Here is a 72089-nt window from a genome sequence, read left to right as displayed (position 1 = left end):
ATCTGTCAAATACCAGAAATAAACCTTATTTGAATGGATTGGGAGATTATGTCTGTTGTTTTGTTCTGTTAGTGACAGTGCAAGTTCCAGATGGCACAAGCAAACTAAAAGGTTAAAATACTCACTAGGAATGCTTTTAGTTCTAACTGTATCCAATTAATATTTAAAGTATGAAGATGGACAATTGTCTAAACACAATGTCACAGCAGTAAGTTAAATGTAGATTCTTGAAAAACTGTTCTTCGGCATTCTTATGTTTGAAGTTGCATTTACTAATCTACTTCTGCTTCTGCTGAGACAGGATGATGCATTCAGAGCCAAGCAGGATCATGCACTCTCTGTTTTTAATGTTCCACAGCTGGGAGATTGTGGTCAGCCGCTGAGATAAACCATCCTCAGCATCTGTAGAAGAAAAGGTTTAATCCTTGAAGCTGGTTTATCCCGTTCTCTTGCACCTGCACACAAATAGCACTTCCTAATTGTCTCCAACTGTCATCCCAGCGCCGTATGGAAATCCAGCAGGCTAAATATCTTGTTTGATTTTAGTTCTTTCCCAGTAGTAAAAAAAGAGTTCTTTTTCATCTTAAAAGCCTGTTTGGCCTCATTCACGTTTGACCAGGTGGACAGCAGATGAGATACTTTATTTGCGAGCAACTTAATGGAAGTGGGTGGGTGGTGAAAGGTTTAATGCAGGAGGGAGGAACCAGACAAAACCCCTTTTCATCTGCTTTAAAGTGGCCGTGCATTTATCACATCCTCTTGGTGCAGTGATTTTCAGTTTTTTCCATCTGTGATCCTGAGTAAACATTAATATACTTCCAAAGACTTGTGAAAGCATTGACCTGCGGTGGTATTTACAGACTCCCATGTCACCGTTTAATTGTACGCTCTGCTAATCGCTTGACAAATAGAGAAAAGTTACCTCAGCCCTCCTACATTGTGAAAGTTGTTATTTGAAAGCCCATGTGTTCAGTAAAACCGGCCGCCTTCCTGGGATCACTTTGCTTTGATCGCCTTATCACAAGCTCTTTGTCTATATTAAAACTGACTTCAGATACAGTCTATGAACACCTTGAATGTTCAAAGCAAATTTATTATTTATGTTACTATATATTATATTGAGTTGCAGGTATTCACAGGAAAAAACAGAATTCTATGAAAAACTATAAAGATGTATGGACAAACACTAATGTGCAGAAGATGATGAACTGTGCAGAATTGAATTGAATTGACTTTATTTCTTACACCCTTCACATACATGAGGAGTAAAAATCTTTATGTTACATCTCCATCTAAATGTACAATGTGCAATCATAGTAATTTATAATAAATAGAACTGTCCACATAACATAGAAATACACTCAAATCAGTGTGTGTCAATCAGTCTGATGGCCTGGTGGAAGAAGCTGTCCCGGAGCCTGTTGGTCCTGGCTTTTATGCTGCGGTACCATTTCCTGGATTGTAGCAGCTGGAATAGACTGTGGTTGGGGTGACTCAGGTCCCCAATGATCCTTCGGGCCCCTTTTACACACCTGTCTTTGTAAATGTCCTGAATCATGGGAAGTTCACAACTACAGATGTGCTGGGCTGTCCGCACCATTCTCTGCAGAGTCCTGCAATTAAGGGAGGTACAGTTCCCATACCAGGCAGTGATGCAGCCAGTCAGGATGCTCTCAGTTGTGCCCCTGTAGAAAGTTCTTAGGATTTGGGGGCCCATACCAAACTTCCTCAACCGTCTGAGGTGAAAGAGGCGCTGTTGTGCCTTTTTCACCACACAGCTGGTGTGTACAGACCAGGTGAGGTCCTCAGTGATGTGGATTCCATAGAACTTAAAGCTGTTTACCCTCTCAACCCCAGATCCATTGATGTCAATAGGGTTTAGTCTGTCTGCATTCCTCCTGTAGTCCACAACCAGCTCTGATTTTGCAACATTGAGGGAGAGGTTTCTTGACACCACTGTGTCAGAGAGATAACTTCTCCCCTGCTGGCCCACCTCGTTATTGTTTGAGATAAGGCCAATCAATGTAGTGTCGCTGGCAAATTTAAATAGCAGATTAGAGCTGTGGGTGGTGACACAGCCATGGGTATACAGGGAGTATGACCCCAGCCCTCTCCTTTGTGAGATTCGCAAGAGCCCTAGTCAAGGGGGGGTCAAATGACCCAAGAGAGAGAGGGAGACGTGCTGAAGACCACGTTCCCCAGGGAAGCAGAATAAAGCGACTCTTTGACTATTGTCTCATGAAAACCACGTGTAAAGCCCTCGGGCAAAGTGGGCTGGTCGCTCAACAAGACAAAAGCCTCGGACATAGCCATTGTCTTGGGAGACACCTTTGTGAGATAAGGAATTGGCCTACGTGCAAAATCTCAGGGCAATGTGAGATGGGTGATGGGGGAAGGATTGCCTCGCCCCCCTACCCTGATGGACATCTACAACCCTGCCAGTCCAGATAAAAGGTGGGCTGCCGAGGCGGGGCCTCAGATGCACCAGAAGATACGCGAGAATTCCTGCGACTGCGTTTAGAGAGCGACAGCCGGTGGTGGGGTTCGTGTGCGTCCTTCCCTTGCCTGGGATTGGTGACCTCACCATGGAAGAACGGCCTAGCTACAGGGGAAGCCACAGATGAGAGTCCATTCCCCAACGAGACTTCCGACTACCTCCTACAGGTTGGAAAACCTGTAGGGTAAATGTTTCATTCTCTCTCTCTTTCTAACAAAAGTTAGACACCACAACCGACGGTGGCTGGTGGAACTGCAGTGACCGCAAAAAGACTTTTAAATATCCAGTAAACAATATATATCTACATTACCCCTAGACAACTGTAGAGCTTATTTCTGATTGATTATTACTATACCTGTGCTTTAGATTGAGTTGTGACGACGTATATGATCTGAATGTTTTGTATTAACCATACGTTTGTGCCCCTTTATAAATAAAAACGTTTGAAAATAGTAGCATCAGGCTTCGGTGGATCCATCTATCTTTGCTGGAAAACTACCTGGTTACTGGGGAATGTAACAAGGGGACTTAGTACACAGGCCTGTACTCAAAAATAATTACTGACAATGTGAGTCTTTGAAAGTGAGTCTGCAGGACATAGAATCAGTTCAGAATAATGGTGATGATGTTATCCACATGATTTCAGGAGCCTGATGGGTTAAGGTATTAACTGAACCTGTTGGCATGGGACCTAAAACTACCCAATGGTAGTAATTGAAAGTGGGCACGGCCTGGATGGTGCGGCTCTTTGATGATTTAATGCTGCTTTCTTGTGCCAGTGCTCCCATGTAATTGTACTCAATGGTGGGGAGGGCTTCACCTGTGATGGCCCAGGCTGCGTTCTCCACTTCCTGAGGCCATTTCAGTCCAACAAAGCTACCTCCGCAAGCAGTGTGCTGCATTCCTACTTCATGCCAATTCCAATTATAAACTAAAGATGACGACTATGACTTTAGGCAGTCATGAAAATAATTATTCTGGGTATCTTGACAGACAGACAGACATACTTTATTGATCCTGAGGAAAATTGGGTTTTGTTACAGTCACACCAACCAAGAATAGTGTAGAAATATAGCAATATAAAACCATAAATAATTAAATAATATTAAGTAAATTATTCCAAGTGGAAATATGTCCAGGACCAGCCTATTGGCTCAGGGTGTCTGACACTCTGAGGGAGGAGTTGTAAAGTTTGATGGCCACAGGCAGGAATGACTTCCTATGACGCTCAGTGTTACATCTCGGTGGAATGAGTCTCTGGCTGAATGTACTCCTGTGCCTAACCAGTACATTATGGAGTGGATGGGTGACATTGTCCAAGATGGCATGCAACTTGGACAGCATCCTCTTTTCAGACACCACCGTCAGAGAGTCCAGTTCCACCCCCACAACATCACTGGCCTTACAAATGAGTTTGTTGATTCTGTTGGTGTCTGCTACCCTCAGCCTGCTGCCCCAGCACACAACAGCAAACATGATAGCACTGGCCACCACAGACTCGTAGAACATCCTCAGCATCATCTGGCAAATGTTAAAGGACCTCAGTCTCCTCAGGAAGTAGAGACAGCTTGAAGTGTAACCATATTGTAGCTGGAGGAATGTTAAAGCCTGTGATTCTTTATAAAATCAGGTATCAGAGGCAGTTTAGAAAACACCAGGGCCTCCAAGGTACTTGGGGAAAACGTAGGTTTTATTTAAATCCTTTGCGTCAACATTTTAAGATCATCGATAGTACTAAAATGTTTTACTAGGTCAATCTTTGCTGGATTATTCGAGTAAATGTTGCGGCTCTACTGCATAATGATGTCCTTGGTGAGTGATTCTCCTGATCTCCTGTAACAAGTCAAGGATGCAATTGATTCGATTATGGTTTTTGAATTTGCCCACAAGAAAACAGATCTTCGGGTTGAATATATATGTACTCTGATAATAAATTTACTTTGAACTTTGAGGACCCAACCCATTTGGGCGAAGGGCATTTAAACTTGACACCATCCCACGCAAAGCACCCCACTTGATTGGCACTCCTTCCACCAATTGGAGACTACAGCCACAGTGTAGTACTGCTCCTGTATGACCACTGTATGGCGCTGTCCAACTATTCTTCACTCCAAGTTTATTTTGACAGCACCTGACAAGCCTATGACCTCTGCCACCTAAAGCGACAAAGACAACTGGTAAACGGGAATCTCCCCAGCCACAGTTTCCCTCCCAAGTCAGGTACCACCCCTTCTTGGAAATAGTCAAAATTGTGGACGGCCTCGCCGATGGAATGGGTATAGTGGTTCAAGAAGGTGGCTCATTACCGCCTTTAAGGGTGGTCAGGGATGGGCAATAAATTCCCACCACCCCAGGGGGCCACAGAGGTGGCAACGGCCCTATTGGTATTAAGGAATGTAACAGGACAGTATTGAAAGTATTGACTAAGAATGTAAGACTGAAAAGGCTTTGCATGGTTTATTTTTTGGAAATAGGTTTTATTATGAATGAAGTTTATTTTGAAATGTATGGAAAAATGTTCAAACAGAATCAGTGTGCCTATTTGTAAGCCTGTTATATTTATACTGAAATAGAATGGTGCTGGAAATTCTCAGCAGGTCAAGTGCAACCACATCTGCCCGTGACCTTTTTAGCAGACGGACAGAGCCTTCACTGAGCTTAGATCATGACTGTCTTATTTCAGATTGTAATTGTGTCATGTCTTTGCTCTTTTAGCCAAGAGAGTGAACATGCGAGGGTGTGCGAACTTGACCCATGTTCTGGACAACTGGAAATTTGCCATTGTGACTCAGATTAAGGAGCTACTCCTGAACAACCACCACGCCGTCCTTCCAGACTACGGGCGGTATGTGTACAGCAAAAGAGGGGGTGCAGAAAACATCTACAAGGATGTTAGCAGACCAGAGGACCAGGGCTATAGGGAGAGGTTGGCCAGACTAGATCTTTACCCCTTGGATAATTGGTGAATGAGAGGGCCTTAGGAAATGTTTAAATTCATGAGAGGTGTAGATAAGGTGGATATGGTAAAAATCTTTTCCCAGGGTACGGTAGCCCAAAACCAGGGGGCATAGATTTGGGGTGAGAGGTGGAAAGAATTAAACAGGGGCAACTTTTTTCACACAGAGGGTGATGAGTACTGTATATGGAACGAGATGCCAGAAGAAGTGATCAAGAAAGGTAACATTTAAGAAGCACTTACTGAAATCTCGTTACTGTTTCAATCCAAGCAGGCACAGTAGCCGCGATGTTTGGAATGCAGACGTCAGTGTGACCGGAAGTCGGGCACACTCTCTGCACAGAAACAAAAGAGAATTGAAGAGGAGTAGTCCCCTTGTGCCTGCTCTCCACCATTCTATAGGATCAAGGTTCATCCAGGATCGCTAATATGTTCAGCCTGTGTCCCTTGTAGTCATAGAACATAAAATAATACAGCACAGTACAGGCATTTCAGCCCGTGACGGCCAAGGTGCTATGTAATATGGATGTCAGAAAGGAGGTACAGGCGGAAACATCTGTACTTGGTGTCACCTATAATAACCGACTCACACCTTGGATCCATCTGTGCACAAGGTTCTCATTTGCAGGAGCTGTTCCTGACTGTACGTTGTAGATGTATGGTGTTGCTGGTTGGCTTTGAACCTAGAGAAGGAAACGGATTGTGGAGCCTCTCAAACCTGCTCTGTCAATCAGGGGGGGAAATGGCTGATCTGCCATTGTTAGGAGGGCTAGAGAGGATGTGAAGAAATTCTTTTTTCCTAGATGATAGTAAGGGTGTGGTACTCTGCCTGAAAGTTGGAGAAGGCAAAAACCCTCACCATGTTTAGAAAGTGCCTGAAAAAAGTTGTGGGGTTGCAGTTCAAGTGCTGGAAGGTACAATGACTTTTTTGTTCAATTAAGATGAATTATTGGTTATACAGCCCAAATCTGTGTCATAAATATCCTATGATTTTATACCACTGCACCACTTACCCATTAGTTGCTAACCTAATAAACCTCCACTGATCTTTACTCTACAGCCTAAAGTTTTGACTCAACATTTTTGTGCACAGTGATAGCACGTGACGGTGGGCTGATATCATTTAACTTTGCTAGTCCTTTCCAGGCAGACGTTCTATTACTGGCCACTGGACTGTCCTGAATAATACAGGCAAAGCTGAACAAAACATCTCCAAATTACACAACAGAAATGAGAAGGAGTTTCTTTAGCCTGAGGGTGGTGAATTCTTCGCCACAGAAAGGGCTGTGGTGGCCAAGTCATTAAGAATATTCAAAGCAGAGGTTGATAGGTTTTGATTAGTAAGGGCATCAAAGATTATGGGGACAAGGCAGAAGAATGGGGTTGTGAGGGAACATAAATCAGCCATGATGGAATGGTGGAGCAGATTTGATGGGCTGAATGGCCTAATTCTGCTCCCATGTCTGTGGATCTCAGTAGTAGTGGGAAATTAATTTGGTCAATTTGCATCTAAAAATCTTTTGAAAATAATTTAAATTAGCTCCTTAAATAGTCAAGAATATATTTCAATTTCAAATTTGAGTTGTGTTTCTCCTTTGCCTCTCCTCCCCTAAAGACACTGTTTCCACAGTTCCCATGCATCTTACCAGTGCAGTGTGTGTGTGCGCGCGCGCTGCATTGAATGTGGGATATGAGGGCTGTTTAGCTTGGTACCACTAAGTTACCTAGTCTTCTGATGAACCAGAGAAAGAGATCTCAGTCCAAATTTGGAGATCACTCAAGCAGCAATGTGGAATTTGCAGCAAGGCAAGGGCTGAGATAATGTCCAAGCAAGAAAGGTCTTTGAAGAGCATAGTGTCTCTTTGCACAGTCAGGGACTGGAGCCATTTGGTACAGAATATGGAGAGAAGATAAGAAGGATGTACTCGGAAGAATGTCAGCCGCACACACCAACTAAGGAACAATTACTCTACTAACTTTGAACTATCACTGGTTGCTACCTGTTGACTTTGAACACCTCTGTTGTGAATGGCGGTTGATGTTGCAAGTGAGGAATTTGAACATTAACAAGGTTACAATTGGATAATATGTGTAACTGCGAGTCAATTCTGTATTAAAATGGCATTTCTCTGTTGAGGATACCGAACAGTTCGACAAGAGGGATGATGGTGTTCCCCTAGTGCTCAAGAAATTAAGTGGATTGAGGAACGAGTCATGAGTTTTCAGAGTCCAGTTACTTGGCGATGATGGTAGTCAATGCATCCAGTTTACGCCCTGTCCATTTTACTTTATGTGGCTATTTTGCCAACAGATAGGATAAATACTGATAAAGCAAAAAGAATCCTTAGTTTGATTGTATAAGGCTTACTAAATGATTTGAAACTAAACTTGTGTTTGATGCTTCCCTGAATGCCAGCAACACTTTCCTTTTCTCCCCCCATGCAGGATTCACACACTGTCTGAAGCGCTTGATGACCTCTACAAAGAGTTCAACACTTTGAAAGAGAGAATGATTGAGCTGACCAACAGGTTTGAGGGAGTGGAGTCGTTTGTAGACGAGCTAAAAATGGCCCGTCACGGTGCTCGGCCTGGGGAGAGACGGGCTCAGTCCACTCACGAGAAGCTGGGCATTGAAGCTCCCCGCAGAACACGGGTCGTGGTACGCAAAGTGAAGAAGCAGCCCATCCAGCCAAGCGCCTAAACTCGGCCAAACGGGGAAACCAGAGGCTGCTCTTTCCATTACAGATGCCTCGTGGGGTTTTTGAACCTTCTTAGTGAGTTCTAGAATGTTCCAACATGGTCAATGTATTTTAAAGGACACTTGGTTAAAGGAAACATTTCTCCAAATGAGACACCTACTCCTCTATCATTTAATTAATACATACAAATCTTCATTAATCAATATTATTTAAGGAAGGCTTTCCTTATATTTATCGGAATATGACAAGCTTCAGCTGTGTTCACTTAAACAGAATATGCCTGCTAAACTCCAAGAAATACTGTGTTTTTCTGCCAATGTCAATCCTACCAGCATTCTTCCATTGTTTAGTATACAGTCAATAAATCTGCTGTCAATACTGTTTAATAGACATCAGCTGTGGTTTCACCCTCTCCTTCTTTCCCAGCTTCTCCACCGTGACTGCTGACATGGACCATTTGAAGAGAGTAGGTGCATTGCTGTATTTTCCACATAAGTGCAGCCACAGTTTTCCAACATCAGGCTTCCACTTCTGAAAGCACGTAAATCACTTCACTGGGCTGGGTGGTAATCCCTGGCATCAAAACAGTTCGCAGAAATATTGGGCCCTGCTCACAACTGGGGCAGAGACTGTCAGCGGGTGAGCTTTGATGTCAGTTCAAAACTCGGCTGCTGGAAGGAAAGTGAGGGCCACATATTAAATCTTTTTAATTTCAAAAATTTAAATTTAATTTTAACATTGATTTTTATTTAAAAACATAATTAAGTGTAACATCACAAGTCTTTGCTTAAATGTAGTTGGCTGACTTTTCAGTCATTCAAGGTGATAGATGATACAGCCTGTAGGTCATCTGCCCGGTGTGCTTGGGTAGGCAGTGGAGATAGGGAAGGCCTAATGTTTGCACATGGGGCCTGGCTTCTTCTTTCCACACAAAATAAAAGTAAACCAAAGATTCACTTTTCTGGGGGCCTCTGTGCCTTGACCTAATTCTCAGTGTAGGAAGGAAACCTGCTTCCATTTTTTGCTCAAGCCAAGAGTAAACATTGCAAAGAAATCTCATGGTCCTATCAGTGCCTGAAGTGTACACAGTAATGATGCTCTGCATGGCTGTTCTTGGTGTGTGTGTGTGTGTGTGTGTGTGTGTGTGTGTGTGTGTGTGTGTGTGTGTGTGTGTGTGTGTGTGTGTGTGTGTGTGTGTGTGTGTGTGTGTGTGTGTGTGTGTGTGTGTGTGTGTGTGTGTGTGTGTGTTGAAAACCTACCCGAACTGCTGCTGGGGTTTTCAGGCTGGGTCACTGACCAGGGGCATCGTAAGCACTTGCCCCCCCATAAAACTCAGTCCTGTTATTTGAGCACAACAAACAGATAATTTCTTCAGACATGTGTTCTTCACAACCCAATGAGAACTACGTGATAGACAGAAGAAAGCTGTCCTTGCTGTGGCACAGGTTGCACCCATTCACTGGGAGATCAGGAGAAGTCCGTAAGAAACATCCTGTGGTGGGACCAACTCAGAAGGCTTTGGTGAGCAACACTAAATTCAATCTTCCCCAAAACATACTGATATAATTCTACACTACCATCATAGAGAGCATCTTCACATCAGCCACTCCTGTCTGATTTGGAGCAGCATCCTGTCACATAAACCATGACAGACTGTCAGGTCGGCAGAAGAGGTCATTGTCTACAATCTACCATCTTTGCAGGATCTGTGTTTGTCCAGGACAAAGAAGCCATCAGGAAAAACCCTCAGCCACCCTGCAAACTGTCTTTTCCAAAAGATCCCTTCTAGTAAGCACTATCGGTTTATTAAAACAAAAACTTCCTGGCATCTTCACAAACAAGAGAAAGTCTGCAGATGCTGGAAATTCAAGCTACACACAGGGATTCAGCAGGCCAGGCAGCACCTATGGAAAAGGTAGAGTCAACGTTTCGGGCCGAGACCCTTCGGCAGGACTGGAGAAAAAGAGCTGAGGGGTAGATTTAAAAGGTGGGGGAGGGAAGGGAGAGAGAATCAGAAGGTGATAGGTGAAATATGGAGAGGGAGGGATGAGGTAAAGAGCTGGGAAGTTGATTGGTGAAAGAGACAGAAGCCAGGGAAGAAAGGAAAAAAGGAGGATGTGCACCAGCCGGAGGTGATGGGTGGTCAAGGAGATAAAGTGAGAGAGAGAAAAGGGGATGGGAAATGATGAAGGGGGGCTGGGGGTATTACCGGAAGTTTGAGAAATTGATGTTCATGCCATCAGGTTGGAGGGTACCCAAACGGAATATAAGGTGGTGTTCCTCCAGCCTAAGTGTGGCCTCATCATGACAGTGGAGGAGGCCATGGATGGACATATTGGATTGGGAGTGGGAAGTGGAATTATAATAGGTGGCCACTGGGAGATCTGGCTTGTCTGTGACTTCCCATCATTTTAACAGTTTCTTTCCCCTAGGCAGTTAAATCTGATTACTGATTCTAGTAACCCCCCTCCCCCAACTCCCTCTATTTATCACTGCACTGCAATTTATACTTTAAACTATTTTTATAATGTTGTTTACATTGTAAAATCATGCAGGTGTTTGTGTATTTATGCATATTTTGCCATATCTGTACTTTAACCCCTGGTTTATAGTTTATATCATTATTTATTCGTTATAATTGTTTTTTGTTGTACGTTGCACCCTGACCAACACACCACAGCAAATTCCTAATACATGTAGATGTATATGGCGGATAAAGTTAATCCTTGATCCTTGAGAACTGTATGGAGAGGAGTCATACAGCACAGAAACAGACCCTTTAGCCCACCTGGTCAGTTCGGGCTAAAAGCACTCACTTACATTGACTCCACAGCAATCTTCCTTCATTGCTTCCACATTCCTGTCACCTCCCACCACTAGGGGCGCTTTAGCGCAATCACGTAACCGATCAGTTCTCATGGAAAGTGGGAGGAAAACAGCACGCCAGAGGGAACCAACAGAGAGAAAGTGTAATTCCCTCAGGATGGGCAATGGAAAGCGGGATTTGACTTTGATTACAAACAAGAGATAGTTTGCAGTTGCTGGAAATCCCAGCAACACTCACAAAATGCTGGAGGAATTCAGCAGGCCAGGCAGCATCTATGGAAAAGAGTACAGTCGATGTGTCAGGCCAAGATGCCAATCCTGGGGAGAAAAGATGAGAAGTCAGGTTAAGAAGGTGGGAAGAAGTGATAGGTGAAACCAGGAGAGGGGGAGGGGGTGAAGTTAAAAGCTGGGAAGGTGATTGGTGAAAGAGATACAAGGCTGGAGAAGGGGGAATCTGACAGGAGAGAACAGAAGGCCATGGAATAAAGGAAAGGGGTAGGAATACCAGAGGGAGGTGATGGGCTGGTAAGAGGATAAGGTGAGAGAGGGAAATGGGAATGGGGAATGGTGAAGGGGGTGGGAGACTTACCAGAGGCTTGAGAAATCGATGTTCAGGCTACCAGACGGAATATAAGCTGTTGCTACTTCAACATGAGTGTGGCCTCATCGCGGCAGTAGAGGAGGCCATGGACTGACATGTCGGAATGGGAATGGAAAGTAGAATTAAAATGGGTTGCCACTGGGAAATGTCACTTTTTCCCATGGACGGAGCGTATGTGCTCAGTGAAACAGTCTCCCAATCTCTGTCGGCTGATTGCTGGAGCTGTTTGTCAGCATTTCTAGTAGCTATGTCCCTGTAACTCTCTGCTTGAAATGTGAATGCTTGAGAACTAGAGACTCTCCAGTTGTCTCCCAGAACAAACCCAAGGATTAAAGATGAAAGATTAGCTTTATTTCCCTCACGTACATCGAAACATACAGTGAAATACATTGTTTGCTTCAAATCCAACTGGCAAAGATTGTGCTAGGCAGCCCGCAAGTACTAACATGCCCACAACTCATTAACCCAAACCCAAGACAGAACGTACAATAAGTCAGAGATCAAACGCTCTGGGCTATGTTCCAGTATAATTGTCACACTTAGCCACCTGGACCTGGAACTACCAGTGCTGTGCTAAATGTTCATCAGCTGGATGAAAGAAAACATGACAAATTATCTCTCATTTTCTTAATTAGAACTTGCAACACATTCGGAGTTAATATCCTGATGGTGAGATATGCTGAGAAGGTAGAAGTATCCAATTACAATGGTGAGATTACAAAGACTGTTTACTTACTCAGTTCTAAGTACTAATTTAAATTTTTGAATGCCAACCCTCATCAAAGGCAAATACAGCATATTTTGAGAGAGTAAATAACCCTCCATTGCTTCAATAATTTTGCTCAGAGATCAAAGAGCACCAGATGAATCATAAAGGAACATGCAATGTGAGTTTGGTTTTTGGGCATTCAACAGCACAATTGGCAAGGACAGAGAACTGATGGGACTCACAGATTAGATGAGATCCAGTTGTTGGCTGTTATTGTTGCAAAGCTTGTTGTGTTTGTCATAAGCACAAGAGATTCCACAGATGTTGGAAATCCAGGGTAACAAGTAAAATTTGCTGGAGGAACTCAGCAGATCAGGCAGCGTGCGTATAGAGGAACAAAGAGTCAAAGAGCTGAGAAGTGGGGAAAGGGAAAGAGTAAAAGCTGGTTAGCTGAGGGGGAAGGTAGGTGGTTGGGGAGGAGGGATGAAGGGAGAGGCTGGGAGGGGATAGGTGGAAAAAGTAAAGGGCTGAAGAAAAAAGATTCTGATAGGAATGTGGACCATGGGAGAAAGAAAAGAAGTAGGGGCACCAGAGGGAGGTAGTGGGCAGGAGAAGAGAAGAGAAGGAGTAAGAGGGGAGCCAGAATGGGGAATGGAAAAGAAAAGGGGAGGGGACTAAATGAGGTTAGAAGATTAATGTTGATTTCTCTCTCTCCCCCTTCTCTCGTTTTCGGACTGTCTTGGTTGTCACAGTGTTAGTTTATAAACCAGCAGGGGGAACTGAAGAGGTAAAACAAAAGATGGAAGTGCAAGAGACAGTGGATGCTCGAATTCTGGAGCAAAAATGGAGAGAAATGGACAGTCAACGTTCCAGGTCAAGACCCCTTATCTGGACTGGAAAGGAAGAGAGGAGGCAGCCAATATAAAAAAGTAGGAGGAAGGGGATGGTTAAAGAGCTGGTGGATTCAGGTGAGGGCATGATGTCAGAAGTTGACAGGTGGAAGTGACAAAGGGCTGAAGATGGTGAAGCAGGCAATTAAGGGGAAGTGAGGAGGGGAGTTACTGTTTGGATTTTTTTGGTGGGCTGCAATTAATTAGATTAGATTAGATTCAACATTATTGTCATTGTGCCGAGTACAGATACAAAGCCAAATGAAATGCAGTTAGCATCTAACCAGAAATGCAAAGAATAGTGCTATTTACAAAATAACTGCAAATAAAAAGTAAATACTACAGCACACAAATATAAAAGTACTGAGACAGTACAATATGGGTGCAATACTGCTTAGCGCTGTGATGTGAGGTTCAGCAGGGTCACAGCCTCAGGGAAGAAGCTCTTCCTGAGCCTGCTGGTGCGGGAGCGGAGGCTCCTGTAGCACCGACCGGATGGGAGGAGAGTAAAAAGTCCATGGTTAGTGTGAGATGCACCCTTGATAATGCTTTTCACCCTGCCCAGGCAGCCTTTATGGTAGATGTTCTCAATGGTGGGCAATTGGGTGCCGATAATCCGCTGGGCAGTTTTCACCACACGCTGGAGTGCTTTGCAGTCCGATACGGGACAATTGCCATACCACACTGAGATGCAGTTGGTGAGTATGCTCTCAATGGTACAGCGGCACAGCGGGAGAAGTTGTTCATTGGTGACACAGTGCGCAGTTTAAAAAGAGCTCTTGTGGTTGGTGTTACGAATGTGCCACAGCTCTGAGGGGCCGAAGGGTGCGGGGTAGCCCCCTCCTTTGTGAGAATCGCAAGATCACTATTAAGTCAGTTCAGGGGACACAGGAAATGAGAGAAAGACGTGCAGAATCCACAAAAGGGTTGGAATGTGTCCTGGCCTCCGAAAGGCGGACCCATTGATACCGGCTATTGTCTCTTGGAGACGGACTTGTGTATTGCATCCTGTACGATGCATCGAAGCCCCAGGCAATGAACCGAGGGGGAGGTTGGTGGAGGGATTGCATCATCCCAACCTGATTGACACCTGAGACCCTGTGAGTCAGGATAAAAAGAGGGTCTGGGGGAACAGCCCCTCAGGCGCACCAGAAGAAACGCTAGCGATCCCGTAATAGCAAAAACCAGTGGAAGGCCACGTGTGTCGGTTTCCATTTGCCCCGGAATTGGTGGCCTTTACCACGGAAGAACGGTTTTTAGCTAACAATGGGGAAATCAACTCCCAACGACTCTTGAAGGATTGACATCATAAAAGGAATGGGCAAGTTTTAACCCGTCTCTCTCTCCAACCAAAAAGGCTGCAGCCTACAGCTTGACTGAACTAAAGTGACTTTTATATTTCCATCGGACAATACATTATCTCCTAGACAACGATAGAGCTATTTCTTATTGATTATTATTATACCCGCGTTTTTAGATTTAGTATTGACGACGTATATTATCTGTGTGTTTGCATTGATATTATTTTTGTGTATTTCTATCAATAAATATTGTTAAAAATAGTACCATCAGACTTCAACGGACCTCTCTATCTTTGCTGGTAAGTGACCCAGTTACGGGGTACGTAACATTGGCTGCAATCATAATGATCTATCACTCGGCAGGGACCGATAAAAAGAAACAAGGTGTAAGTGGAGCAGCCATGATGAGTGGACAGTGTTAGAGTGGTCAGTCTTTGGCTCAATAGACAGAGGTTCTAATTAAGTTGCTATTAGTCTTTTTTCTGTTACTACACAGCTAATGCACTGAGAATGGATGAAAGTTAGTGGTATTTTCCTTGGGAGACCTTCAGTCTCCCTCAAAGCTACGTCTGCACAAAGTGTGCTGAGCTGTATCTCCTTGGAGACCATGTAAAGGAAATGGAGCTGCAGCTGGATGACCTTCGGATAATACGGGGAAATGAGGACGTGATAGATAGGAGCTACGGGGAGGCAGTCACCCCCAATTTGCAGGAGACAGGTAACTGGGAGACTGTCGGAGGGGGGGTGATGAAACAACCAACTAGAGGAAAGCTGTAGTGACCTGATCTCTGGCACTGACTCTGTCTCTGTGGCTTGGAAGGGGAGGGGGAGAAGATGAGTGCAGTAGTAATAGGGGATTTCATAATCCCCTAGTAGATTCTGTGGATGTGAAAGGCACCCTCAGATGGTATGTTGCCTCCCAGATGTCTGGGTCAAAATGTGTCAGATCAGGTCCACAGCATTCTAAAGGGGGAGGGTGAGCAGATAGAAGTCGTGGTACATATTGATACCAAAGATCCAGGTAGGAAAAGGGAGGAGGTCCTGTAAAGCGAATATAGGTAGAAAGCTGAAAAGCAGGACCTCCAGGATAGTCATCTCCGGATTGCTGCCTGTGCCAGTTGTTAGTGAGGGTAAGAATAGGATGATCTGGCAGATGAAGAACTGGTAGGTATGATGTTGTGGGTATCACTGAGTCGTGGCTGAAAGAAGAATGTGTTGAGAGTTTAACATCAAAGGAAACACACTGTATTGAAAGGATAGGCAGGAAGGCAGAGAGGGTGGGGTAGCTCTGTTGGTAAAAAGTGAAATCAAATCCTTAGAAAGAGGTGACAGAGGATTGGAAGATATAAAATCCTTGTGAGTAGAGTTAAGAAACTGAAAGGGTAAGAAGACCCTGATGGTCGTCATACGCAGGCCTCTGAACAGTAGACTGGATTACAATGGGAGTTCAAATGGCGTGTAAAAATGGCAACGTTGCAATAGTCATAGGGGATTTCAATATGTAGGTAGATTGGAAAAATGAAGTTAGTGCTGGATCCCAAGAGAGGGAATTCATACAACGCCTACAAGATTTTTTTTCAGAGCTGCTTGTAGTTGAGCCCAACAGGGGACTGGCAATTCTGGATGACCCAGATTTGAAGAGGGAGGTTAAGGTAAAGGAACCCTAAGAAAGCAGTGATTATAATATGATAGAATTCACCCTGCAGTTTGAGGAGAGTATCAGTATTACAGTGGAGTAAAGGGAATTACAGAGGCATGAGAGAGGAGCTGGCCAAAGTTGATTTGAAGGATGACAGCAGAGCAGCGATGACTTAAGTTTTTGCAGGCAATTCAGAAAGCAAAGGAGAGATATATCACAGTGATGAAGTATTCTAAAGGGAGCTTGAGCCAACTGTGGCTGACAAGGGAAGTCAAAGACAATACAAAAGCAAAAGAAAGGGTACATAATTTAGCAAAACTAAGTATGAAATTAGAGGGTTGGGAAGTTTTTGAAAACCAACAGAAGGCATCTAACATGCCATAAAGAGAGAAAAGATGAAATATAAAGATAAGTTAACCAATAGTGTAGAAGAGGATACAAAACATTTTTTTCAGATATATTTCAGTAAGTGAGAGATGAGAATGGATATTAGACTGCAGGAAAATGACGCTGGAGAGATAGTAATGGGGGACAAAGAAATGGCTGTTGAACTTAATGAGTATTTTTCGTCACTGTGGCAGAATGTCAGAAATGCGAGAGTGTCAGGGGGCAGAAGAGAGTGTCATTGCTTTTGCCAAGGAGAAGGTGTTTGGGAAGCTGAATAGGGAGAAAATTCAAAAATCAGAGTTACAAGTGGACTTGGGAGTCATTGTGCAGGATTCTCGAGGTTAATTTGCAGGTTGAGTCGGTGGTAAGGAAAGCAAATACAATGTTAGCATTTATTTTGACTAGAATGCAAAAGTAGGGATGTATTACTGAGGCTTTATAAGGCGTTGGTCAGACTGCACTTGGAGTATTGTGAACAGTTTTGGGCCCCTTATCTAAGAAAAGATGAGCTGACTTTGAAGAGGGTCCAGAGAAGGTTCACGAGAATGGTCACAGGAATGAACGGGTCAGCATACAGTATGAAGAGCATTTGGTGGCTCTGGGCTTGTAGTCACTGGAGTTTAAAAGAATGTGCAATCTCATTGAAGCCAATGGAATATTGAAAGGAGAATGGGGTTGAGATGATGAATAAATCAGCCATTATGGAATGGCGGAGCAGAATGGGTAAAACGATCTAATTCTTCGCTTATGTCTTATCATCTGATCGTCTTACAGGAGGAGAGTGTGGCAGAAGGGAAAAAGATTGGGTGATTGGGGGCCTGTTGGATCAGGAGGAGAGCAAAATTATAAAAGGAGGAAAGGGAAAAAAAGTGAGAGAGGGATCTGAAGATTGAGAATTCATTGTTCATGCTGCCAGGCCGGAGCCTGTGCAGGGGAATATGAGGCATTGTTCCTCTATAAATAAAAGATGGGTGAGCACAGATGAACAGCACATGTCTGTGTCTTCCTTTCTAGCAATAATCTTTCATATCTACCTTGTGGTGAGAAGTGTGACTGCACATGAAACGGGGTCGTACTTCAGAGAACAGAAGAGCTGAACGAAAAAGCAATGCACTTATTAAATAGCAATGAAAATTGATATAATATTCTGTGTTGCATTGATAGCAATAACCATTAATGTATCAGTGATATCTAAATTACAATATAATATACTAATGTGTGTTTAAGTAAGATATATTTCATTATCAGATTTTAAAGCATGTATATTAATTCTAAAAGCATTTTAAAGTTTATGTAATTTATTTTAGTGAAATTTGGGTCACATTTTACACTGTGTGAACTGTCCAGTGTTTGTCAATTTAACAACCAGTAGTATGGTATTATTTTAAAACATTTCTGATGAAAGGTTATAGAGTAATCCAGCACAGAAAACTGCTCTTCGCCCAACTTGTCCATGACAACCAAGGTCCCAACCTAAGCTAGTGTTATCCAAATGTCATATCTGCAGTGGGCTCATGCTGGTCTAAGCCTTTCCTACAGAAAAGGCATAAAGGGATATGAGCCCAGTATCTTTTAAGTGTTGCTATTGTAGCTGCCTCAATGACTTTCTTGGACAGCATATTCCATTGTCAAGAAGTTGCCCTCAGAAACCTTTTAAATCTTTTCCCTTTCAATGTAAATCTAAATCCTCTAGTTTTAAATTCTTTTTCCCAGGAAAAAGATTGTGCATTAACCCTAAAGCAGAAAGAATCTGCAGATGCTGGAAATCCGAGCTACGCACAACAAGTGCTGGAGGAAATCCAGCCTTTTGTGTGCGTTGCGTGCATTAACCCAATGTATGGCTCTTATTATCTTATACACCTCTATAAGATCATCTCTCAGTCGCCTGTGCTCCAAGAAATGAAGTCCTAGCTTGTCTAAGCTGTCCCTATAACTCAGGTACTTAAGGCCATAAGACCATAAGACATAGGAGCAGACTTAGGCCATTTGACCCATTGAGTCGGGTCTTGCCATTCGATCATGACTCATTTATTTTCCCCCTCACCCTCATTTTCCTGCCTTTCATGCCCTTATTAATTAAGTACTATCAACCTCTGCTTCTAATACATACAATGATTTGGCCTTCACAGCCAACTATGGCAATGAATATCATAGATTCACCACCCTCTTGCTAAAGAAATTCCTCCTCATAGCTGTTTTAAAGGGACGTCCTTCTGTGCCCTCTGCTCCTAGACACTACCATTATTGGAACATCCTCTTCATATCCACTCTATCTAGGCCTTTCAATATTTGGTAGGTTTTAATGAGATCTCCCTGCCCACCACAGCATTCTTCTAAACTCCAGTGAGGACAAGCCTAGAGCTATCAAATGTTCCTTATACATTCATTCCCAGGGTCAGTCTCAGGATCCTTTCCAATGCCCACAATAAAATCCAGACACTGGAAATCAGAAATAAAAGCAGAAAATTCTGGAGATACTCAGCAAAGTCAGATGGCATTTTAGATGAGGGGTCCAAAGCAGCTCACGATGCTCCGAATGTGCTCAGACTAATGCTTTATAAAACCTCAGCATTATGTCCTTCATATTTCATCTTTTCTCTCCCTACTGCTTTTTCATTTGCCTTCTGAGGGGTCTTAAAAGCTTCCAATTAGCCTTTGCTATACTTAAATGCAAAGGGTGTCTCTTTTGCATTTAAGCCCTCTTGTCAACAGTTGTACTGTTGTCAGCCAGTTACCTATTTCTCCCTTTAGAGCACTTCTTCTTTCAGTTCTTCCAAATTAGTCCCAGAAATTACAGCCATTGCTGCTCTATTCCTTCCAATCCACTTTGGACAGATGCTCTCTCATGCCTTTTATAGTTACCTTTGCTCAACTTTAAAACCTATGTATCCAATTTTTAACTTCGTCCTCTCTATCATGAACTCTACCACAGTATGGTCACTGTCTTCTAATAGTTCTTTTACCTTAAGCTCCTCAATCAAATCTGTTTTATTACACAACACCCAATCCAAAATTGCCTTTTTCCTCGTGGGCTGAACCGCAATTGCTCTAACAAGTCCTGGTAATCTTCTTGTAAATCTTCTTTGCACTCTTTACTGCTCAATTATCTTTATCAATCTGAATGGTTAGCCTGGCTTCTCTCTCCACAGATGCCACCTGACCTGTTGAGTATCTCCAGCACTTTCTGCTTTTATTTCCGATTTGTAGCATCTGTACTTTATTACCGTCCCATATTTCTACAAGTATGTTGTGTAGCCAGAAGGCACGGCTCTTTTCAGCTCCACACGTCGCTAGACTACAGCCCCAAGAATTTAGTATAAAACAGATGAATTGTAATCTGTAGAGCTATGAGAGGTCAAATAAATTTATTGAAGGCTGAGGCTCTGTTCCAGGTGGATTGATTGCAACAGTGTGTGCTCTGCCCAGGGACTTTCTAGGCTTAATAACAGGCCTACGTGAATTCCTGTCATACAGTCTCAGTTTCTTGATGTCAGCCTTATTTGGCCTCCTTGATCCACGTCAGGAAACTTGTTTGTATGAAGCACTTTGCCCCAACCCAAACCTATTGCTGACGAAACCTTCATTTATATTTTTGTCATTGCAATTTCCGTCACAGAAAAAGCAGTATCCATCATCAAGGACCCCCCCCCCCCCTCCCCCACACCATAGGCATGCTCTCTTCTCGCCGGTCCCTCACCACCAGGTTCAGAAACACGATTATTACGCTTCAGCCATCCATCAGGCTCCTGAACCAGCATGCTGATACTGGATACTGATGCACCATCAATAATTCTCGGAGACGGGAGGTGAACGATAGGCTATTATTAGCAGCAAAAGGGAGCACGGCATCTCGGAGACTGAGGGAGGAGCAGTGCCTCCAATCGCCTTTATACAGGGGTCTGTGGGAGCAACCACAGGAGCAGTCAGCAGAGGGGCGTGTCCAGACAGGTACACATAGTTTATCACAGATACTTCACTCAACTCAACACTGAACTGATTCCACAAACTATGGACTTACTTTGAAAGATTCTATACTGATGTTTTTGGCATTTATCTGATACCTGCACAGTTCGTCTTCTTTTTCACATTGGTTGTTTGTCAGTCTTTGTGTGTAGTTTTCCATTAATTATATTGTGAATGCCTGTAAGAAAATAAATCTCAAGGAAGAAGGTACAGGAGCCTCAGGACTTGCACTACCAGGTTCAGGAATAGTTACTACTCCTCAACCATTGGGTTCTTGAAGAAAAGGGGATAACTTCACTCAATTTACTTGCCTGTTCATAGAAATGTTCCCACAGCCAATAGACTCACTTTCAAGAGCTCTTCATCTCACGTTCTTGATATTTATTGCTATTTATTTATATTTTCATTTCCAAAGTTTGTTGTCTTCTGAACATCCTAGTTGGTTGGTCTTTCATTGATTCTGTTATAGTTGCTATTCTATAGATTTGTTGAATATGCTTACAGGAAAATGAATGTCAGGGTTGTACATGGTGACATATGTGTACTTTCATAATAAATCTACTTTGAACTTCTACTTTTATATGATGATGTACAGTATATGTACTTTGGTGATAAATTTACTTGGAAGTTTGAACTATATTCCGGCTAATGGTCTTGAAGATTCTAGCTACTTTGCATTCATTGTTACCCTTCCTTCTGCACATAACCTTGATTTCCTTCCTGCTCTCTTCTCCTAAAAGGATAAAGCCAGTCCTTCATTCAACTCTTCCATTATTCTATGGAGATACCACCTTCAACTGCTTCATTCTTTGCCTGTGAAGGGTTCCAACAAGCCTACTTACCCTCTCTTCCTATTCCTCTGGACACTTTAACTGCATGGTGCACACTTTAAAAATTTTCCAAGGTAGAGTCTTTTTCACATGGGATATGCAAATACAAATAACTAGTAAAAAAATTTAGAAGTTTTAATTGGCACCATGACATTCAGCAGCCTTTCTGCACCTTGTGAAAGGAATCACATTAATGGATTTGACCATAAGACGTAGGAGCAGTATCAGGCCATTCGATCCATCAAGTCTGCTCTGCCATTTCATCAGAATCGGATTTAATATCACCGGCATATGTCGTGAAATGTGTTAACTTTATGGCAGAAGTACAATAAAATGCATGATAAAAAATAGAGAAAAACTGAGTAACATTAAGTATATGTTCATTAAAAAGTTAAAATAAGTAGTGCAAAATAACATAAATAAAAAAGTAGTGAGCTAGTGTTCATGGGTCCAATGTCCATTTAGAAATCGGATGGCAGAGGGGTAGAAACTGTTCCTGAATTGCTGAGTGTGTGTCCTCAGGCTCCTGTACCTCCTACCTGATGGTAACAGTGTGGAGAGGGCATGGCCTGTGTGGTGGGGAATCCCTAATGATAGATATCGCCTTCCGAGGGCACCACTCCTTGAAGATGTCTTGGATACTATGGTGCAGGTACCCATGATGGAGCTGACTAATTTTACAATTTTCTGCAACGTACTTTGATCTTGTGCAGTAGCCCCCCTGCTCCCCCAATACCAGACAGTGATGCAGCCAGTCAGAATGCTCTCCACAGTACAGTAGTAGAAGTTTTTGAGTGTTTTAGGTGACAAAGTAAATCTCCTCAGACTCCTAATGAAATATAGTCGCTGTCTTGCCTTCTTTATAGCTGCTTCAATATGTTGCGTCCAGGTTATTGTGATCCATTTTCCTCTCAGCCCCAATCACCTGCCTTCTCCCCATATCCCTTCATGCCCTGTCTAATCGAAATCTATCAACCTGTGCCTTAACTATATTCAATGACTTGCCCTCCACAGCCACCTGCGGCACTACCATCCCGCTAAAGAAATTCCTCCTCATCTCTGCTCAAAATGGACATCTCTCTATTCTGAGGCCATGTCCTCTGGTCCTAGACTCCCCCACCATAGGAAACATCCTCTCCACATCCACTCTATCTGTGTCCTCTGGTCTTAGACTCCCCCACCATAGGAAACATCCTCTCCACATCCACTCTATCAAGGCCCTTCAAAATATAATAGATTTCAATGAAATTCCGTCCCCCCACCGCCCTATACTTCTAAATTCCAGGGAGTTTAGAAGCCATCTTAGAGCCAAATTAGAGCCATCTAATGCTCCTCATATGATAAGCCTTTCATTTCTGGAATAATTTTTCTGAACCTCCTTTGAATCCTCTCCAATGTCAGTGCATCCTTTCTTAGATAAGGGAACCAAAGCTGCTCACGATACTCCAAGTTCGGTCTGACCACTGCCTTATAAAGTCTCTGCAGGACATCCTTGTTTTTATATTCTAGTCCTCTCGAAATGAATGCCAACATTGTACTTGCCTTCTTCGCCACTGACTCTACCTGCAAGTTAACCTTTAAGGAATTCTGCACCAGGACTCCCAAATTCCTTTGCACCTTGGATTTTTAAATTTTTTACCCATTTAGTAAATAGCTTATGCTTTTATATCTTCTACCAAACTATATGATATACATTTCCTGAAACTGTTTTCCCTCTGCCACTTCTTTGTTTATTTTCCTAAGCTGTCTAACTCCTTCTACAGTTTCCCTTCTCCCTCAACACTACCTGCCCCTCCATCTATCTTCATATGGTCCTCAAACTTGGACACAAAGCCATCAATTCCATCATCCAACTCATTGATGTACAACATAAAATGAAGCAGTCCTAAAACAGACCCCTGTGGAACACCACTTGTCACTGACAGCCAATCAGAAAAGGGTCCCTATATTCCCATTCTTTGCCTCCAGCCAATCAGCCAATGCTCTACCTATGCTGGTGTCTTCCCTGTAATACCACGGGCCCTTAGCTAGCTAAGCAGCCTCATGTGTGACACCTTGTCAAATGCCTTCTGAAAATCTAAGTTCACAAATATCCACCAATTTTCCTTTGCCTGTCCTGCTTGTTATTTCCTCAAATAATGCCAACTGATTTGTCAGGCAAGATTTTCCCTTCAGGAAACCAGAATGGCTTTGGCCTATTTTATCATGTGCCTCCAAGTTCCCCATAACCTCATCCTTGCAGTAAACTCCAACATCTTCCCAACCACCGAGGTCAAGCTAACTGGCCTGAAATTTCTTTTCTTCCGCCTGCCTTCATTCTACAAGAGTGGAGTCACGTTTGCAATTTTCCAGTCCTTCAAAACCATGCCAGAATCAATCGGTTCTTGAAAGATCATTACTAATGTCCCCACAATCTCTTCAGAGCCACTTGCAGAATCCTGGAGTGTATTCCATCTGGTCCATTTGACTTATCTACTTATAGCTTCCCAAGCACCTTCTCCCTAGTAATAACAGCTGTACTCACTCTGTCCCCTGACTCTCTCGAACTTCCAGAATACTGCTAGTGTCTTCCATAGTGAAGACTGATGCAAAATACTCATTCAGTTTGTCCGTCATTTCCTTATTCCCTGACATTATCTCTCCAACATCATTTTCCAGCTACTTTTGCTCTTTATATAGCTGAAAAAAACTTTTGTATCCTCTTTGATATTATTGGCTAGCTTACCTTCATATTTCAACTTTTCCCTCCTTAAGACTTCTTTAGTTGCCTTCTGTTGGTTTTTAAAAACTTCCCAACCCTTTAACTTCCCACTAATTTTTACTCTATTATATGACCTCTCTTTTGCTTTTTAAGTTGGCTTTGACTTCCCTTGTCAGCCATGGTTGCGTCATCCTGTCTTTAGAATTAGGGCTGGTTCTTAAAGTATATATTCATCATGATTAAGTTTTACAGCCTTTCTTTTGTTTTAGTGAAATATTAGTAGGATGAAGAAAGGGAATAGGAGGCCAATAGCACTGAAGTTAATTAGGGAATCTACATTTATTCCTACTGCAAAATTGATCTATTAATCATTGTGCGACAGAGTTGTTTTGGCACGGTGCTGTTCCCACATTGCTATGCTGCTGTTTTCCTCCCTTGCTACTTGTTTGCTAAGCTCATCAAAGCTTCATTGTGAACTTCTGCTAAACATGTTGTTCTATACCTTATTTTCCTTCTCATTCTCCTCCACTTCCCCGTTTCCCCATTACTGAAACCAGATCCCGTTTGTTTTGGACCGTCTTGATGATTCCATCGTTGAACAAAGTCCAAGGTACAAAGTTCAATGTAAATTTATTATCAAGGTACATAGAGTATATGTCACTTTCTCGTGGACATACACAGTAAATCCAATAAACACAAGAGAATCAGTGAAAGACCACACCCAACAGAATAAAGTGCAAAGGACAAAAGGCTATGCAAATACAAAACAGAGAGAAAAAAAATAAATAAGCAATAAATATCATGAATATGAGATGAAGAGTCCTTGAAATTGTCCAGTCTAGCTGATCTAATCCCCACCCTTGGCATAAACAAGAAAAACTAAACCCGGATCAATTTGCTTTACTGCGTATGACCACGCTTGATGATCCACCCACTATGCTCACTGATTCAATAAGTAAATGGGCCCATGAAGACTAATTTAGTAATACTGGGTGCGGACTTTAAAGATTTTGATGAACAGCAATGTCCAAAAGGAATTTCTTTAGCCAGAGAGTGGTGAATCTGTGGAATTCAATGCTACAGATAGTTGTGGAGGCCAAGTCACTGGGTATATTTAAATCAGAGGTTGATAGGTTCTTGATTAGTCAGGGAATTAAAAGTTATGGGACGAAGTTATGGGAGTGAGAGAGATAATAAATCAGCCATGCTGGAATGGAAGAGAAGACTCGATGGGCCAAATGGCCTGATCCTTCTCTCATGTCTTATGGTCTTAAATGTACTTGATGTACAAGTCAAAGAAGGATACCAATATTATAAATACCTCTACTTGCATTGTATGGAATTGTTTCATCTGTATCAAACACATATTCCTATTACAGGGTTTATGATGTGTTCTATTCTTTAACCTTACGAGCAGAAGAAGGTCATTTTTTCCATGTTCTATTGCAACAACTGAGAATCGTGACCTGTCCTTCTTGATAATAAATGGAGCTGTAATTTAGTCCATGCAATGTCTGGGATGTGTGGTAGCTTAGCAGTGAAGTGTTTTGCACTCAATTAAAACAGTCATTTTTTATTTTGGGCTTTGTCGTCGCTCAGATTGATAAATAAAAAGGCTAGTGTTGAAAAGCTGAACTAAAGGAAAAGAATGCTGGAATGGTGCAGTGGGCCAGATTTATTCTTGACAGGCAAAATTGCCTCATCTAAAACATTAAATTCTTTTCCCAGATGGTCCTATTGTATTGTTATTGTTACCAGTCACTGATATTCAAACCTGCCAGCTCTGCTTTCAAATCTATACTGCATTTTCCTTCTGCAGAGGGGGAATATGGGATCATGGTAGAACCCCCTAATGAAAACCATTTATCTTACTCCCCCATTTCTAACTGACTCACAGAAAATGTTAAGATTCTGCAGATCCTGATATGCCTTGTCCTTCTGGTTTGCCATTATCTGAAAAATTCTAATTTACTTCGAGTTTTAGGAACATAATCATTGGTATAGATTAGAACCAGCACTAATCCAAACCTCAAGGCCTTTTTCATGATAAAACATTATTGTTTTTTAAATTTTTAATTAATTTCCTATCGACATTCAAATTTATCCTGAATTCATTTTCTGGCACAGTTGTATGATCTGTTATTGCATTAAGTTAACCCTTGGGGCTGGCTGCTATTGAAAAACCTACCCAACAACTTGACTCCAGATGGCTCTGGACTTAAACTTTGTTCGCCAGGAATCAAGTCAGGCATAATAAACGTTTGTCCAGTCTGTATAAAGCAAAATGAACTCAATGTGTGTACAACAGACTAATGAGAAAGAAGCCTAAAATACATTCAGTGGCCACTTTATTAAGTTTCTTCTGTCCCTAATAATGTGACCACTGAATGTATTATGCTTGTGGTCTTTCGCTGTTGTAGCCACTTCAAGGCTCGACATGTGTGATCATTGATGCCTTTCTGCCCATGACTATTGTGGTTATCTGAGTTACTGTCACCTTCCTGTTAGTTTGAACCAGCCTGGCCATTCTCCTCTGACCTTTCTCATCAACAAGGTGCTCTCGTCCACAGAGCTGCTGCTCCCTGGGTGTTTTTTGTTTCCCCTGTGAACTTTAAAGACTTCGTGAAAAATCTCAGGTATCAGAAGTTTCTCAGATACTCAAACCACCCCATCTGGCACCACAGTTAAAGTCACTTAGATCACATTTGCCTCCATTCTGATGTTTGGTCTAAGCAACTGAACCTCTTGGCCATGTCTGCATGCTTTTATACATTGAGCTGCTGCCATATGATTGGCTGATTGGATATTTGCATTAATGAGAAGATGTACAGGAGTACCTATTCTCTGGATGCTTTCAAGAAAGAGTTAGATAGACCCCTTAAAGATAGTGGAATCAAGGGATATGGGGAGAAGGCAGGAACGGGGTACTGATTGCGGATGATCAGCCATGATCACATTGAATGGTGGTGCTGGCTCGAGGGGCCGAATGGTCTACTCCTGCACCTATTGTCTATTAAAGTGACCACTGACTGTATGTCTTAACAGCACAAACATCCTTCATCGTCATCACCCTGGCCAAAGCATTTTGCTTTTAATCTGCATTGACCACTTAACTGTGCCACTATAGGCTCAAGACTCTATAAAAATAGCCTCATTTGTAAATCAAGGCTCAGCTTCTGCCCCTTTCTCTCCCCTCCTTGTCTCCTTGGGGTGACATGGTAGCATAATGCAGCACTTTATAGTGCCAGCTGAAAGATCAGGGTTCAATTCGTGCCACTGTCTGTAAGGGGTTTTGATGTTCTACCCGTGACCGAGTGGATTTCCTCCCACGTTCCAAAGGCGTATGGTTAGAATTAGTAAGTTGTGGGCATGCTATGTTGGCATCGGAAGCATGGCAATACTTGCAGGCTGCCCAGCACAAACCTCGCTGATTTGATTTGACGTCAATGGCATAATTCACTGCATGTTTTGATGTACATGTGACAAATAAAACTAATCCCCTTAAGTTCTTCAATCTTTTACTCAGTTACTTGACATCCACATCACTCCTTCAGATCCCTATCACTTAGTTCTTTCCTCTCCTTGACTTACTCTATCTGCCTATCAACCACCTGGGTTCCCATGCCCCGCAGTTCCCATCTACCCACCTCCCTTATTTGGTTCCATGCTCCACCTTCCTTTTGTATCAAATTCCATCATCTGCTCCCACCTTTCACCTCCCAGTGTCTGTCACTACTTCCGTTTCTCTCTCCTAATCTGCCAATCACCCTCTTCACCTGGATTCGTCTATCACTTGTCACTTCTTGCCTACTTTTTAGACTGGCTATCTTCCCCATTCTTTCTGTCCAGGTGTAGGGACTCAATCCAAAACTTCCCTCCACAATTGCTGCCTGACCCACTGAGTTCCTCCAGCAGTTTATTTTCTGGTCTAGATCCAGCATCTGCAATCTTTTGCATCATCGACATTCTTGTCTTTTAGAGTTTTTTTTTTGTTTTCATGATGGAATAGCTTATGTTCATAATGAGATGAGGAATCCTCTTTAAATTTGCAGTGAAGATCTTGAGTCCAGTCAGAAACTTTAATCAGAATGTGAATATTAAATACTGCGATTTGCTTTCTGTGACACTGTTGGATTGAAATGATTTTCCTGTACTTTGCTCCAAACCAAACTGTTGGCACACAGATCTGCACATTTCTGGCATTTGTGTTCTGTTTAGACAAGATTTACAGAAAAACATAATTCATGTTAATGAGTTGTTTCCCATATCATTTCAACATGGCAGGGCGTAAACCTTTCACAAGAATATGATTTTGCAAATCATCCCCATTAACTGACGTCCAGGAATCAAGACAATTATACAGTTCAGAAAGCACTGTTTGTCTTTCAATAGTTTCGTTGTCTTTCCTGACAGCAGCAAACATTCTTCACCTCTGGAAACTTTACCTTAGAGTTAACAATTTCATTACTTCCAATCTTTTCCCCATTGAACTATAGAGGTCCTGCAATTAATTTGGCACAATTAATTGAAGTTATTTTACAATTTCCAAAATGTGGTAAAGTGTCAGAAACAGACTTAAGTAGAACCCTAATATTCAACCATAAGTGCTTCTTTTAATGCAAGGTTTGAGATAAAGGCTGTGATACTCGAATCCTGGATAAACTTCTGATAACTTTGACGGAATTGCTTTTTGTTTCTCCTTTAGTGAAGACCATTCACTAACTATTAGGTTTTGAACTTTAGTAATTGAAAATCAACCTATTTCTACAGTGATATTTACCATTGATGACATGGGTTTGAGTCACAATAAGATTTGTAAATAAAACTGTTATGGAAGGTATTTGTGGGTGACTGTGAGAAGTTTTAAATTCCAAATAGGCAACAGTCATACAATCTCACAGTGATGGTGTCATCAAGTTACTGAATTAACATCCAGAAACTGAGATTATTGACCAGGAAAGAAGAATTTAAATCCCATAACTGTGCCTTTTAAATAAATTGGGGTCAAAAGCTTGTCTCTCTGAAGGTGGCCAAGGAATTCCCAGATTTTTGAAAATCCCCAGCAGTTCTCTATTGTCCTATATGGAAGGAGAATCCAATATCTTGTCCTTTCTGGTTAAACTTTAACTCCGTTCTTTCTCCACAGCTGCTGAATATTTTAGCATATTCCACTTTTATTTCAGGTTTTCAGCATCTGCATGAGTGAGGTGGTTTGAACTTGAGTTATTAAATATTTTTAGCTCTGACTGATTTATATATAACCATAAAGACCTCCATCTGAAATTGCTGGAGAAACACCTTTATTCCTCTCCCCCCGCAATACAGTTCTGCCCCCAACTGACAGGCGTTTTTGGATAACTTCCATAAAAAGGACAATTTAATGGCCCACATGAAATCACAATCTATCAAACTGCGGGAAAGGTCCCAGTATTTACTCCTCTTGGAGGCAGTTATCTGTCTATTGACTCCCTAGCAGTGAGATGAACAGATTTTAGAACTGTTTTTAGAATACTTTAAACAAACACATATTACGATGATGAAATGCTTTGAGAGGTTGGTCGTGGCTAGAATCGACACCTGTCTCAGGGTAGACCAGGACCCTCCGCCATTTGCCTATCGCCACAATAGATCTACAGCAGATGCCATCTCAATGGATCTCCACGCAGCCTTGGATCACCTAGACAACGCAAATACCTATCAGGATGTTAGTTCTTGAGTATAGCTCAGTGCTTAACACCATCATTCTTACAATCCTGATCAGAAAGCTACAGAACTGGGGCCTCTGTACCTCCCTCCGCAACTGGATTCTAGACTTTCTAACCAAAAGACCACAAACTGTGCAGATTGGAAATAACATCTCCACCTCACTGACAATTAACACTGGCTCTCCACAAGGATGCTTAGCCTACCATTCTACTTTCTCCACACCCATCACTGTGAGGCTAGGCATAGTTCAAACAACATCCATAAATTTGCTGATGATGCACCTATTGTTGACAGAATTTCAGATGCTAACAAAAGGGTGTACAGGAGTGAGATATTCCAGCTAGTTGAGTGGTGTCGCAACAACAACCTTGCACTCGAGACCAAACAGCTGATTGTGGACTTCAGAAAGGGTAAGACGAGGGAACACAAACCAATCCTGGTAGAAGGATTAGAAGTGGAGAGAGTGAGCAATTTCAAGTTCCCGGGTGTCAGTATCCCTGATGGCCTAACCTGGATGTAACCTATTGATGCCACTGTAAAGAAGGCAAGACAGTGGCTATATTTCATTAGGAGCTTGAGGAGATTTGCTTTGTCAACTAAAACACTTGAAAACATCTACAAATGTACCATGGACAGCATTCTGACTAGCCATCTGGTATGCGGGGGGGGGGGGGGGGGAGTGGTGTTGCTGCTACCGTACAGGATCGAAGTAAGTTACAGAAACTTGTAAAATTAGTCAGCTACTAGCCTCCATAGTATCCAAGACATCTTCAAGGAGCAGTGCCGTAGGAAGGTGGCTTCCATCAGTGATGCACCATCAATAACTCTCGGAGACGTGAGGCGAGAGATAGGCTTTTATTAGCTGGAAGAAAGCACTGTCAGCAGCAAGAGACCACCACATAACATCCTGGAGACTGAGGGAGGAGCAGTGCCTCCAATGGCCTTTATACCGGGGTCTGTGGGAGGAGCCACAGGAGCAGTCAGCGGGGGGGGCGTGTCCAGACAGGTATATGTAGTTCACCACAATCAGTAAGGATCCCCACCACCCAGGACATGCCCTCTTTTCACTGGAAGGGGGTACAGAAGCCTAAAGGCACACACTCAACAATTCAGGAACAGCTTCTTCCCCTTTGCTAAATGGACATTGAACCCATGAACACTACCTCACATTTTTGTTATTTCTCTTATTTTTCACTACTAATTTTAACTTAACTATTTAATAGACATATATTTACTTAATGTAACAGTTTTTCTCTATATTTATTTATCATTGTAGTGCTGCCATAAAGTTAATAATTTTCATGACATATGCCGGTGATATTAACTAATTCTGATATTAAATGGAATTGTGCACAGTTGGAGATTAATGGGTAGGTGGGGTTCTTAATTCTCTGCCTTTCCCCATCCTGCTCTGTTGAATTTGATTTATAGAACTAGGCTGTAGAATTTAAACCAAAATCAGCTGCACTCAAGACTTTAACCAAGTGGGTATGCTTAAAAATGGCCTGCTAATTATTAATTTTAGCAGGGAAAGCTACATAAACATATCTTTGGTTCAATTTAATTATAGCCTTTTGAGTTTTGCCTCTGAGCAGCAAACTAGACAAAATAGTCATCTGGTGGACGTTCATCACGTTCAACTTACATAAATATAACAATATTTTTAAAAAATGAACTGTGAAACTTCTTTTTCTGAACCCATTACAAATAATCTTTCTAGATGTTTAAATTTCTCCCTCTTTGACCGCATCATACAGACTCTGGATATTTCTTAGATGTTTAAATTTCTCTCTCTTTGAGCACGTCCTACAGACACTGGACACTCCCTTACTCTGCGAGGTGGCAGCAGCCTCGGAGACACAATATTTCTATTTTTACGTATGTATGTGGTATGATGAGAACTTGACAACTGTTTGGGAGTTGAAATGATTTGTTCTGTTTGTAAATTCATCTAGGTGTCATTTGATTTTTTTAATAGCGAGAAAAACTTGAAAATATTTAAAGTATTCAATTGCAGTCTGCAGTGGGTGAAAGAAAGGGCTCTTTGTTTAATGCTGAATAGTCTTTATTCCATATTGTCTGTATTTCCAATATGTTTTATATCATAAATGCACATTTGTTGTATGTGCAGCGCTGGGCAGAACGAGATGTTTCTACAACACAGAGCGCATTTCGGATGATTTTCATTTCGAGTAATCATGACCTTTGCGACGACTCGTACAGCTGCTGATTGGTGGAGGCGAGTGCGCGCCTCTGATTGGAGGAGGTCTCTGAGCGGCTGGAGATGGCGGGGGTTCGGGCCAAAAGCATTTGTTATTGGGACCAAGTTAAACCCGTGCAGCCCTGCGGAGGGAGAAGGGGCGCCCGCGGATCCGTGGGGCTGCTGGCCTCGCAACCCTGCGTCTGCGTGTGTAACTGCTCTGAGTTTGTCTACATTTATCACGCCAGCGGATCCTTGGAGGTGAATGACAGCTGTCAATCTCTGGCACCTGGTTGATGTTGCATTTATGTAAAAATTGTAGGCAGCGAGGTATTTGTTGTGATTATCCCATAACTGTGGGCTCTGCTGGATACCAGCAGCTCGCTTATATCATTTGCCACAAAGAAACCTAACTTTATTTTCCAGAAAACTACTAACTTTTGCTTATATGATGACAACTTTTTCTTACATAAAACATCCATAGTTTTTTTTAGTTAAAAGGGTAAAGGGGAGGTTGAGATACTGACCAGTTAAACAGGGAGATTACCCCCACCCCCGCACCATCCAATCCACAAGTGAGTTTGAGCCTGTGGTAAATCTATTGGGACTTGTATTTAGATGTTTCAGGTGTCTGTTAAAAATCGTTATTGGCCACTTACAAACATACCTGAGGTGCTTAATGTCAACATTCAGTGTCCTTGCTGAACTTGTTTGATGTAGCTGAAATCAAGTTTTTACCTTTGTGATTTCACTGTGGGTCACAGACTACCTTCACCGCCACCCTGGGGCTGTGATTTAGTGGATAGAAGTTTTTCCTCAACTATTTCATTGGCTGGGCTTAAGGTGTTTTGTCTCACAAAACCTTTGCCAGTTTTGATCAGGACAGTTTTGACCTGAAGTCTGGGAGAAATAAGTTTGAGCTTAGTATGTAGCTCAGTAGTGGAATGTGGGTTGCAGGACCCTCTTCCAGCAAGTTCTGGACCATTGCTAGCTGAGGGCAAAATGCCAGCAGTCTTTCAGTTACAACCTGCTTCAGGTATTATATTGGTTGGAACAAACCTTGAGATGTCCCGAGATTGTGAAGATCTGTGTTCTTCATTATATAGCTGATGGGTGGATGAGCTCTTGTCCACTGGGAACAGCAGTTGGAGGATATTTAGGGAGAAGATTAAAAACCTTTCCTTTATGTTCTGTCGGTAGGTTGTATATAGGTTACCCAGTACCGTGTGGCAAGTGGAGTTGGACAGGAGAGGAGAGCGGCTGTTCGTGCTGTGTGATGGTGGTGGAATATATAGCATACTTTTAAACCAGAACAGGTAAAAAAAGGCTTTCTACATAATACTATATTAGTAAAATTGTATTAGATACTAATATACACTCAGTGGCGACTTTATGAGATACGCCTGTACACCTGCTCCTCTTTATTGCAAATATCGGCCAATCTTGTGGCAGCAACTCAATGTATAAAAATAAGCAGACATGGTGAAGAGTTTCAGTTGTTCAGACCAAATAGCAGAATGGGGAAGAAATGTGATCTAAATGACTTTAACCTTGGAATGACCGTTGGTGCCAGACGGGGTGGTCTGAGTATCTCAGAAACTGCTGATCTTCTGGGATTTTCACACACAACAGTCTCTAGAGTTTACAGAGAGTGGTGCGAGAAACGAAAAAAATAGTCTGCAGATGAAAATGCCTTGTTAATGAGAGAGGTCAGAGGAGAACGGACAGACTGGTTCAAGCTGCAGAAAGATGACAGTAACTCAAGTAACTATGCTTTACAACAGTGGTGTGCAGAAGAGCACCGCTGAAAGCACAACACTGAGTGTATATTGGCATAATGACCAGAGTGAGTGTATTTGATATAGTTGTATATCTCTCAGATAAAGTGTTTGCTGTAGTTGTAGATAATGAATTGGTAAGCAGCAGTTTCTAGTTAAAGATTCAGATATCGGAGGATGTCTCCCCTGCAGTTGTTCAGCATGACCCTTCGACCAGTGAAACAAGTCAAAGGCCAGTGATCTGTAGAATACTGCAAGCCTGCACCAAATGTATGTTTGTGTGCTACTGCTCAATGTGCAGTTACTCATGTGCATCTTCTGTTCTCTGAATCATTTCCGACCACTGTGTAAAAAAAAATAATATAGAGGGCAGTATTGCATAGGTATCAGTATCAGATTACAAACCTGTTGTTGTGTAATGGTGGTACCAGACATTTAGTATTTCAAGGCTAATATAGGAGAAAATCTAAACTGTGCTGAATATATCATAGGAAATCATATCTGAATTGTATGATTATTGAAATTGCTCAGCTTTGCTTGGTAACGTATTACTTATTGTGAGTGTTTTCTCTGTTTAACTCTGGCTACTGTTACCTTCAATACACATTTCTTGGGGAATATTCATCCTGAGCAATAATTTAAAACACCCTAAATATTAGCTCTCTTACTGTTGAAGTGTGCATGGATACTACCCATTGACTTCAGGCTACCAGCAATTGAGACCTTCCCGAACACGAGAAGATCTGCAGATGCTGGAAATCCAAAGCAACACAACACATACACACAGAAAATGCTGGAGGAACTCAGCAGTCCAGGCAGCATCTGTGGAAAAGAATCAGCAGTCAATGTTTGAGGCTGAGGCTCTTTAGTCCTGATGAAGGGTCTTGGCCTGAAACATCGACTGCTTACTCTTTTCCATAGACACTGTCTGGCCTACTGAGTTGCTCCAGCAGTTTGTGTGCGTTAACTTGAGACCTTCTCTGTGAATGCTGGCAGTCTTCCACAGATTCACTGTCACAAGGGGCTATGTGGATTCAAGTACAATAATTTACCTGAGTGAATGAAGATGTTCTACCCCCTCTCCTGTGTGACTTTTATCACAGCGACATGACTATCTGTGATAGGCAGTGAATTATTGGGATTTGGAATCCATTGGTAACAGTTTTCAGTAGCATTTATTAAATGTGATTTGTGCAAATCTTTGAAAATGACAATATAAGGGGGATTATAGGGAGAGTCTTTGACAAGCTTTAAGCATGGAGCTCGGCTTAGTGATCTACAATTTGTTGTAGTACTGATAGAATGCTGTAATTTTCAGATGTAACACTAGAAGTACTTATCGGATGAATCTTCTATAAAGTGCTTGGTAAAGACCAGATACTGACATAATGTACGCAGACGTGGCTGGAGACTTGTGCATAGGGGGTGTAATTTTAAGATGATTGGAAGATGATCAAGGGGAGATGTCAGAGATAAGTTTTTTTTATACGGGGTAAGTGTGTGGAATTTGCTGCTGTGGTGGTGGTAGAGGCAGATGCATTAGGTACATTTAATTGAATTGACTTTATTATTACATCCTTCATATACCTGAGGAGTTAAAATCTTTACGTTATGTCTCTGTGTAAATGTGCAGTTTATAGTAATTTATAACAAATAGTATGTACAACAGGACAGTCAATGTACCATAGAAATACAATTGTATCAGCATGAATTAATCATTCTGATGGCCTGGTGGAAGAAGCTGTCCCAGAGACTGTTGGTCCTGGCTTTTATGCTGCGGTACCGTTTCCCGGATGGTAGCAGCTGGAACAGTTTGTGTTTGGGGTGACTCAGGTCCCCAATGATCCTTTGGGTCCTTTTTGCATACCTGTCTTTGTAAATGTCCTGAATCATGGGAAGTTCACATCTACAGATGCACTGGGCACCACTCTCCGTAGAGTCCTGCAATTGAGGGAAGTGCATCTCCCATACCGGGCAGTGATGCAGCCAGTCAGGATACTCTCAATTGTGCCCCTGTAGAAAGTTCTTAGGATTTGAGGGCCCATACCAAACTTCTTCAACCGTCTGAGGTGAAAGAGGCGTTGTTGTGCCTTTTTCACCACACAGCCGGTATGTACAGATCACGTGAGATCCTCCATGATGTGTATGCCGAGGAACTTAAAGCTCTCAACCCCAGTTCCGTTGATGTCAATGGGGGTTAGCCTGTCTCCATACCTCCTGTAGTGCACAATCAGCTCCTTTGTTTTTGTGACAATGACGGAGAGGCTCTCAGAAAGGCACAAGGATGATAGAAAAATGGAAGGCTGTGTAGGAGGGAAGGGCTAGATTGGTCTTGGTAGTGGGTTGCAAGGTCAGCACTATATTGTTGCACGGAGAATCTGTACTGTTCTGTGCTCTACGTTCATGGACAGGGCTTGTTCTCGCCCAGATTGTTATGGAATGCAAGGATGCAGTACCTTGAAATCGCTGGACTGCTTTAAAGAAGCCTGAACCCCCGACCCAGAGACACAAATTCAAATCCCTGCACAGCAGCTGGGGAGTCTGATTTCAGGTGGTTTAATAAATCTAGATAAGCTGCTTTTTGCAGGGGGACCATGAAACTACTGAACTATCGTAAAAGCCCATCTGGTATGCTCGTGTTCTTAGAGAACAAAATCTGCTGACTTCCTAGTCTGGCCTGGTGAACTGACTCCAGCTTCAAAGGAACGAAGTTATGGCTGAACAATAAACACCAGTTTATTCAGTGATGTTCACTCACCATGGACAGATTTTAATAACATAAAATGTTGTCAAACAGTGCCTTCCTGCCACTTTTGAAAGAAGTTAGGCTTGGCTGCCAAATCAACACCTTTTTGTTTGTAGATTTTGTGAGAAGTGTAGAGGGCTTGGCACAGGCAGCAGGTAATGCCCAGGTTATAACTGGACAGGTAATGCCCAGGTTATAACTGGACAGGTAATGCCCAGGTTATAACTGGACAGGTAATGCCCAGGTTATAACTGGACAGGTAATGGGGACTTGATTCTGTCACATTCTTCCATCATTGCTGAGCTTTTCTGTGGCTCTAAGTTCTATTGGAAATATTTCTAACTGACCTGTGTAAACCAAACTACCTATATCTATCAACCAGTCCTAATTCTGCAATAATTGATCTTGTAAATTCTTAGTCCTGTGGACCTAAAATGTGTTCATCCCAACATTCTGACTGTAGTTCTGTTGCTCAGTAATGTAATCACATTGAGACATTTTGAGGAGATAGTTTTCTACCCAGGTCAACGACAACCAAACCAGTACATCATGAGGTAATTTTTAATCTGTGGAAGGCATGCCTTATTACAGTGGTTTAAATGTTTCACAAGGTAGTATTATGTTTAATTATCTGCAAGGTGAATCCTGTGAAGTGTACGATGGGGCTTTCATTTACCCAAATAAAAAGTCACCAAAATTGTACTTTAGTTGGGGATGACAACTGCAACAGCGATAATTCCAATTACAGGGCACCTTCATTCCAATTACATTACATCTTCATTGTGACACTATGCCTCAGGCACTTCTTTAGGAGCATTAGTGAAATCATGCTGGCATTAAGCCATTTCAAGATAGATAATGTTTGATTGAAAAAAAAAGAGGCTTTAAAGAGATTTATAAAAAGAAAGTGATTTACATTTCAAGATTTCCTTTTAAGTTCCTTTCCAGGACATCCCTAAACACTTTTTTTCCTGCTGTTGAAGTATTCCTGAGGTGTAAATTTGTGCCAAAACTCTCCACTACAGTAATGTGATCATTACCAATTGGTCTGTTGAGAGATGAGAGGAAGGCAAATTAAACGGAGGGGGAGAATTAGGGAGGAATTCCAAAGACTTGGCTGCTGGAGGCACAGCTGTACGGAGTGGAGTCATTATATTGGAGATGACTGGGAGGCTGAACCGGATTAATACAGAGTGTAGTGCTTGAGGAGATTAAGGGGATGCAGGGAAGGGAGTCCATATATTTTCTATAGACTTAAAATGAGTCAGGATATGAAATGAATCAGTTTTAAATGGAAAATCCTTGAGGCAAGTTTACTGGTTATTCTAAAACGGATGCTGGAAGTGGATTGACAGATATGGTCTTGCTTTACATTAGAGGTCTGTTTATCATTTTCAGCATATGTGGCCCTGAAAATTGTGCGAGAAGTGAAACAACAATTAGTAAGACTTAAAATTCTGTGAACACAGATGAAAATATGTGGAAGAAAAATTAAATCTGAATTTTTCTTTAAAATATTAAAATCTACTGACCATTTTTTTTAGAACAAAAGACATGAGTAAAATCAGTGTTAATTTTCTTATGCAGATTGTAAATGAATTGGAGGGAAAATTAAAATGTCTTTTAGTGTCAAACCCTATTCTATTGATAAAACATTTTGGTACATTTTGGAGGAAAGTTTTCTGCCCTCAATAAATTCTGTGCCATAAAATATTTAATAGCTGTAACTCTACAGCTGTCTGCAGACAGGAATCTCGCCTGGATTGACCTCTATGTCCAGATTATCATGATGTCTGTTTCTCAGTATCAGCATGGATAAAATTGGGTAGGGGGGGTTGAGAATTAATTTATCACAATTGACAAGGTCTTCCAACTGGTGAGAAGGGAATGGTGTGTGCTTTCAACCTGTTTGATATATGGAAGAAAATAAAAATAATTCCAAATATTTGGTAGTTGCTGAAATTCTGGTGCCTCTTATTTTCTCATTGTCAGCAGCTATGCAGTCAGATTAGGTTTAAGATGGACCTGAACAGTCGTTGGGACTATAAATTCAGTGAGAGTGTTTTGCCAATCATAAGCATATGCCACAGTTACACAAGAAATTTGTCATTGCTTGAATGCGTGCAGTGGCTTTGCCCATGATAACGGAATTGTCTGCTTTGGTTGCTTCTCTGGAGCCTGGTCCACCACCTTTATAATTCAGTTTTCCCTCAGCCCTTTCCTCCCAGTTTCTTCCGGAGTGTTACTGATCGCTGTCACGTTTCATTTCTCATGTGGGGCACTGTTTTGACTCTGATCCCTCTCCAGGCACATCCCTACTCCTCTGCTTTTCTGCTGCCTTGCTGCTGATGTAGACTCTGAGCCTCCCTTTGCATTCTGTGAAGTGTCCATTGAGGAACGAGCCAGTGCTTCCTTATGAATATCAGAGCCGCTTTTCCTGTTCCCCATTCTTGCTCACCTTGCTGCCCAGTGCACCCACAGGGACTCGGCTTCCCAACCACTCCATCCTGCTTGGTGTTCTTACCACAATCCCTCAGGGATGCTGATGGATCATTCACTCCCTATCTGCATTTCCATGAGTAAAACTCCAATAATCCGGCATCGGATTGTTCTGGAATTCTGATGGTTCAGCAGTTGGCTTGCTTGTGAGTCCCGTGTGGGAGTGAGGAGTGTGCAGAAGGTGTTGCCTTTACACTCACCAGGTTCACTGGAACAGTTCTGTACGATTGTGTACCTTATAAAAATCAGAGAGGAATCATCTAGGAAATCTGCTCGCAGAAAATTACTGAAGTCCGAAGGATGTGGGAATACTGGCATTTTACTGTACCAGTTTGCTTCTTAATTGGGTCGTTACTCTCTTCAGTAGCGTAATTGATGCCCACATTTTTCTTTTGTCTTTGTGCCTATCTAGGAGTCTCTTAAATGTCCTTAATGTAAATTTCTCTCCGTGTAATCCTTTCTGTGATGTTCCTCAGTGTGTGTGTGTGTATATATATATATATAGAACTAGCACTGACAACCCCTCCCCATACTTCCCTCCAATCGTATTAAAATTATGCCCCCCAACCCCCAGATCATGCAGTTCTGTCTTGGGGAAAGGTCTTTGGCTGTCTATTTATGGCTCTTGCCATTTTGTACACTTCTATCAAGTCACCTCTCGTCCTCCTCTTCAAAGAGAATATTTGACCACTTCTCTCTCCTTTTTGCTATCTACTTCAAAATCTACATCCGTCTGCAACTGGGCCTGGAAAAATTGTTCTCTGGGTTAATCACTGCTCCATGGTCATTACCAGGTTAATCTGGTATATAATTTATGTAACTAACTGTTGCCCAGTCTAGTTCCATTCCAATAAGTGCTGGTGGGTTCACACCACCAAATCCATCTGTTAATCTTCGCACTTCAACCGTCAGCCTGAGGTTCAGACCAGATGGCCAGGTTCAGGAATACGTATTGCTCTGCAATCATCAGGCTCCTGAACCGACATGGACAACTTCAGTCACCACAACACCTAACTGATCCACATCCTACAGACTTACTTTCAAGAACTCTACAACTTATGTTCTCCGTATTATTTATTCACATTTTTTATTTGTACTGTTTGTCTTCTTTTGCTCATTGGTTGTTAATCAGTCTTTGTTTATGTATAGTTTTCATAAATTCTATTGTACTTTATTTTCCTGCATGAAAATGAATCTCAAGGTAGTGTATTGTGGTTGTCCATCGTGTCTGATGATGTGCAGAAGAGTTTTTTTAAAGTGGAAAAACCATTGCAACTGGGGTAGTTCCACTCTGTCAATCTCAGAAGTCCGGGTCCAGTGGTACAAACAAGTGTCACAGACTGGGGTCTTCCTTGGTTGCCTTGGACGGCAATGATGTCTCCTGTACCTTGTCGTGCCCTTCACTCTCCGCGGAGTGTTGCAGAACCACCTTCCTGGCCGATGGATCTCACTGTAGATCTCATCCGCCCAGTCTGTCATTGCTGACTTTGCATGCTAGGACAGGCATGTCCCTATGCCCCTATCCACTGGGGATATGAGACCCACTGGCTTTCCCTTTCCTGGTTTAGCCCTCTTGTTGAAGTGGTGTACTAGGTTGCATGCAAACAGTTACTTGGAGACACAGGTGAGGGCTGAGTGTCTGGTGACTAAAGGTGAGTGAGCTGCCTGAGAATGGACACAACGAGCCTCTTCACTAGTGCACATCTTCACAAAGTACATATACGTACTTTGATATTAAATGTACTTTTACTTTGACATTGACTTTAATCTAGCGTCATTCTGGAGAACAAATGTAATCCCTGAATTCTCGTTTCTACCCTCAACTTCCTCTTCTTCTGTTCATCTCAAAGGTCTAAGTAATATATCATCATAAACTATCTTGAGATTCTGTTTCTGTCTCTTGTGGACATTAACAGCAAAACAAAGAAATATACTCAGTAGCCATTTTATTAGCTTGTGCTGTCTTGCTGTTGTAGCCCATCCACTTCAAGGTTCGATGTGTTGTAATACGTGGTTATTAGAGTTACTGTCACCTTCCTTGGCAGCTTGAACCGTTCTGGCCATTCTCCTCTGACCTCTCTCATTAACAAGGTGGGTTTTTCCCCACAGAACTGCTCCTCACTGGATTTTATTTTGTGCCATTCTATGTAAACTCTAGAGACAGTTGTGGATGAAAATCCCAGGGGATGAGCAGTTTCTGAGATACTCAGACTACGCAGTCTGATGCCAACTGGCATTCCATGGTCAAAGTCACTTGGATCATATTTCTTCCCCATTCTGAGGTCTGGTCTGAACAACAACTGAACGTCTTGACCGTGTCTACATGCTTTTGGGCATTGAATTGCTGCCACGTGATTGGCTGATTAGATATTTGCATTAACAAGCTGGTGTACAGGCGTACCTAATAAAATGGCAATGGAATGTAAATGTACTTTGGTAATAAATTTACTTTGACTTTACTGTAGGGTCATCCTGGAGAACAAATGTAATCCCTGAATTCTCATTTCTAGCCTCGGCTTCCTCCTCTTGATTTCCATTGTCCACAAATTTCCTAGTTACTGTGATTGACGTTTGGCTGTTTCTTGTGCCCTTTTGAACCACCGGCATTTGGATCGACTGCCGTCACTAACAATCATTGCAGCTGACTTTCTGGCATTGCTTGTTTTGGAGGGTTTTTTTTCCATTATGGTTTCAGTGACGTCCAAAGGGCAGTGTGTCCAATTAACCTGGAAAACAGGGAGCAGGGCAATCGGGGCGTCTATCCAGAAATTGCTTTGTTGGGCTCATGTCCCGTGTTAACAGAAAAACACAGGAAATATACAGCAGGTCAGGCAAGCATCTGTTTTAGGGGAAAAATAACAAACTACAGATTTTGAATAATATCACCTGGATCCTATTTTAGTGAAAGACACAAAAACTGCCCATTCCTCTTGGGAGTGATGCACTTCCAGGCACACTCAGTGTTATTATAGACTCTCGTCTACATTCCACTGCTATCTGTACAGAACACATTCCTCAGTATCAGTGAATCTCTGAATTTTCCTGCAATTGCACGATTATCTTTATAACCTTTAAGTGGAGAGTGCATTTGCACCAGTAATTTAGACATGTTTTATGGATTTGGCCTCTCCACATGATTTTTATTGGTTGACAGCACATTGTAAATTTTGCTGCTAATGTTATCAGTATGCCTCTCATTTTAAAAATTCTGCACTTTATTTTTCCCCAGCCGCATGCCGGAGACAGTTGGACAGAAATTGCCCCTGGATCTTTCCCCGTCGGGGGGTGACTCTGACTGTGGCCCGCCTTCTGTCTGTACCGTGGGTGCCGAACATTGCCTTGTCAGAGACTGTACGGTCTGCTCCTTCGTTGGTTTGGACAAAGACATTGTGGCGGTGGCTGAGGAGGAGCAGAATTGGAAGATAAGGACCTTCAGACTGCCAACAGCTGGCTGTGAGGACCAGATGTGTCAAAAGATTGAGGAGATAGGGTTCACTTCTCATCTTAATTCACCACATTGTGAAAAATCTGAACCGAGTTACCCACCTGTGTTGCTTTGCGTTTATCCTCATGTTGAAAAGGAACAGAAGGATGGTGAAGATTATACTTGCCTTGACACATCTGTCTTCGCCCTCCTCTTTAATGTGGACGCCAGCTTGCTGCTCTCACCCATTGTACTTTGCGGATTGCCAGATGGCCAGGTTTATGTTTTGCCAATGAGGTACACCAGATCTGAGGCCAAAGGTCACCCACCTCGAATGACAGTGCTGCTGCACCTCGAGCAGCCAGTGGTCTTCATTGGACTTCTGACGTTAAAACGGGAAGTGAGTGACGATCAGGATCCCCAGCCATCAAGGTCCAAGCCCCAGATTCCCAACAGCATTGTTGTAATCGGAAAAGAGGGCAAAGTGGTGATAATCAAGTCCAGCCTTCGTATGGAGACGTGGTCTCCCTGTTTCACAGAGTACCACCTCCAGGGCCCCATCATCAGTGCTTGCTCTCACGCTAGTACACTTTACTACAGCACCCGCTCAGACTTTTATGGTGTTGAAATCCTACGTAGTGAGAATTTTTCTGGGAGGCTGCCAGATGAGGAGAGTGGCCAGGCTGGTGGAGCTTTGCCTTCCATTCTTCTCCCAGTCAGTCTGAACATCTGTGGGGTTGTAGCTGTTTCCAGGCCTTCACTAACTGCTGAAGGTATTCCTGTCACTTCTCACTTTAATTCTTTGTCCCATTTGCAATCTGACCTCTGTCCTTGGGCTCTTGCGCTATTCCAGGCAGGCCCAACCATTGCACAAGAAGCACCTTGCAGCCTTCAAGACTGCAACTGAATTACACAATTACAGATGACCAGCTTTTCCTATTTGTGTAAGATCTAGCCAATTCCATCGTAAGGCCTTCCACTTTAACTCAGTTTTTCCTCTCTCCATGGATGCTGTTTGACCTGCTGGGTACTTGCTGAATTTACTCTGCTGTGTTCCGTCTTTCAAGGCTCCAGCATTTTGTTTTAGTTCTCTCTAATCGTCCTCTGGTCCCCTTCATCAGCTCTGAACGCATTATATCAGCTGGACAATCTAAGCCTCCCCTTATCATAGACCATCATCACCCCAACCTGCACACTTTTTTCCCCGGTTATAATTAAGGAGCATTTCTCCCTTCACAGAACGCTGCCACTTTCCTGTGTTCATTTCCCATTTCATGTTAAGTGCAGAGAAATCTGACTGATGGCCAGAAAAGATTTGTTTTGAAGTGACGGTGAAAGCCCTTCCTGTCGAAGCTGCACCTGATTCTGGGGAGGATAACGCCCGCAGTCGGCTGTTGAGGGTTGTTCAGATTTAATCATACTAGAGCATCTTGCCTCTGCAGAGTGAAGATGTCTTTCGTAAACATGAGATTCTGGAGGTGCTGGAAATCTAGTGCATGGGTTCCCCACTGGTGATCTGTGGACCCCTCAGTTAATGGTAGGGGTCCATGGCATTTAAAAAATAAGAGGTGGGGAACCCCAAATGTAGAGAAGCACACAAGTTAATCAGCAAGTCAGGCAGCATCTATGGAGAGAAATAAACAGTGTTTCAGGACAAGACCCCTCATCGGGTCATCTCTTGTGTTATTGCATTTGTACTTAGATTAAGAGAGAGAGAGAGAGCGAGAGAGAGAGTGTGTGTGTGTGTGTGTTCATCCTACACAAGAGAATCATCCTTACTTTTCCCCTATTTGAATGTTCTGGACACAGATTTCAGGTGACTGGCAAGAGACAAAAAGAATCAATAGGGAAAACTGTGCTGAATAGTAATGATAATTAAATCATAGCCCAAGAGTTTGGAAGTAGATTCAATTGTATGTTTATTTTAAAAAAGGAATTGAAGGTAAGAAATTGGATGGCTGTGGGGAAAAGCTGAAAGGATGGGAATATGTTGTTTGTTATAAAAACAACGAACACGGGCAGAATGGCCTTTTCCTTTGGTACAATGACTCTGTGCTCTTTACTGACTCGGGTTGCACGTTAACCTTTGCCTCAGATGTACGTACATTCAGCGACATGATTGTGGATGTATCCTGAAATGAGATTTCTGTTTGTCTCCACTTGTGTATTTTGACCAGGTGACATTAACTTAGTGGCCCTGACTGAGAAAGGGAAAGTGATGGCGTGCACCTTGCCCCACCCCCTGAGTGCCGCCCCCACCCCGAAGCTCCAGCCAGCCTGCACAGGGCAGCGCATAAAGGACCTTCTCTCTGGGATCAGCAGTGTCTCTGACAGGTAGGAGGTCATCCTCAAGTCTGCATTCCAGCTCCCTCAAGCACTGACCTTGAGGGGAGACCAGAAGGATGTTTATAGAATTATGAGTGGCAGAGATAGGGTAGACCATCAGAATCTTTCTCCCAGGGTGAAAGTGTCAAATGATAGAGGACTTGTGTGGGGCAGGTAGTTTTACATAGAGTGGAGAGTGCATGATTGCAGTTGATAATGGTGTTTCATAGACACATGAGTGCGCTGGAAATGAAGGGATTTGGATGATACATAGTCATAAGTAGTTTAGTTTAATCTGCCATCGTGCTCAGTGCAGACATCGTAAGCCAAAGGGCTTGTTCCTGTGCTGTACAGTTCTATATTCTACATGCACCATTGTTTGTGAAGAGCCAGACAGTCTGGAAACCCCAGTGTTTGGGCCTGTGCTCATGGTGTTTTAGTAGAACAAGGAGTGATCTCACTGAATATTGAAATACCTGGATAGAGGGGATATGGAGATGCTTTCAATTGTGGGAGAGTCTGAGACCAGAGGACTATGCCTCAGAATAGAAGCATGTCCCTTTAGAACTGATGAGGAGGAAATTTTGTAGTCAGGGTGGTAAATCTGTGGAATTTATTGCTGTGAAGGCGAAGTCATCGGATATATTTAAAACAATGGTTGATAGGTTTCTGCTTAGTAAGGGTGTCAGTGGTTACAGGGAGAAGGCAGAAGAACGGAGTTCAGAGGGAAAGTAAACCAGCCATGATGGAATGGTGTAGCAGACTGGATGGGCTGAATGGCCTCCATTCTACTCCTATATCTCAAGGCTTAATTTTCGCTCACCTTTGAGTGAACTGAGCTAGTTCATAGGTGAAGATGATAGTGCTTCCAGCTGAAGTAGCTGTTTCTTTGCAGACTGCCTGACCCATCGAGGTGTCCTGTGACAGTTCTCACAGTTGGGTAGCCTGCCGCCATTCACTACCAAAACTTGCAGGAGAGGAATCTCCATGGATTACACACATAAACCTCTGTGTAACCTCCTCCCAGCAGAAGTAGCACCTATAGGTGGGGAGAATGGGAAATTGAGATATAGTATAACAACAGAAATCAGGGCATAAATTCACTGTATTCTGTTTTTTTTTTCTTTTATAGAATCTCTTCTTTGAAAGGTATAATGCAGCAGAAAGACAAAGCCTTAAAAGGACTGAACCAGGACTTCAACATATGCTGCGCGCTGCTATCCGATCAGGATAAAGTTAAGGAGTCTTCTAAACAATCATTCAGCTGCTCCATCACTACAAAGTGGAATCATGTTCTACTTCAGGATTCGTTGGTCATTTCAGTTGTATTGAAGAACCTCAGTGATTGGTCTTTGCAGCACAGGTGGTTTCTCTGTGTCCAGCTTGTTGCCCAGAACTTGGTTTGGGCCAAGGTGTCCGACAGCACAGCATTCTCTTATGCCTTTCTGATTAGCGAGCTTCCACCTCGAGAGAAGATGGAGGTTGCTATCCCCTTGAACTCTGAGAACGATGGTCTTCTGCCGCTTCCTGTGACTGTTCACTGCTTTCTTTATTATAACTTGAACACTCTTAACATGACGACTGCCAGCAGGCTGCCCGTCTCTCCTAGACCTTCACTGCCTTTTGCACCTTCAGAAAGTGATGGAGTCTGTCTGCCCCTAAATACTCGTGTTATTGACTTGTTAGATTGCTTGCACATTCATGGTGGAGGAGCAACTGGAACAATACCACACCTGAATCATAGACGTACCACTTTGGATACATTGGAGATGTTCTTGCGTTCTGCTATGTGCTCTGAAGGCAAAGATATTAGGGGCGACGGAACTGTGAATAGCCCTTTCGGAGGCCTTTGCAATGATAGGGTGGGTGCTGGTCCATTTACAGCTTCTATCAAGGTGTCCTCTGAACTCATGGAGGTTCCACTAAAAGATATTAGCACAGGTGAGGAACTTTTCTTAGAGTGATGGGCTGAGATTTTATCTTCTAAGATTACAACTGGTCTGTGAGCTTCTGTACATCCCTCAGAAGATCAAGTGGCATGTATGGAGAGGAATAAAGAGTTGATGTTTCAGGCCGAGACACTTCATCAAATCTGATGAAGAGTCTTGGCCCAAAACATCGATTCTTTATTCCTCTCCGTTGATGCCGCCTGACCTGTTGATTTCTTCCAACATTTTGTGAGCGTTACACTGGATTTCCAGAATCTGCAGAAACTCTTGTGTTTCTGTATTTCCCTTTATCTTAAAACCCATCTACTGTAATCAGATTTCAATTTAAGAATTAACAGGATAGCATTTCCCATTTGCAAGCAAATTTCAAATGGTTTGCCCTCTATATATGTGGTCTTCCTAACTTCACTACTGACATTTGGAGTTTGATTCCCCAAAGCACAGGAATAGCTTCCCTCTGTTTGCCCTAACATTTCCCCTTATTATCTTCAAAGACTTCTCAGCCACAGCACGATTCTGCTTTCTGTAACTTAACCCAAAGTCAAAGCAGCATTCTGAAGTCCACTCACCCCTCAGGTCAATGTATCCTCCCTAAGGTATGATACCAGAGAACAGCTTTTCAGATGTAATCTCATGAGAGCATTGACTGACTGACTGCTCCCCCTCCAACCAGTCATCCAGATATAAAGATATTGATTTATTTATCTAATTTAATAGTTTCTCTACCTGTTGGTGAGTTTTTTTTATCTTTGTAGTGGGCTCAAATTCTCTTTGGGCCAACACACATAGAAAGTGTAATATAGCCCATCCATTTTAGATCTAAAGTGCATTATTATATAACATGGGTATGAATGTGTAACATATTGGTAAATTGTAAAGCTTGTGCTTTGGATTTTGCATTTCTGCTGTCTGTGAAATCTTTATTAGTTAACTAATAGTCTATTTTACGTTCCTGGATACGCTATACACCATGTATGGGGAGTCCAGGGAGGGTTAGTGTCTCCGATGTCTCAGGCCCACTCTGGGACAGCTCGCTCACACTTGGTCCCCATCTCAGTTCTCACCTGTGGCTCCAAGTAGTTTTTTTGCATGTGATAATGGCCACACCCCAGTACACAACTTCAATAGGTGGGCTAAGCAGCTGAGGGTACTGGTGGGTCTCCAGTGATGTAAGAGCATGCTTGTCCCGGCATGCAAAGTCAATTCCGGAGGACAGGGCGGATGAGATTAACCGTGAGATCCAACGGCCAAGAAGACGATCCTGGAACTCTTCATGGAGAATGAAGGGCATGACAAAGGACTGAAGAAGTCATGTTCATCCACGACAACCAAGGAAGACCCCAGTTGAGATGACAACTTGTGCCACTGGCCCCAGACTTATGAGGTCGAGCGAGTAGAACTGCCCATTGCAATGGCTTTTCCACTTTTTAAAAACTCTCCCACACAGGTTTCACTTTCATCATCAGATACAACCAATCAATCACTTTATCTGTCCTGACTAGTACGGATTAAAAATTGGGAGAGTTGTAAAACTGACTGATGAGTTGTTGATAATGATCAAAAAATTGCATGGTTGGACTCTCCCTTTCATTCCTCACTTGGCTTTTTTCTCCATTAATTTTGGAAACATCTGGAAGGTGCGGGTGTTTCAAAGCTTGTTCACCAAGAAGGTATTCACGTTCTGATGTGTGTGCTTCAGACACATGCATGCCTTGATGCATTTCACTGTATGTTGCAATGTACATGTGATCAGTAAATGAATCTGAATTTGATGAAACAGGCTGGTCATAGTTCCTGCAGTGGAAGCAGATCAGAGGCTGGTGAAATGTTCAGTGCATTGATACTGTGGGAGGAGCCAGCATAGGCTCAATGGGCTGAATAGCTGTCTTCTGTGCAGTAACTTTGATTCTTCCAGTGGCAAATTCAGGTATCCAATTATGCTCTTGCCCTGAAACAAAAAAAAACACAAAATAGTTCTGCTGACCTCTTGGGACTGCTGGTTTTGGAAGAGCTTTCCTATGGAGCATTCGAGAACATTCAGAACAGAGACACGAAGCCTACAAGAGCCCATGAGCATTGTGACTAATGGTAGTCACTTACAATTGTTGCAGCTGCTATAGTCATTATGGGCTTTCTTTTGTCATCAGGGCTTCGGTACAGTACAATGGTTGTTGTGTACGATTGGAAAACAAGCAGCAGTGCAATATACGGCCTTTCCAAATGTTGTTTGTCTGGAGAGTTTAAAGCGTTTGCCAATTGTTTTCCAGAGGCTCAGTCAACTCCGTCAACAACCCTACCCTGTCAGGCTGTCTGTTTTCTCCATCTCCCAGTAAACAAGAGTTTAAAGATAATCTGGAAAAACATAGCCTATTCTATAGTGCTGAGTTTGTATGCATTACAAGAGAAGTTTAGCTAAAACCCAATCGCTAAAATGTTTCATACTGTACAAGTGTGTATTTGACACATCTCTAGCTGTTCAGTCCTGGCATGTGATGAACAGGCCATGTTATGCCTCTGGACACGTGCAGTGATATCAATGGGTACACAATGGATGTTTAATGTCACTTGTGCAAAATTTTCCTGTATATTCAAATCCTCCTTTGGTGCACCCTTCAGAAGTCCAGCTGTGGGGCCACAGGAAGAGCTGCCAAAGTGGTTATCCTTGTGCTGGAGTTGTGGCTGACTCTATATTGATGCCTTTGGCCCATATCTCTTGCAACCTTAACCAGAGGGTTGTGGACACATTGGGGTACAGTTATACGCTCACCCTTCCTATGTAAGTGTCCATCTTTTCAGGATAGATTTATTTTTGCTTCCCATTGAAGGTCATTCCCACTTCCCACCACAACCTTCTGACCCTTGGATCTCTGCCCAGCAACACCCATCAGGGTGTAGAATGTCAGTCTCATGGTCATGCACCCCACTGACCTCCACCTTCCTCCCAGTTAGATAGATAGATAGATACTTTATTCATCCCCATGGGGAAATTCAACTTTTTTTCCAATGTCCCATACACTTGTTGTAGCAAAACTAATTACATACAATACTTAACTCAGTAAAAAATATGATATGCATCTAAATCACTATCTCAAAAAGCATTAATAATAGCTTTTAAAAAGTTCTTAAGTCCTGGCGGTTGAATTGTAAAGCCTAATGGCATTGGGGAGTATTGACCTCTTCATCCTGTCTGAGGAGCATTGCATCGATAGTAACCTGTCGCTGAAACTGCTTCTCTGTCTCTGGATGGTGCTATGTAGAGGATGTTCAGAGTTTTCCATAATTGACCGTAGCCTACTCAGTGCCCTTCGCTCAGCTACCGATGTTAAACTCTCCAGTACTTTGCCCACGACAGAGCCCGCCTTCCTTACCAGCTTATTAAGACGTGAGGCGTCCCTCTTCTTAATGCTTCCTCCCCAACACGCCACCACAAAGAAGAGGGCGCTCTCCACAACTGACCTATAGAACATCTTCAGCATCTCACTACAGACATTGAATGACGCCAACCTTCTTAGGAAGTACAGTCAACTCTGTGCCTTCCTGCACAAGGCATCTGTGTTGGCAGTCCAGTCTAGCTTCTCGTCTAACTGTACTCCCAGATATTTGTAGGTCTTAACCTGCTCCACACATTCTCCATTAATGATCACTGGCTCCATATGAGGCCTAGATCTCCTAAAGTCCACCACCATCTCCTTGGTCTTGGTGATATTGAGACGCAGGTAGTTTGAGTTGCACCATATCACAAAGTCCTGTATCAGTTTCCTATACTCCTCCTCCTGTCCATTCCTGACACACCCCACTATGGCCGTGTCATCAGCGAACTTCTGCACATGGCAGGACTCCGAGTTATATTGGAAGTCTGATGTGTACAGGGTGAACAGGACCGGAGAGAGTACGGTTCCCTGCGGCGCTCCTGTGCTGCTGACCACCGTGTCAGACCTACAGTCTCCCAACCGCACATACTGAGGTCTATCTGTCAAGTAGTCCACTATCCAATCCACCATGTGAGAGTCTACTCCCATCTCCGTTAGTTTGTGCCTTAAGATCTTGGGCTGGATGGTGTTAAAGGCACTAGAGAAGTCAAGGAATGTAATCCTCACAGCACAACTGACCCCATCTAGGTGAGAGAGTGATTTGTGCAGCAAATACGTGATAGCATCCTCCACTCCCACCTTTAAAGTTAAAGAAGGCTGCAGCTCATAAGTATCATTGCACCAACATCAGAGAGGTTAATCTGTTGTTTTGGAGATTCCAGGAAGATCAGTGTTAGTAAAAGTGGCATAAAGTGGACATGGAGAGGATGTTTTCTATAGTGGGGGAGTCTTGGTCCAGAGGACACAGCCTCAGAATACAAGGACATCCCTTTAAAACAGGTGAGGAGGAACTTCTTGAGCCAGAAGATGGTGAATCTTTGAAATTCATTGCCGTGGGTGGTTGTGAAGGGTGTTAATGGTTACAGGAGAATGGGGATGAGAGCGATATGATGATGGAATGGCAGAGCAGACTCGTTGAGCTGAATGGCCAAATTCTGCTCCTAAGTCTTATCCTATGTAATCCACAGACTCCTTAACTCCTAGTCTGAATTTGGAAAGTGGATCTACCCAGATATGAAGCTACTGCATACGCAGGGAACACACACCACTCTGTTCAAGGGCCAGGACTTGTGTGTGTACTTGTCTGGGATCTCAGGTTTTCTATTTTTACTGGGGACAGGTTATACACTGAGCTTGCAGTCTCTTGATAAAGTGCCAAATCCAGTGGAAACTGAAACCGTCATCACAGTAAGTTAATACTGGCACCACTCCATGAGACTACGGCTAACGAAAGGACAGTGGCTGAAGTATACCATCTGTGCAGGACTTGTCTGTGTCCAGGACAATGAAGTGGACAGGAAAGATTATTGCCAACAGTGCTAAGGGCTGTTAAAACAAAAACTTAAAGCCATCTTGCAAGCACAAGAGATTCTACAAATGCTGGAAATCCAGAGCAACACACACAAACTCCTGACACTGCAGGTCAGGCAACATTTATGGAGAGAACCAATGTTCTGAGAGTGCTGTAATTCCTTATTAACCAAATGAAGCCACTGGAGCTAAAGGGGTTAGATTGCACAGCTCCTCAAAAGGTGGTTTCCAGGAGTTTCCACCAACTGTTCCATGTGGGTATTTGTTCCAACTTTCATCTTAAAAGTTTCTTCCCCGGGCAGTTAATCTGACCAACCATTCTAGTTAGCCCCCCTCCACCCTGCCTATCTATTGCTTCAGTCTCTGCATTGTACTGTAAATGCTGTTTACACTGTAAATACATGCAGGTATTTGTGCCTATGCACATTTTTCCATATCCATACTTTAACCTCTATTTTTATATAATTTCTTAACCTTTATAATTGTTGAATGTTTTTGTTCCATGTCATGCCAACACACCACAGCAAATTCCTAATATATGTAAATGTATATGGCAAATAAAGTTGATCCTGTGTGTTCTGTCCTGCATACACTTTTGGTTCTCCAATAAGGGTGTTTACAGTTAGATTTCGATTCAGAAGCTCCTGATATTATTTCATGAACACTGCCCCACCTTTTTCTGAATTTGATAGTTTTGATGTTACCTTTCCTTGATTTCTCTGGCATCTTGCATTGAGTTTTTTTTTTAATCCCTCATCCCAGGAAACATGCCGGAGAATGGATCAAATGTCCTTCAGTGGTTGCTGTGCACAAACCCCGAGCTGGAGGCATTACGAATGCAGCCTGCCCCGGCTGTGCAGTGTACAGCGCCTGATGGGAGCCGCGTTCGGATACTCACAAAGCAGGTAGGTGGTTGGTCTTTATGCAGTTACAGAGTGTTGGGGGTGCACAACATGCTCACTGTGCAGGACAGGGGACCTCAGATTACACAGGGATCATTAGTGGTGAAGCAGTTCATGTCATGGATTGACTTTGTGTGGTTTAATGGGTTATTGCTCCTAAATGGAAAAGGAATCAGGAAGTGGAGGGTACAGCTCAGTCCAACATGGGCAAAGCTTTCCCCACCATTGAATACACTGCCCTACTGCGCTGCCACAAGATAGTAGCATCCATCATCAAGGACCCCACAATCCAGGCCATGCCCACTTCTCACTAGCACCGCTGGGCAAGAGGTACAGATGCCTTGGGTCCCACACCATCAGGATCAGGAATAGTTATTGCTCTGCACCTATCAGGCTCCTGAACGAACATGGATAACTTCATTCATGTTATGAATACCCTGAACTGATGCTATGACCTACAGATTCACTTTTAAGGACTCCTGTCAACGCATGTTCCAGTATTACTGGTTTTTATTTGCACAATTTGTCTTTTTGTGTACATTGGTTGTTTGTCACTTTTTGTTTATATATAGTTTTGTGTAAATTCTACTGTGTATTTCTCTCTGTAAATGTTTGCAAGGAAATGAATCTCAAGGTAGGAAATGGATAAGTACTCAGGGTAGGAAATGGTAGGATATGTACTTTGATAATAAATTTACTGGAACTTCAACGTACAGAATGTGTAACCTTTGATAGTTATCTTACTGGGCTGGATAGCTGCTCGTGAGCTTCCTCACCCCACGCTGATCCAGTAGACTGTTGTACTTCTTGGGGCCTCTGTGTTGGATTGTGCTGGAGACCTGGCTTCAGCAGAATCCAGGAGTCCCCAAGCAGTGACCTGCCTTCAGCCTGTGAATCTTGGTACCTCACCCCCAAACTACTCTGACCCTCCAGGTAAATCTATTGGTACTGATGTTTTAGATGAGTCACAGGCATTTAAGAATTGCTAAAATGGATAATTTTGCTTTTAAAACCATTTTCAGTGATAGAAATTATTTAAAAACCAATGCACACAATTATGTAAAATAACAATAAAAATACCTGCACTTACCTTTTTAATGAATGTGAGCAGCCCCTTTCAAATGTAAGTACTTACTGCTGCATGTACTTGGTCTCAGTTGTGACCAAGTACCGACTAAGACCGGCTAAGTGCACCCTCAACAGGCCTGCAGCAAGTCTTGGATTTTAGTGTTGTGGGCAGGGCTGGATGTCAGAACAAGCACACGTGGCTGGTTTGCAACTCTCCTGGGAACCTCCTCCTGAGGAGCTGCATGATCTGGCCCCTTTAGTTCCAGTGGCTCCGTTCAGTTATAAGGAAGTAAAGCACTCTCAGGACATTGAGGCTGACCTGCTGAATTTCTCCAGCATTTTGTTGTGTATTGCATTGAGCACAGAGCTTGGTATCTTAATGTTGCAATTGTATAATACCTCGGTGAGGCTGAATTTGGAGTGCTGTGGGCAGTTCTCATCAGCTACCTACAGGAAAGATATCAATAAGCTTGAAAGGATGCAGAGAAAATTTCCAGTAGTGTTGCTGGGAACTGAAGACGTGAGTTATAGGGAAAGGTTGAATACGTTTGGACTTTATTCCCTGGAGCATAGGAGAATGAAGGAAGATCTCATAGAGGTATTGAAAATTATGAGGAGTATAGATAGGATAAATATATGCAGGCTTTGAGGTTGAAATAAAGATCATAAGTTTGGGATGAAAGTTGAAATGTTTAAGAGGAACATGAGGGGGATTTTCTTCACTCAGAAGGTTGTGCAAGTGTCGGCAAAAGTGATGGATGCAATTTCAATTGCAACACTTAAGAGAAGTTTGGATAAGAGTATGTTTGAGAGAGATGTGGAGGTACTGTGGTCCTGGTGAGGGTAGATGGGACTAGGCAAAAGAACAGGCTGACTCTAGAGGGGCCAAACGGTCTGTTTCTGTGCTGTAGTGCTCAATGACTATGACTCTCATCATCAGTACTGAATACTACTCTACTCCTGTTTTTAAGAGTATCAGCAGGAGTTGAACATTGCCTCCACAGGCCAGCTCCACCATACAATAAGATAATGATTAACCTGATCTTAGCTTCACCTCCATTTTCCCATCTGATGGCCTTGATTGTCCTCTAGTCCAAAATTCTTTTCCAATTTTGAATATATTTATTGACTCCACATTCTCAGGGATAGAGGATTAACTCATTTGTAATTGTGTGATTATTTATCTTGGGAGACCATGCCCCCTCATTCTACCAAGGGAAAGATCGTCACCCATCTGCTTAGTCAAGCCTTCTCAGAGCTTTTCTTGTTCTACCATTCCTTTCCTTACAGGTTGAAGTCTCCGGTTTTTCTGTTGATGGTCCAATCACTGTTACGGAAATTGTGTTGGAGTGCTCCTCGCTGACCGTGTTCTGTTTCTTGCATCAGGCTCTCGCTCGGCGTGTCCAGGTAAGAAGTCAACCGTCTGCCCTTAAGCAGAATTGTCCTCAGCCAGGGTGTGTCTCTTAACCAAGCTTCCACTGTGCCCTGATCTGAACCTTGCAATATTGTTGGTTGTCTCCTGTACAGTAGAGTACTGCACAATGTCAAAATCAATTGTTGTTTCATGAAATCATACAGAATAGAAGGAGGTCATTTGTCCCATTATGTCTCTGCCAGTTTGTGAACAGGCATTATTTCTTTAATGGGTGAAGCTGTTGTAAATTGAATTTGGTTGTTTCTCATGGTCTCTGCAAACATATTAAATGGAGCTTCAGAATTGTTTTAGCTGATCATAGTGTTTGGTATAGAAATTGGTTGTGTACATGCACTATTAATCAATCATCTAAAACAAGGCAATTAAACTGAAAGGAAAATCTGTCAAAAAATCTTTACTATTCAGAGGATATCTCCCATTTTCTGCAGTCAGTTGTAGGTTTGATAGAATTTTGTCTGACATTTTAGAATAATGTCAGTTTCCTTGTGTGGAGAGCTTTGAATTAAGCTGTCGCTCTGTCCTCGCCAATGACTTCCAGGGAATAATAATGGAATTAAAGCTCTAAAACAATATTTTTGGAGACATATAACCTCTGAAGAAGTCACTTAATTTATTGAGGGGGCAAACGGCCTACTTTTTCTATATTTTATGTTCATGCCTTCTGAATTTTGGAATTTTTTTGTTGGCATTTTTTTTTCTTGCACAGAACAGTGTAGCACAGTACACAATGCAGTGTTGACCTTTTTATGCTACTCTAAAATAAAGCTAACCCTTCCCTTCCAATCTAGCTCTTCCCTTCCAATCTAGCTCTTCCCTTCCAATCTAGCTCTTCCCTTCCAATCCAGCTCTTCCCTTCCAATCTTGTTCTTCCCTTCCCTTCCCTCCCAATCAAAGCGTTCCCTTCCCTTCTCTCCCAATCTAACCCTTCCCTCCCCTCCTGATCTAACACTTCCTTTCCCTTCCCTCCCAATCTATCCCTTCCCTCCCTCCCAATCTAACCCTTCCCTTCCCTCCCAATCTAACCCTCCCCTTCCCTTCCCTCCCAATCTAACCCTCCCCTTCCCTTCCCTCCCAATCTAACCCTCCCCTTCCCTTCCCTCCCAATCTAACCCATCCCGTCCCTTCCCTCCCAATCTAACCCATCCTGTCCCTTCCCTCCCAATCTAACCCTCCCCGTCCCTTCCCTCCCAATCTAACCCTCCCCTTCCCTTCCCTCCCAATCTAACCCTTCCCCTTCCCTCCCAATCTAACCCGTCCCTTCCCTTCTAATCCAACCCTTCCCTCCAAGTCTAACCCTTCCCTTCTCTTCCCTCTGAATCTAACCCTTCCATTCCCTTCCCCATCTAACCCTTCACTACCCTTCCCTCCCAATCTAACCCTTCACTACCTTTCCCTCCCAATCTAACCCTTCCCTATTACGGATCCTTCCATTCTTCTTTCATTCATGTGTCTATCTAAGTGTCTCTTCAATATCCCGAACTGGATTTGAAAACTGTAAAGAGCGAGCATTGGGTGAACGATATTTGTACAGGTCATATAAGGGGAAGTTTACCTTTCCACTAAATGTTATTTTAATCTCTTAAATCTCTTAAAAGGGGGATAAAAATTGAATGGAAAGAACCTTCCCTTCCCTTTAACAAAGCAGGTGGTAAATTCTTTGAATCAACTTTGTCTGTGAAACTTCAAGTTGGACCTTTAGTTGGTTTGCTCACAAAGAGTCATTTTTACAAGAAAAGCAGTGGTGGTAGGAAAGGGGGAGAAAGTGTGACTAGGCAGGTCGGCGTGGAGTAGAGGGGTCAGAGGACTTGTTTCTATGCTATAGTGCTTTATGATTCCTATGACCAAGAATAAACTTCACCCATTGTTCCTTAACTCTTTTGTTGTAGCATCCTACTCGGTCGGCTTCAGAGCCATTTGTCACATATAGAGTGAACATTGTCTACAGCATTGAACGTTGAGAGTGGAAAGTGTACTGGCCTGGTTCAGCTGTTCAGACTGCCCATCACTTACTGCCTTCTGTTGCTGATGGATGGGGTGCGGGAGGGTAAATGCAATTTTCACATGGCATTCATGGAACAATAGGGGTAAACAGTGTGCAAGAAAGAGTTTGAACATTTTGGGTCAATTACGTTTTATCTTTTCTAGTAAAACAGTAGTTTGGTGTCTCTATCTTTCTACTGTTTAATCATTTGTGGTATTTTGCTTTTGCAATACGAGAATGTTGGCTGCAGTTTCCGTTCCTCTTTACATCATCCTGAATACTGGCCACTAACAACAGGTTGGTTGGGGACCTTCCTTAGTTTAATAAAAATGTAGTTTATTGTTGAGAATCTGGAGAGGACAAAGAGAAAGCAGAAGGAATAAATGAAAATTGTAAAAAAGGATCAGATGCTGGAGGTCTGATATCAAAACAGAAAATGTTGGAAGTACTCTGCAGGTCACATGAATGGTCTTTGACCTGAAACTGTAAATTTCTCTCCATAGCTACTGACCGACCTGCTGAGTATTTCTAACATTTTCTGTTTTTATTTCAGAATAAGCAACAGCGTGATATTCCTCTGACATCGAAAGAGACTTTTCAAAGTACTAATATGATAAAGCAGTAGTATAAATAAAAGCAGTTTTTGTGAAATAAGTTTTGAAATTTCTCATTCAAACAGTTACTGCATTTTAAAAAAAAAACAAACTTGATTGGGTCATAGAATATTAGTACAGCTCATTAAAATACCTTTATGGCAAGCATGTCATTTTAGCATCCTCTCAAATTGATTGATTATATGTGTGTTTTTTCTCTACATTGAACAGATGCTTTTGGAACAGAGTTCTCCCTGTAGTGGCTCGCTGCCCGGCCTTCATACGCAGTCTCTCAGACAGCTGGCACACAGCGCAGAGGTAAGGGATCCGTGAAGTAAACTGGGAATCCTCACAGAGACTTGGGTGAGGTGCTGGGCAGATGTTGGCAAGACAGTATCTGCTTGAGTCCACATGGCATCATTTTACTGAAAACCCCTCCTCCAAGACTAACAGCCTTTAAGAGAGAGTATGTGGGATTTGGTCCCTTCTCCTATTCTGAAGATTCTTTAAACATAGAGGTTGTGATAACACAAAGAGTTAACCAGGTAGGAGAAGCTGGGGCTATTCCTGAACTTGATCTGTGATCTGTCTGAAGTTGTTGAAAAGAACTTATTTATGTGTACGGGGGTATTGCTGGCGGATAGTTAAAACCAAATTAATTTGTATCTGATTGATGCACCTCCTAACGCAGGTGGGAATTATAGAACAAACAATACTGGAACCAGCTCACATAAAGGGACTTGTTCCAAATACTTTCATAACTAACTACAGGAATAGGAAACACTCCTCAATTAGCTGCTGTTGAGCCCAGTGTTTTCTGTTTTTCCTCACTGCTGAATAATAAGGCCTGTGTTTCGGAACATCAGTGACTACTCTGATGCTAATCACTGGTACTGTTACTTGGCTGTGTTTCCTGAGCAGGTGCATAGTTTTTCCAGAGTTTGTATTCCCTATTGCCAGCTGGTCTGTGCTGTAACATTAACCTCCATTAACCTGTTCAAACCCATGTCAAGGTTCATGTAACTGAATGAACCATTCATCTTTCTGTTTTCCTTTGGTTGTGAGCAGTTGTACCTTGGCCTTTGGTAATGTTTGTTAAAGTTGACAGGAATTACTCTGCATAATGAGCAATGTCTAGGGATCAATTCACCATACCTACTATGTTACTTGATGTCTGCTAGATGACCAGTAAAGCCTTTACAATAAACAAAGTACTCCTGAGGCTGTTTGAAAAAGCTGCTATCAGGTTTGTTGTCCATATGGTGACCGCCTTCAAAAATGGTGGTTTTCAGATGTGACTAGCTGAATTATGTAGCAGAATAGCCCTTCCGTATGCAATATCTGGGCTCCCTTCTAAAGAATGACTACTTTCCAGTGAGGCTGTGAAGGGCTGTCAGCACCCATCAATTAACACTAGCGCCAAACTTACCCTGTCAGCACTTGGTGTCTATTGCAAAAGCTTTTCACTTACCACGCTGTCATTAAAGCAGCAAAAGCAAGTTCAAAAATTACTGTGAATCCTGAAGTGTTACTAATTTGTAACATTTACACTTCAACATATTGGATATGTGCATCCACACAGACAAATACAATTAATACAAAAAAAATACATTAATTCCATTTATATTCAAGTTTAATATTTTCTCTCGGGGCTAAACAGACTTGGATAAGTAGTTTCAAAGGCTACATGAGTCAATTTTGAAAAGTTGACTTTTCCCTCATTCACCTGGCATGTTTGTGGTTCTTGACTAATGGTAAAACATAATTGAGAAAGCATCCTTTTTTCTCTACTAAACCTCATATTGCCTCTTTGAAAGATAGTGTTGCACTAAGAGATATGGTTGATTTGATAGCCATGCTAACAGTCTAGAAATCCAGGAGCTGTGGCTTTATGTCCTTGGGGGTGGTGGGATAGTGAACTGACCAGATTTAGCCTATGTGTGACTCCTTCCCATTGTATGTTCATGATCATTGGTATCTTTGTGGTTAGCTACTAAGAAGGAAGAAATAGTAGGGCCACATTTCTAAAACAGATTCACTGTAGTTGCCTTTGTCAGTGGCTGGGAATCAGATTCGTCCATAAATAAGATCCTCATCCCAACAAGAATGTTGCAATTTTCGATTGAAATGGTAATAGAATTCTGTATTCTACCTTGAACTGGATTAGACTCCCAGATTGTGAATTATTTTTATGATGTGGAAGGACTTGTAGCTGCTCAATGGTAACTTTGCCCTTTTGGGTTCTGCTTTACTTGTAGACTCTCCTTAAAGGGGTGCAGTCGCTGCGGGACCAATTGTGCCTTGGGGAGGAAGTGAATCGGAGCGGTGCAGCGGGTAAACTACTGCAACTCTACGAGCAGCTGAGGAGCATTGATTTAGTTATTGTGTAACAGGTGGAATGGTTCAAACTGCTGCAGTCTCCAGGTCATCACTGTCAGTCTGCCCTCCCCTTCATTCTTGAAGGCTGTTGAGTAACAGGAGCCTGTGGTTGATTTTAAGCTGTGCAATGTTCTGGTAGCAGTTGTTACTTCATCATTTGACAAATGGCATGATGGAAAGACTTCCATTTATGTAGCCTTCCCTTCACTGAATAGGGAATCCCGAAGTGATTCCAAGCAATTACAATTAAAGTGTAAGTTGTTTTGAGGAAAAATATCACAAAATGTCACATACAGCAATGAGAAGTTACTCCAGTTGACTTTTTCAGTCAGCATTGCATTGGGAACATGTCTTGGTCAGAACAGCAGGAGAGTCCCATGTTATTTGAATAGTACTATGCCATATTTTTATGGTAACTGAAATGGCAAAAGGGATTCTGGTTTATTAGAAGGATAACCTTGAAGATGTGACGCTGCACTTAAGTCTTGCTATGTGTCCTGGCTTGTACCCTGATCCCACCATCTTTTGCCTCGGGCGCCAGGATACAGCTGTCTAACCAAGCCAATACTCCACATGTGATAACAGCAACCTTAGAGGACCAGTGTGCATAACCAGCATAGACTCAGAAATTGATTCCTTACAGAAAGCGCACTGTCATTTCAGTGATGAGATTGGTTTAAATCTAAGGGATGACAGTGAGGGCTGTGATCCAGAGAGTATCCATGACTTTTTACCAGCCCATTACTAAAGAAACGAGAACTGACGTTGGCTAGAATCTACTGGTGCCAGATGTTTGCCCTAGTGAAGTGTCAGAGGCTTCTGACTGTGGCAAGCTCTTGACAGTGATACTGAGTTTTCTTAAATGTAGAATTTAAATAAATTTCTGATGGGCATTTAAAGCAGTGTGTGATTATTTTTTTCATGGATAAAAACCTGTGTACTTCCCTCTGCAACTGGATCCTCGACTTCGTAACTGGAAGACCACAATCTGTGCAGATTGGTAATAACATCTCCACCTGATGATCTTTACTTCTCATGTATGTGAGAAATGAATTCAATTCAATTCAATTTGCTGACGATCAACACTGGCGCACCTCAGGCATGTGTAGGCACAGCTCAATTGCCATCCATAAATTTGCTGATGATTCAACCGTTGTTTGCAGATTCTCAGATGGTGATGTGAGGGTGTACAGGAATGAGATATGCCAGCTGGTTGAGTGGTGTCGCAGCAACAATCTTGCACTCAATGTCAGTAAGATCAAAAATTGTGGACTTCAGAAAGGGGAAGATGAGGAAATACAAACCAATCCTCACAGAGGGATGAGAAGTGGAGAGAGTGAGCAATTTCAAGTTCCTGGGTGTCTCTGAGGACTTAACCTAGTCCCAACATATCAATGCAGCTATAAAATGTCAAGGCAGTGGCTATATTTCATTAGGAGTTTGAGGAACTTTAGGATGTCACCTAAAAAAAAAATAATCAGATTTCTACAGATGTACTGTGGAGAGCATTTTGACTGGCTGCATCACCTTCTGGTATTGGGGGGGGGGGGGGGTGGTTACTGCACAGGATTGAGGTATAGAGAGTTGTAAGTTTAGTCAGCTCCATCATGGGTAGTAGACTCTGTAGTATCCAAGACATCTTCAAGGAGCAGTGCCTTAAAAAGGTGTCCATCATTAAGGACTCCCACCACCCTCTTATCATTGCTACTATCAGGAAGGAGATAAAGAAGCTTGTAGGCACACAGCAATTCAGGAACAGATTCTTCCCCTCTGCTATCCAATTTCTGAATGGACGGACACTGAAACCGTAAACACATCTTCACTACTTCTGTTCTGCTTTTGCACTATTATTATCTCTTTAATATACACATACTTACTGAAATTCATTTTGCTATTATTATGTATTGCATTGTACTACTGCCGCTAAGTTAACAAATTTCATGACCTGCGCAGTGATATTAAATCTGATTCTGAAAAACAGTCTCCAACTACAGAAAGCCTTGTCACTTTGGCTTTAAATTTAATGGGCAAAAAAAATCCATCAGTATCAACATCTTGGGGCTCAGCATTGTTTAATGTCTGAAATTCTGTATGCAGAAAAGGGCCAGTATTTTGTAGGTCTAAACAGAGTTAAGAAACAAGCTTATGAAAGGACTCATTAAAATACGATGTAAAAATAGCCTTGTGTGTAAGCACTTGGTCACTTATTAGGGAGAGAGAGAACCTGTGGGTTGTCGAATGCCGGGTGAAATCCGGGTCTTTGGGGTAACTGCAAGGTCTGTCATTGCTATCGCCAAGCTCATGCTTGTGCTCGGTAGCGGGTGCGCTTTTTTTTGCTGGGGGAGGGGGGTATCATTGCTTGCTGCTGCTTATGCATGGGAGGGGGGAGCTGGGGGGGCACTTTGGGGTTCTCACGTTTAACTGTCATTCATTCTTTGGAGTACTTTGTTTTCATGGATGTTTGCGAAGAAAAAGCATTTCAGGGTGTATATTGTATACATTTCTCTGACATTAAATTGGACCTTTGAACAAAAAAAATTTGTCCTAATTATAAATGCAGGAGACTCTCCAGATACTGGAAATCCAGCGTAATACACACACAATGCTGGAGGAACTCTGCAGATCAGGCAGCATCTTTGGAGATGAATAAACAGTCACTGAGACCCTTCATCAGGGCTCGTTACTGTGTTCTAATTATACTGAATACAAGCTGACTGTTATTTTCTAGCATTCCCTTGACAAAATTAAAAACTTGGGGGATTCCTCGAGACTGGAAGAGATCCTGTTGTGGAACTGAGTCTTATTGATAGTTCCTGGGTTTCAATTACTTGCCTGATAGAGAGATAGCTACTGCTCAGCAGCGCCCTCTCCAGGCAGTGGGTTGAACCTCTATCAAAGTACAATACAGTAATACATTAGATACCTGTAATACATTTCTCATTTGGTTCTTTCTGAAAAAGAGGTTGCATTAGTCTAGTTGCATCAAGAGCTCGAGTTTGATTTAGCAAATAGTAATCGCTAGTCTTATTTTTGAAAAAGCATTGAAGTATTATCAGACCGTCAGAACCTATTTGTTTTAAAAGGTAGTATTTTTAATCACAGGATAAGGTTGTGGGGAATTCAGGTCTTCACAGTAAATGCAGAACAGAGGGAAGCAAAAAAGGAATACTTTTTCAACAAATATTACAATTGAAATGTTGTGAAGGATTTTATATAATTGGAATTGAGATACCCTGGAATAGGATATCCTATGCACATGGATGGAAATCTAATCAGAGAAAGCTTTCAGGTGCCAAGTTCCTTCCCTATAGATTTTTGTCCGAGCATTGCTCTGCTTTGCAAATTCTTTAGTTTTTAATCTTTTCCTAAATGTAGGCTATATGACAACTATTTTGTGCACAGCAAGCACTCACAAAAAGCAACCTTGTGTTCAGCTGAGGGAGAATACTGAACGCAGCATGGGGACTAACTCTGCTTCTCTTCAATAAGGTGCCATGTGATTGATGATCCAGCTGAGTATGTGGACGCAATCTCAATAGTTAGTTGTTTAACAAGAAAATTTTGGTCATTTGGGAAAGGCAATATCCAGCTCCCAAACACGGGCAATATGTCTCAAACCTCATTTCCAAGCTTATTACTCTCTGCCACATTGAAAACAAGGACACTAGATTGGGCACGTTAGTGATGCTGAGATAAGGAAAGAGAAAATCAGTGGAAACTCCTGCTCCAGGTGGCAAGCCATTAATAGATTGCCAAAAGATTGGTCTGTTTGTGTGGGCGTCTATTGAAACCAGGATTAACCTCGGCTACAGCAGCAGTAACTTGCTCATGTATAGGAAGCTTGGACAAGCCACTTCTTAAAACACACTGTCTGCTTTTGGACGGGAAAAAGGACATACCAAGCAATGGCATTCACACCGAAGGTTAACATTAGAATGGTGGCAATGAAAGAGCATAAGCCACATCAAATCTGGTGGGGCTGTCCCAGAGAAATTGAAATGTCATGATTCTAGTTAGGATATTTCAAACTTCACTGACCAGCATTCCCAGGTAATGAGAGCACTGACGGAATCAAAGTTAATGGGTCTCTTCTCGCAGGGAAGTACGAGGAGTGATTGATATGTTCGTGGCCTAACGTAGAAGGAGTCAATTTTAGAAAACCTAGCACATTTATTTTTCAACATAGTCCCCTCCTACATGTACACACTTAGTCCAGCGGTCGTTGAGCACACGGATCCCTTCTTTGTGGAAGTTGGCGTCTTGGACCTCCAGAAGTGGTCCACAGCAGGGGTGATTGATAAGCTCGTGGCCTAAGGTAGAAGGAGATGAGTTATTAACTTCAAACTTCCTGCATTTTCACTCAAACAGTTGAACTGCACGTGCATGTAACAAGAGCTGTATAACTCATCTCCTTCTACCTTAGGCTACGAACTTATTAATCACCCCTGCTGTGGATGTGCTACCCCAGCCTGTGCTTGCTTAAATTTGTCTGCGGGAAGTTTATAAAAAGTTACTGATAATATAAAAATAATTCAAATTTCATACAAACAACATGATTTTATTTAAATATATTTAAGCACATTATTTGAACGTGTAATAGGAAGGGATTAACATTCAGGCTATTGCACCATTTACATGTTTAGTGGCCTTGTACTGAACAGATTCAGCCAGATAACACTGATTATACCATATCAACGTGTTATTACAAGATATCACGCTGAGTAAATGAAGATGATGGCTGGCCCTCTCCAGAAACCTTGTGGATCTATTGTCCTTTCTTGCTGCTGTAGCATCAAGCATGTCAGCAGATGGTGCTGTGACTTTGCAGAACGAGACTAACTTTCTCTTATATTAACCTGCTCATTAATCAAAGAAATGGCCCATCGCAAAAAAAGCCATCTGCTTACAATTTTCACAGAGAATACATGGAACTGCGGGATGAGATCCCAATGGAACAGCATGTATTCCAGGTTTCCTTGTGGAAGTCAAAATGTAGAGCAATGGTTGTCCCCATTAGATTAGAACAGGACATGTAGTGAAGGACAGCATCTTATCTTTCCCATTTGCCTCTGATTCTAGTTAATCATACTTCTATCTCTGAGAGAACTCCACTTTTCTCGTAAGCAATACATGCAGGAGTCTACTATCTAATCTGTCGAGACTGCTCCGCCATTCAATTAGATCATGGCTGATATTGTTGTGGATTCAGTCTATCTATCTGCCTTTTCCCCATAAACCCCCAATTCCCCAGCTATGCAAAAATCTATCTAACTGTTTCTTAAGTATATTTAATGAGATATCCTCTATTGCTTCCCTGGGCAGAGAATTCCAAAGATTCTGGGAAAAGCATTTTCTCCTCCTATCTGTCCTGAATCTATTTCCCCAAATGTTGAGGTTATATCCCCTAGTTCTAGACTTGCTTGCCAGTGGAAAATACTTTACTGCCTCTATCATATCTATCCATTTCAATATTGTATATGTTTCTATAAGATCCCCTCTCGTTCTGAATTCCAGTGAGTATCGTTCCAGATGCCTCAATCTCTCCTCATGTGTTAACCCCCTCATCACGTCATGCTCTTTGGAGCTCTTTCAGATTTAATAGATTTTCCATATACTAATTACTTTTAAACTATATTTTCTCCTGTTTTACTCCTACCCCTAACTTCCTGATTCATTGGTTCTAACACAATTTTCCATCTAGTTTGTCCCATGTCCTCTTTCCTTTTGCAATCAATATTTATTGCTCAATTAACTACCGTATTCTGAAAGCAAATGATCCAGTCATTATCTCATGGCTGTTTCTTAGAGCATGCTGTGTATAAATTGGCAGTGGTGTTTCCTTCTTTACAGCAGTGTTTGCAATTCCTTGGCAGTGATGTGCTTTAGAACAGGAACCACAGAGGTATGTCTGTCTGTTGCACTAAGGACGTTGACTTCTGCTTGGGTGGGTACAGTTTTGACAGGTGAGCAGATCCTTCAGCACTTTGCTCTGTCCTTCAAGTGGGGTGTTCAACTATTTGAAGCGCATGTGAAGAAGCTCACAATCTCCAAAATAGGCCTGAGGTTCGAAATTCTGCAGCAAATGGCTGTATCCTTCCTTCCCAGCTTGATCAGGGACATTGATTTGGCTATTGTCATCATAGACCCACTGAGAAATTCAATGAATGGAACCTTTCCGACCTGCATCAAAGTTCAAAGTTAAAAGTAAAGTTATTATCGAGATACCTTGAGATTCATTTTCTTGCAAGCATTTACAAGAAAATGAAGAATAGAATAGAATTTATGAAAAAAAACTATACTTAATTAAGACTGACAAATATCCAATGTGCAAAAGAGGATAAATCGTGCAAACTATAAATAAGTAATACTGAGAACATGAGCTGTAGAGTCCTTGAAAGTGAGTCTGTAGAATAGATAATTGCCTGTAGATAAATTTGAATCTGACTGTGGCATTAAATGGGCAGGATCAACTCGGAGCAAGGTTCCAAGAGTAGGGAGTTAAGGAATATTCATGACTACAATTGGTCAACAGTCGGGTCAGATAAAACAGAACAATAACGTATTCTGGGTTCGAAAGGCACCTTTTATCCTTCCTTTCTCATGGGGAGCCTGGCCTATGAACTCATAATGGCAGATTGACCATCAGACTGAGACGCTGGTATGAGAGGCAAGTGGTACTAGTCCACTCAGACCAGAACTGAACACAATGTTCCAAGTGTGGTCCAGCCAGGGTTTGCGAAAGCTGAAATATTACCTTGTGGCTCTTGAACTCAATCTCCTGACTAACGAAGGCCAACACACCATATACAGTACCTTCTTAACCACCTTATCAACATGCTGCTGAACTTTGAGGGACCTATGGATGTGGACCCCAAGATCCTCCTGTTCCTCTACAAAATGTTATAACTCTTCTTGTACAAGTGCACAGCCTTCTCAACAGTGTCTTCTGAACAGTGGACGGGGTGAATATTGACAAGCTGTCAGCCTGCTTTCATGCATGATTCTGCTAGCTGCCCTTTCACTTACAGTGTGACATTGCATCCGTGCTAATCACCGAGCACCTACTTATCCCATTAACTCCCCTGAAACCCACTGCTTGCCTGCATTTTAAGGACAATATGGCTCAGTTACCTGGAGATCTTCGGGATGTGGGAGGAAACTGGAACACCCCAGGGGAACATCCGCATGGTCGCAGGAAGGAGGTGTACAGTGAACTCAAGACAAGCTCGAAGCCAACCCGCTGTGTGGCACCAGCTCTAGAATTTTAGAGCACTACAGCACAGAAACAGGCCCTTCAGCCCATCTAGTCCACGTCACCGTTTTCACTGGCAGCTGGTTCCACGCGCTCACGACCCGCTGAGTGAAACCCCCCTCCGCTTCCCTTAAACATTTTGCCTTTCGCCCTTAACCCATGACCTCTAGTTCTAGTCTCACCCAACCTCAGTGGAAAAAAGGCTGCTTGCACTTACCCAGTCTATTCCCAGGCATAATTTTGTTTACCTCCCCACATTTTCTTACGCGACTGGGAATGTTCTCCTCATGACTGCATGGTTTCTTCGGGGTTTCCAAAGATGTACCAGTTGTTGGTTAATTGGTCAATGTAAGTTGTTCTGTGATTTGGCATGGGGTGAAATAGGAAGGGGGAAGGTTGCTGGGTGGTGCGGGAAAGAGTTGTTCCGCGCTTTATCCTGAAATAAAATAAATAAATAAAAATAATGGCCTACTCAAATTTCCCAGTAACTCAGGCCCGGCAACATCCTTGTAATAAAATCATTCTGCTACAGTGATGCTGAATTAGTGACTTAGAATATCCAGACACACCATTCATTGTTCAGTAACAACGGGGAATATTAATTGCGGAATAAAGTACATTCTCAAAGTAGGAAGTTGGGTTCGTTCACACAAAGAGTTAAATTCCTGCCCCTCTCGACAGGACTTGCAGTTCCTGCAGAGTGCACTTCCTCAGGGATTAATGGTGATCGTGTGGAGGATCTATAACTGGACCACAGCAGGGGCTTGGTGCTCTGTGCTGCCATATCTCTGACGCGCTGCATAAGTATTGCATACCACCCCCCACCCCCCACCCCCATGTCAGTGTTGGTTATTCCTTGTTCAACACAGAAGCGTGATGAGAATGTTTAGAAAAAAATCCACCATCATATCCCCACGGGGTACCCCCGTGGGAATTATCAAACAGTGTTTCGACGGTGCTCGGGGCTGCCCCTCTCTCCCTATCTGCCTCTCGCAGCTTGTCTCTGGAAGTATTAGTTCAGCTCCCCGGGGAGGAAATGCACTCGGCTCAAGGCTGATACTGAAGCTGTCAGGAATTCAAGCAGAGACATCTGTCTGCACCATCTCCCTTTGCCAAATGCAGAAAGAGCGAATATGAAAGGAGTAATCCACTTCGGATTCAAATCTGGCTGGAAATGTGCTGATTTGCAAAAAATAAATTCACCTATTACCGTCATGACCAAAGCTCGGATAGGAGTCCTGACTAAAACCATCTACAGCTTCTAAAGGGGTGAAGCCCAGTGGATGTTCAACTCACTAGTGACTGGTTGAGTCACAGCTAAATCCTGTTCAAGAATTTAAAATTTCCATATATTGATGACCTACTTAGTCCACCCCGTTTGCTGCATTAACTGTTTCCAGGCCAACCTTTCTACATCCTGTGTTGTCCCTTTCCTCCTAAACACCCTGCATTTTTCTATCATCCGTGTTTGTGCTTTCGCCCTTCCGATGCAATGACCCCCAAGTATTTCTGTGCCGGTGGCTTCCAGCACCATGCGCATTTAAATACGGGCATACTAATTGAAGTGATATGGCCAAATGATAGCAACATGTCAACACTGTTGGAGAAGAGCGGGTTTAAGAGATAGGGGGATATCTATAAATTTGCTGATGACACAACCATTGTTGGTAGAATCTCAGGTGGTGACAAGAGGGCGTACAGGAGTGAGATATGCCAACTAGTGGAGTGGTGCCGCAGCAACAACCTGATACTCAACGTCAGTAAGACGAAAGAGCTGATTGTGGACTTCAGGAAGGGTAAGATGAAGGAACTCATACCAATCCTCATAGAGGGATCAGAAGTGGAGAGAGTGAGCAGCTTCAAGTTCCTGGGTGTCAAGATCTCGGAGGATCTAACCTGGTCCCAACATATCAATGTGGTTATAAAGAAGGCAAGACAGCAGCTATACTACAAGTATCTGGGAGTACAGTTAGACGAGAAGCTAGACTGGACTGCCAACACAGATGCCTTGTGCAGGAAGGCACAGAGTCGACTGTACTTCCTTAGAAGGTTGGCGTCATTCAATGTCTGTAGTGAGATGCTGAAGATGTTCTATAGGTCAGTTGTGGAGAGCGCCCTCTTCTTTGTGGTGGCGTGTTGGGGAGGAAGCATTAAGAAGAGGGACGCTTCACGTCTTAATAAGCTGGTAAGGAAGGCGGGCTCTGTCGTGGGCAAAGTACTGGAGAGTTTAACATCGGTAGCTGAGCGAAGGGCGCTGAGTAGGCTACGGTCAATTATGGAAAACTCTGAACATCCTCTACATAGCACCATCCAGAGACAGAGAAGCAGTTTCAGCGACAGGTTACTATCGATGCAATGCTCCTCAGACAGGATGAAGAGGTCAATACTCCCCAATGCCATTAGGCTTTACAATTCAACCGCCAGGACTTAAGAACTTTTTGAAAGCTATTGTTAATGCTTTTTGAGATAGTGATTTAGATGCATATCATATTTTTTTTACTGAGTTAAGTATTGTATGTTATTAGTTTTGCTACAACAAGTGTATGGGACATTGGAAAAAAAAGTTGAATTTCCCCATGGGGATGAATAAAGTATCTATCTATCTATCTACTTCATTAGGAGTTTGAAGAGATCTGGCATGTCAACAAATAGAACAAAAACTTCTATAGTTGTACCGTGGAGAGCATTCTGACAGGAAGCATCACTGTCTGGTATGGAAGGGCTACTGCACAGGACCAAAAGAAGCTGCAGAAGGTTGTAAATCTAGTCAGCTCCATCTTGGGTACTAGCCTACAAAGTACCCAGGTCATCTTTAGGGAGCGGTGTCTCAAAAAGGCAGTGTCCATTTTTAAGGACTCCAGCACCCAGGGCATGCCCTTTTCTCATTGTTACCATCAGGTAGGAGATACAGAAGCCTGAAGGCACACACTCAGCATTTCAGGGACAGCTTCTTCCCCTCTGCCATGCACTCTTCAGCAGGACTGGGGAAAAAAAGCCGAGGAGTAGATTTGAAAGGCGGGGGACGGGAGAGAGAAACACCAGACAACAGGTGAAATTTGGAGGGGAAGGATGAAGAAAAGAGCTAGGAAATTGATTGGTGAAAGAGACAGAAGGCCTTGGAAGGAAGATAAAAGGTGAGGGCAAGCACCAGAGAGAGGTGATGGGCGGGCAAGGAGATAACATGACAAGGGGAAATGGTGAAGGGGGGAGTCATTACTGGAAGTTTGAGAAATTGATCTTCATGCCATCATGTTAGAGGCTACCCAAACAGAAAATAAGGTGTTGTTTCTCCAACCTAAGTGTGGCCTTATCACAACAGTGGAGGAGGCCATGGATGGACATATTGGAATGGGTATGGGAAGTGGAGTTGAAATGGTAGCTACTAGGAGTTCCCGCTTATTCTGGCGGACAGAGCGTAGATGTCTGAAATGTCGACTGTGCTTTTTTCCTGTAGATGCTGCCTGGCCTGCTGAGTTCCTCCAGCATTTTGTATGTGTTGCTCGGATTTCCAGTTTCTGCAGATTTTCTCTTGTTTGAACCAGGTGGAATTCTATCCAAAAAAAATGTGCATTGGTGAAAACAAAGCAAGCACAATAAATGGAAGAGGTATGAAGGGGCTATGAGATCCTAGAACACACGTTCACTGAAGGTGACAGGACAAGTAGGAAATGTAGTCAAGAAGACATTTGGATCACCTGCCTTTTGTACCTGATGCAGCAGCAGGGAGCATGGTATAGTTGTCCTCAAACTGTATGAAATAGTAGGTCACAAACAGACTATGGAGTACATTTCTAGTGAACACACTACAGGAGTGATCTGGTTCCATTAGAGAGGGTGCAGAGGGAATTCACGTTGTTGCAAGAGTATTACTGTTATGCTGATTGTTGAATCTTGCTTGGTTTCTCTTTCTTTAAAAAGACACTGATGAGGGATTTGAAGTTTGTCTGTACGAATGAGTAAAATAGACTTCTACACTCATTTCAGATATACAGACCAAGACAGAATAAACATTGATGACTTTTTTCAGGCATCATCCTTGATGAAAATGGCAGAGTTGGTCATTGAAATATTGATTAAAATCAATATCTGCACCTGACTGGAAGCTGAAAAAGAGTCTATTCTTCATATATGCAGGGAAAGCTCTAGATGTGTTCTCATTGGTGACTTTATTTCCTTTGTCAAAGAGATCAGTAATTATTTCTGTTTCCAATAATTAATTTGTTGCAGGATTAGGCAATAACATAAGATACAATATTTCACTCAATGAATGCTGGAGAACTGGAAGTCACTGGCTGATGGGGTTCTGAAGGTAGAAACTCTCATTTGAATGAGCATTTGAAGATCCATAACTTACAGATCTATGGAACAAGAGTTGGGAAGTGGGATAAATCTAAAGTCTAATTCTAACTGGTTGCATCATCATCTGGTCAGGAGGTTCCAATGCAAAGGATTGGAAAGAAGCTGCGGAGAGTTGTAAACTCGGTCAGCTTCATCATGGGCACTAGCCTCCCAGCATCGAGGAATCTTCAAAAGGCGGTGCCACAAAATAGTGGCACCCAATACTAAGGATCCCCATCACCCAGGACATACCCTCTTCTCATTGCCACCATCAGGGAAGAGGTATAGGAACTTAAAGACAGACACTTAATGTTTTGAGAACATCTTCTTCTCCTATACCATCAGATTTCTGAATGGGAATAGAATCCATGAACACTGCCTCATTATTTTTCTTGCTCTCGTTTTGCTCTATTTATTTATACACACACACACACACACACACACACACACACACACACACACACACACACACACACACACACACACACACACACACACACACACACACACACACACACACACACACACACACACACACACACACACACACATTCCCTATTGTAATTTATAGTTTTTTAAAGTATTGCACTGTACAGCAAATGCAAAACAACAAA

General features: G+C 42.5%; 1 protein-coding gene across 1 annotated transcript; it reads left to right on the top strand.

Annotated features, from left to right (window-relative positions):
• The first annotated feature begins 31971 nt into the window (after positions 1-31971).
• On the top strand, positions 31972-60784 carry faap100 (FA core complex associated protein 100). Its single transcript, XM_073026137.1, has 9 exons — positions 31972-32166; positions 33106-33221; positions 42158-43125; positions 44530-44686; positions 45810-46618; positions 52290-52432; positions 54788-54904; positions 57738-57824; positions 59765-60784. The coding sequence occupies exons 1-9, from the start codon at positions 31990-31992 to the stop codon at positions 59894-59896; spliced, it is 2706 nt and encodes a 901-aa protein (XP_072882238.1). The 5' UTR covers positions 31972-31989; the 3' UTR covers positions 59897-60784.
• Positions 60785-72089: the final 11305 nt, after the last annotated feature.

This window comes from Hemitrygon akajei, chromosome 22 (assembly GCF_048418815.1).
Source record: "Hemitrygon akajei chromosome 22, sHemAka1.3, whole genome shotgun sequence".
NCBI lineage: Eukaryota > Metazoa > Chordata > Chondrichthyes > Myliobatiformes > Dasyatidae > Hemitrygon > Hemitrygon akajei.
This window is presented reverse-complemented; position numbering and strand designations above follow the sequence as displayed.

What these genes read in the sequence shown, in the direction of transcription:
- faap100 (XM_073026137.1), top strand. Translation starts at nt 31,990, where the DNA reads ATGGCGGGGGTTCGGGCCAAAAGCATTTGTTATTGGGACCAAGTTAAA. An exon ending in ATCAGCAGTGTCTCTGACAG is followed by an intron (nt 44,687 to 45,809) that starts GTAGGAGGTCAT and finishes TTTCTTTTATAG; the next exon opens with AATCTCTTCTTTGAAAGGTA. An exon ending in TTCGGATACTCACAAAGCAG is followed by an intron (nt 52,433 to 54,787) that starts GTAGGTGGTTGG and finishes CTTTCCTTACAG; the next exon opens with GTTGAAGTCTCCGGTTTTTC.